We start from the raw sequence: 72089 nt of genomic DNA on the forward strand, positions 1-72089 counted from the left end.
GAGAACAGGAGTCAGATGACAACTTGTTAGAGTTAGCTCTCTCTTTCTACTATGTGAGTCCTGGGAATGGAACTCAGATTATCAGTCTTAGAAGTGGTTGCCTTAGCCCAGTGAGACATCTTACTGGCTTTTTACTCTATTCATGGGTGCTTGAGAAGGAGAAATAAAGACCTAGAAAACTTGGGGAATGGAAATTCTAGATGTTTCTCTCTTTAAAAAAGGGGAAAAAAAGAAAACTATAGATAGATGATACATAGCAAGGTAGATAAATAAGTAGATACGTGCATGCAGAGATGATAGATGGTAGATAGATGAATAATTAGATGATAGATACATACATGCATAGATGATAGATAGATGGTAGATAGATAGATAGATGAATAATTAGATGATAGATAGATGGTAGATAGATAGATGAATAATTAGATGATAGATACATGCATGCATAGATAGATGGTAGATAGACAGACAGACAGACTAATAGACTTTGGGCCACAGTTTGAGGGGCCTTTAGCCCATGATCTATTAAAGGCTCTGTTGTGTTAAGCCTATGGTGCAGGTAGCCTTGGACGGAACAAAGCTGTTTGCTTTTGACCTCACTAGCTCACCAGCCCTGTCCTCTTAAGGCTCCATCCCTCTTCCATAGCATCATGTAGGGGGCCAGTTATTTACCAAATGGACCTCTCGGGGACACTTTTGATCCAAATTATAAGTTGTATTGAAATGGTTCATATTGACCTAAACTTGATGAACTTTGGAGCCCAGCATGGGAACAACTTCCGGGCATGCCTATGAAGAAGGTTTTATATTTTGTTTTTGGCTTTGGTTTTGGTTGTTGTTGGTTTTTTTTTTTTTTTTTTTTTTTTTTTTTTGGAAGGGGGTTGTTTGTTTGTTTGGTTTTGGTTTTGGCTAGGTTAATTGGGATGAGAATACCTTCCCTAAACACGGTAGGGGGCATTACATTAGCTAGAATCCTGGGCTGAATGAAAGTAAAAGTGAGCTGAGCTCCAGCATTCATCTCTCCCTGCTTCCTGACTGCAGATACAATGTTACCAACAATCTGGTCCTCCTGCCTCACGCTTCCTCTATCATGGTTAATGGATATTCCCCGAGTGGAGTATAGATTACTCCTCCTTCCTTAAGTCGATTTTTTTCCAGGTATTTGTCAGAGCACTAAGACAAACAGCTAAGTCTCCTTCCTCCTGTGTTCTGGTCTGGAGATGTTAGCACCTGTGAGTAAACATACCTCACCTCACCGAACTGCTCATGGTATGGAGAGGAGGAATAGGAGATGTGGAGGGGGAAAGGGTTGACTTGTTCCTCTTTCAGCATTTGTTTATGTCATTTCTGGAACATGGCCTTCATCATAGCAGCCAAGTTCCATTTCTGAGGATTTTCTATACGCCCTGAACTCTCTAGAGGTCCCTGAGCCAGCTGCCTCTACCTCTTCTTTGTGTGGTCCTTTTAGGGTTTCCCATTCCTCACCTTGCTCTTTGCTAAAGACAGGACTTTTATACCTCTGTGTGTTTCCATTTATCTATTTTCATTCCTCCAATGCTACTTACATAATTATTTATTAAGCTCTCTCTGTGTTGGAATACCTAGTGTGACTTCTGTTTTCCTGTCTGGGCATCGACTGAGAGAAAGATGTAGCTTAGCTTGTAGAGTGCTTGCTAGCACGCACATGTCTTGGATTTGATCCCCAGAATCCTATAAACAAAGTGTGGCCGTTCTTGTTTGTCTTCCTGGCACTGGAGAGGTAAAGACATGTAGATCTGAAATTCAAGGTCATCTTCTGCTTCATAGCCAGTCTGGGGCCAGCCTTGGATACATGAGATCCTGTATCAGTCAGGGCTCTCTAGAGTCACAGAACTTGTGGGTAGTCTCTATATAGTAAGGGAATTAGTTGGTGACTTACAGTCTGTAGTCCAACTCCCCAACAATGTTCAGCAGCAGCTGTGAATGGAGGTTCAAGGCTCTAGCAGTTACTCAGTCCCACAAGGCAAGCAGACAAAGAAGAGTCTTCCTTCTTCCAAGTTCCTTATGTAGGTCTCCAGCAGAAGGTATGTACCACCAAGCCTGGATCTGGACTTGCTTTGTTCCAGATGATCTTGAACTCAGAGGTCTCCTTGCTTTAGTCTCCTGTGATTCATAGCCAATATGCCTCAAGATCTTCATGCCAAGATTGAGGCCAGAAACTTGTATCTCCCAGCCTCAAGATCAGGATCACAGGTGAGCCTTCCAATTCTAGATTGTGGTTCATTCCAGATATAGCCAAGTTGACAACCTGGAATAGCCACTGCAGACCCTATCAAAAGAAAGGGTGGGGAGTTGGGGGAGGAAGTGAGAAGGAAAGACAGCTAACGAAGAGAAAAAGAAAGAAATTTTAAGATGAAAAAGGGGCTAGGAGCAAGGAATGCACCGAGATATTTAAATGAAGATTTGAGGAGAAAGATGATAGCTAAGGTGCCAGCCAAGCTATGACATGATGCCTCCACCACAACCCAAACACCATGACTTATTGTAGTGAAAGTGAGGAGACACCTTAAATTGGTGCCAAAGCCTCTCTGTGCACCCAAGCTGAACACTCATTGTTCATATGGGATAAAGAGTAATGACTGCAATCTCCTTGTCAAAGGTTCTTGGTTGATAACTTTTCAAGAAATCAGATCATTTATAAAAATTCTGAGATACTTAAACCCTCTGTCTAAGTTCCTTTTGTGTTCCTCCCATAAAATACCTAAATCTAGGTGAGAGAGAGAGAGAGAGAGAGAGAGAGAGAGAGAGAGAGAGAGAGAGAGAGATTTAGTTCAGTTTTCCTGACTAGAGAGTCCAAGCAGCACCGTATTAGCATCCTGGCTGCATCACTGGATAGGGAGAAACAGGAAGGAAGCTGGCCTCGTGCAGAAGGGCAGCATGTGCCGGCAAGGAGAGGCCATGGTGGAGTGATGACCAGTTTTCTTATAATTACCTGGGGATATGGATTTATTCCATATTCCCACATATTCTGGACACACTCAAGAAGCAGCAGGTACATTCTACTAAGCTCCACCTACAAAGTTTCTACCACCCCAGTCCTGTCATGCACCAAGCATCCTACACATTTCTTAGGGCACACACTACATGTAACCAAACGTCCAAACTGATGGGCTTCCTATACTCTGAGTGGACAGGGGAGGGGACTGATCTGCCACTAATGTGATTCTCAGTCCTAGATAAGACACAGAGAGCCACCAAGCAAGGACATTGACTTTCATAGAAATACCTTAGCCAGCTAATCCTTTCTAAAGATAATATTAGGCATCATGGAGTGCTCCAAGCACCATGGAGACCAGGAAAGGGCATGAAGACGATTTTCCACGTGGGTTTAGGAGCAAGGCTCTTCAGAGATCTTAATAAGCGTGGTCTCCGTGGAGTGGGGGTGGCAGAAGCTGGTATGGACAGACTCCAGGGATGAGTCAGGGTGGCTTCTCTGTGTGTCACTTAACTGGTACGACTGAGCTGCTGCCAGGCAGGTGGGAAGCTGAGGGGTGTCTTCCTAGCCAACCAGCATACTTATGATGGGCACAAAGACTGGGTCTAAGCGAGTCCAAGGAACACATCCTCCAACACTGAAAGCTCATCTACAAATATACAACCAAGGCTTCCAACTCTAGGATCAGTTGCATAACTCGGCTAATGTCCCAGAAATGCTTAGAACCAGTTTCCTACTGCAAGAAGCGTCCAGTCATCATAGAGAAAAGGCTGTCCAATCTGATGGGTGAGCAGGATAGAGGATGCTATGGGTTGTGTACAATCTTGGAAGAAGGGATGGAGGCTAAAGCAAGCTGGCCAACTCTAGCTCTGGAGCTGACAGTGCATGGCTTGAATCCTGCCTGCACACTTGCTTATTATGGGTCCAGAAAGTCTTCCGACTATGCTGGCCAGCAATCTCTTTACCTGGGTGATGCAAATGACTGTTTCTTCTCTGGTAGACCTTAGTGAGGAACAACTGCATTAACAAAGCACTCAACACCCAGCCTCATGTATGCAGCAGGTCTACCAACCTCATGTATACAAAAGGACCATCATCAGCCTTGTGCATACAGCAGGTCTATGAGCCTGATACATACAGCAGACCTACCAGCCTCATGCATACAGCAGGCAATCAGCTTCATGTATACAGCAGGTCTACCAGCCTCATGTATTCAGAAGGTCTACCAGCTTCATGTATACAGTAGGTCTATGAGCCTCATATATACAGCAGACCTACCAGCCTCATGCATACAGCAGGCCATCAGCTTCATGCACACAAAAGGTCTACTAGTCTCATGTATTCAGCAGGTCTACCAGCCTCCTGTGTGGAGCAGGTCTGCCAGGCAATGAGAGCTCTTTCTAGTCGTTTTCAGAGACTTATTTACAGAACCACCATTTAGCTGTCTGCCAAAATTCCCGTGGAGAAAATAACTGCTTAAACTCTGCTTCACGTGCTCTGGGGAGTGTGAGCCACTGTCAGATCACCTCTTTCAGACAACCCTGCTGATTACATGTTCGTTTACTCCTCGGGTTCTCACCACAGGTTTATGCCTGTAGCTTCTTTCCAAGGATGTCAGTGGGTTGAAAGTTAGGAGGACTCTTGGAGGCAGATGGGAGGAAATGAAAGGAACGTCTCAGGGTAGCTGTTCATTCTATCAGCTCCAGACCATGCTCAGAGGAGCCATATTCTGCAAAGAATTGTGAAGGGCAATTGAGATTTTGTTGAGGTTTAGTCTGTTGCTATGTGTTGTGATGCTGAGTGTGGGCTCCCAAGACCCGGATGCCCTAGAGATAGATGACAGTCTGCACATAGACCCAAGTGACACTAGGTAACCTTGTCCCCCAAGTTATTTCTGATTGGTGAATAAAGATGCTCACTGCTTATAATTGGGTAGACTTGAGAAAGGTAGGGCTTAGTGTCCTCAGCTTTGGGGTTGGGTTAGAAGAGACCCTTTAAGACAGGTTCCTTGTGCTGTGGTGACCCCGAACCATAGTTTTTTTCACTACTACTTTATAACTGTAATTTTGCTACTGTTGTGAATTGTCATGTAAATACCTAATGCCTGATGGCTTTAGGTGACCCCCGAGGAAGGGTTGGTTGACCCCCCAAGAGGTTGTGACCCACAGGTTGAGAACTGCGGTTCTAAGATGATGCCATCCCTTTTCTCTCATGGCAGTGTTGATTCTCAGGACCATGAACTGCCTGCTTTCTTGATTGTGCATCATCTTCTCTGACTCTCCAGGTCCCACAAAGTATAAAAATTGATACTTAATCTTCTGCAAAAGCAGAGGGGGTCATCAGCGTTCCTTGGCTCATTCAGACATATGCTGGCCCAATCATGATGAATTTGAGGGATTCGGAATGAAGTCCTAGATCAAATGTTTGCTCAACTTGGATGGATTCACCCTTGTGAGTGGATAACTTGGAACTTCTAAGGTATTCCTCAGAGCCTGGAAATAAATCCAACACAAAATTCAGCTAATTCTAGAGCAGAGAAAGTATAATTCCAATTCAAGACCAAGAAAATCAGTTTCAACAACCCTCTAGAGATGAGATTCCCAACTGTGTTTAAGTCCATTCAAGTCTGTCATTTTCAGTAACATGAGATATACCAGAGGCAGGGGCAACATTTGAGAGTTCTAAAGCCAACAGCAACATTACAGATAACTTCTTGGCTGTTCCCAAGTTGCTACAGACATTGTGATTGGTTACTTTCTTTTAGACTCTGAATTGTACATACCTGTTACTTCAGTACTTGCAGGATACTATTAAAAAATAGTACCACCAATTTAGTGGCTTATGAACAATAGCAATTTTGTTTTTCTTAGTTCTGGGAACTAAGGAGTCCAGGACCAAAGCTCCAACAGATTTGGTGTCCTTTGAGGGCCTGTTTTCTATGTCATAAGCAACACCCTCCCAGTGTCTTCATACAGTGGAGGAGAAAGCCAGCTGTTTGGGATCTCTTAAGTAAGGGTACCAATCCCAGTGTGAGGGCCCTCATTTATAATTTAATAACCTCCCTGATCTTTCTAATAGCTTGGAGGTAGAATTTCAACATGCAAACTTTAAGAGACTTTAACATTTGGACCACAACATCCATAACAGAGAAATTCTATTGACTACCTCCTGGTGACAAATTAGAAAGCTATCAGAATGTTTTCACTTAAATACATAAGGCCAGTGCCTTATGGGTAGTTTCATAAGGTCCTTGCTAGCTAAACTGCCGTGGTCACTTAGGTGTATTCTCATAACAGTAGTCTGTACAATATGAGAGCCGCATTGATCTTGTGAGTCATGCTCATCCCAGGGGTGTGAGAACCCCATTTCTATAAAGGAAATTCTCAATCCTATGGCACCATGAAGCAAGGCCTCCTCCATCTGGAGCTGAGTGAGTCTCCACAGTTGTGTGCGCATAGTGTGACGCCATCTTACACCACTCCCCCAATCGTTTCCTTGGTGTTAATTGCTTGAAGAGTAGTAAGTGGATCATAATTTGTACCAGAGCTGTTGCTGTAATTAGAACAATGAAAAACGCTGGAACTTTTCATTGTCTCCACCTTACTAACAGACCTCAGGCTTGTGGGTTAAAGCTTCGAAGCTGAGCCACCCTTACTTTGTCGAATGTATGTTCCAGGCCTGAGCTATACCCGCATGCAGAGGGATCTCTGGCAGAGCCTCCTGGGTTCTATGTGAAATGGCTGTGGAACTCTTGTGTCCTTCACCCTATGGCAGAGAGAAAGACAAAAGCCAGGCAAGGGCAGAGACTTAAATGTCTTCTGCACTTAATCACCTTTCCCCACAAACTAGGGTCCCCAGGAAGGGACTTCCCATCGGCCCCCTCCTCCCTTCCTTCCCGTGGGCCTTCATTTCTTCACTCCCTCCCTCTATCTCTCTTTTCCTCACCTTCTTCTGTCTTTTGTAGTAGAATTAAAGGGCCTGGGAATTTTTCTTGAAGAATTTTGCCTTCATCTGCAATCTCTGGCACTCAGCACATAGTGGGCACTGCCAGGAGTTTTTTTTTTTTTTTTTTTTTTTTTTTTTTAAGATTACTTGCTAAGGAAAATGAACCGGTGGATTAGCCTGGTGTTTCACATGGCGTAGACTACGTTGGTTCTAACTTATATCAACAGCACTTGTAACAAAGAAAAATCCTTTATAATGTACGAGTACAATTATTTAATAAATGGCACAAATCTCTCCAAATCTTAGTTATGGTCTTTAGGCCTAGATGCACACGGTGGCTCACTTTCACTGAACATCTCCCAGTTCATTGTTGCCTCCTGCTCATTTATAGGTTCTTAAAAAAGAGTGTGGGTACCACTGTCGTTCTATTCTCCTGAGCCTAGAATAAATACAGGGCCCTGCTATGTCCTTAAGTAGACATGAGGCAGATGCTGCTTAAACATGTTTCATCTCAAATTGCTTAGTTTGCTTTGGTAGCTAAGCCATTACTAGCATCCCTCAGCCTTTCATGCATGTCCATCCAAGACAATCAGAAAACATTCACAGCCTTAGAAGAAAGGAAGGAAAAAACAAAGAAAAGAGAGAGGGGGAGAAGGAAGGAAGAAAGGAAGGGAGGAAAAAAGGAAAGAAAAAAGAAAGGATGGCAGGGAGGGAGGAAGGAAGGAAGAAAGAAAGGAAGAAAGGAAGGAAGGAAAGGTCTTCATATGGCTGCTTCTTGGCTGGAACGGACCAGGTATGTGGCTTCCAGTTCAGTTCACTGGCATGTACTGTAGACTTTGGGGATGCAGTGAGGGAATGCAGAAGTAGAGACAAGTGAGTCAGTTAGATCATCCCCTCTTCTCTACCTGTGCTGTCGGTGGGGTGTATGCTCAACCTTGTGAGAAACTAGTGGGTCGTTTCCTGCTCCTACTTTCAGTCTAACCTATGTCTCTGTGCAAGAGAGAGAAAAAGAGAGAAAGAGACCGAGACAGACAGAAAGAGAGGGAGACAGAGAGAAACAGAGAGAGTTAGAAGAAGAAGAAGAAGAAGAAGAAGAAGAAGAAGAAGAAGAAGAAGAAGAAGAAGAAGAAGAAGAAGAAGAACAGGAAGAGGAAGAGGAAGAGGAAGAGGAAGAGGAAGAGGAAGAGGAAGAGGAAGAAGAGGAGGAGGAGGAGCAGGAGGAGGAGGAGCAGGAGGAGGAGGAGAAGGAGTCAGAATTAGAACAGACTCTTCCTCTGTGACAAAGCTAGCAAAAGATGTCAACTCCGTTTGAGGCAGAGATGCAGGATGCAGGCCTATGCCCATGGTGACAGCTTAGAGAGCAAAGGATTGACTACATTTCAGATTGTCATCCCCTCAGCCAGCACTCGTGGAACTGAAGGGACCACACACCCAAACATGGCCTCTTTGTTCTATATGAGCAAAGTTTCACAGGGTCAGGACACACACTCTGCAATCCATCATTCGACTAAAGGTCTAATTTGAAATCCATAAGCAAGAAAGCAAGCCAACAGTACAGATAGGGTTATCTATATCAGACTGAGGCTCTGGGACTATCAAAGGAGAGGGAAGTTGAGCTTCTGTCAGTTGATGGCTTCTGTGACAGGAACCATCAGTTTTCCTTTATTTATAAATAATTATGTCTCAGAGTCCTCATTCAGGAACTAAGGCATGAGTAGAAAAGACTGTAGTCACACCCCTGTGTATTTGATTTGCTTGTTCCTCTTAGATTTTCTTTTCCTATTGATGTGTAAGTTATAAAATATTATTTTGAATTCTCTGCCAGTAACGAGCATTGGAGATATCATTCTTCAGCCCTGAGCTTAATCTTTGACTCTGTAGAATCTGTGCTGGAAGCTGTTTCAGTTTGCATGTCTATGACCTTCTTCCCAGCTCCTTATGTTTAACGGTGCCCACCGTGTACTTTTCAAGTCTTTAAACTGTGTTTCTCAGTTTAGGCCCCGATGCCATCCAGGGCTTAGTACACACGTGAAGCAACCCTTCTCTATTCCCGTGACCCATAATCACAGAGCTTAGAAAGTTCGTCCTTTCTTCATAGACTAGGACCAACGTCCCGTGCAGTCACAGGTATGTTGCTGTAGCCTTTCTGTCTTGTGTGTCTCTCTCAGCACCAATGACCAACTCTTCAATAACTTTCAGGACAGTTCCCATCGATGCCTAGAATGGCATCATCATTCGGCTAAAGGTGAAGCCCACGCTCTGAAACAATGCCAGTGTGGTCTTTATAACCTGTCAACCAGAAGATCCAGAAAACAGGGGCCTCCGGAACAGTGAGAGGGAGCTAGAGGTGAGCAGAAAGACCCTCAGGCAGGAAGTAAAAACTTTCCCCCAATTATTCCATTTTTTTCTAGTTTTGGCTCTAAAAGTATATGCATTTATTCAAGACCCAACTACTTCAGTATAAAATGTGTCTTCATAGCAATCACCTACTAACCCATACCTTAAATCATAACCAGGAGAACTAGCTTTTATTGGCATATAAGTACTTGTTAACAAATTGTTCCCTATGAGGCTGTATACAATATGTCATTTCCTTAAAATAGAAGGGGGGAATGAAGCTAGGGAGGTAAAGTGATTTGTCTAAAGTCACAGCTGAATACTGGTAAAAGCCACTTCCTCCGAACTGGTACCCATTACTTTTGATGATCTAGAATGTATCACTCTGGAGGAATGTCCTCATTGATAGGAGAGAGTGAATCTTGCTTTACCACTACATTTCAATTCCAGCCAGCACACTGTCAGTCACACAATAGTCCCTCTATCAATATCTATAGACAAAGCTGAAGAGTCCCATGCCAACTGTGGGGTCTGTGGTTTATGAGTCATGAAAGGTCTGAGTGGTTTATTTAGTTGTTTAGCAGAGAATACTCTTCACCTTGCTTCCTCTGAAAGCCACGCCAAACCTCTTTGTCTCTTAGCTTCAGAGGATGGACTGGATTGTGCACACACAGTCATGAACTTACTGATGCATATATTTTCAATGTGTCCCAGTAGGGATGAGGTCATTGAAGCTGGGCTTATGGGTCTGCAGTATGTCCAGGTCCTGAAGCTGATCTCTTATGTCTCAGATACTTCAGTATCCGGGTTTTGCTTTTCTCAAGAGTCAACAGTAGCAGCCCTCCCTCCTCCTCAGGCCGTGGTGCTAAATCTGAAAATTGTTTTTGTTGCTCAGTTGCACAGAGATTGCTGCTGCTGGGGGGATTCCCAGACAGCCCAGAGCCCCTTGCTGCCGAGCGGAGTTCCCCAACATGAGAAGTGAGTGGGCCATGGAACTCACTGGTCTCTGGTGGTCTGTCTGTATCATGACATCTTGCCTGGAGAATTGTTGGGTTATTTGAGGGAGTTGGGGGGGGGGAGGATATTCAAGTGGAGAGGTTATACTTTGTTAGGAACTGGTAGAGGGAGACATATGTCTCTCCTTAGACCCCACAGTTTTAAATGGACTGATCAACAATGGCCTCCTGGCAGGCTGACTTAATCTATAGCCTCTTGGGACTAAAGAGTTTATTGTCTCTGAATCAAGTTTACCTTCAAAGCTATTCAGGCCCCACAGTAGTTCTACTTTATCAATAAGGTAAAAAGTTTCCATCTAAGAAATGACACCAAGGTATCTTACATTCAACTCAAATTAGCTGCCATGGTCTTGCTTGACTTTGGCCTTGGCAATTGAGATCGCTCTGGTCATTGGTCTGAATTCTATCATGGCTACAACTTCTTAGAAATTCTGTAGTATCCCACGCCTTGGTGGTAGCTTCTAGAACAACCCTTCCCACCAGCCTTTTTCTGAGTTCTTACTGTGCCTTTCTCATTGTCTCTAGAAACATTACCTTGTTGAGTCTTCACATGACTTGACCTATAACCTTGTGGTCCATTTCCATAACCCAGTCAGAAATTCAATAAAAAATGCCTAATGATCACTATATTACAGACACTCATCTTGGCCTTAGGATTACATGACCAGTAAGTGAAGTCCTGACTGTCAAGAACAATAGCATTCTAGAGGTGAAAAGGGGAATCCATACAAAGATAAGGAGCTATCATCATAACCCCTGGAAATGGTAAACTGCCCTATGAAGACAAGGTAAAGTCAGAGATTGGAAGTAACATGGAGAAATAAGAGCTTCACCTCCAACAAAGGAACCAAAGAGACAGGCAGAGTTCAAAGGAGGATTAATGAGCAACGGAGGACATGGTGTGACAATCTAAGGGGAGAGCATCCTGGAGAACGGGCAGGGTGACATATGTGAGTGTTCCACTTGTGCTGGAAGTCAGAGGGCTTCTGGCACAGGAATGGTATACCAAACTTCTTAACCTGCAGAGAGGAAAGAGTTCAGGAGTGAAAGCACAGCTCAAAACAGAAGTCTAGGGAAACATGGTTGGACCGAGGTGGAGAGAGCTGTGTGAATGAGGATCCTGTTCAGAGCACGGTATTCCAGGAACTACTGCTGAACTATATAGGGATGTGACCAAAAATGGGGCATCAAGGATGACTGATTGCTCAGGTGTTTGCCGAGAAGATGAGAGTGGGAAATTTAGTTCTATGAAGACATGTTCTATAGAGAACAAGATTCTAGTCCCACCAGAACTCAGCACAGTTCCAGAGACTGTCAGCAGGTAACGCATTCAAATAAGAGACATGAACAAAGAAGGAATACAGTCCATGAATTCACTCCTTGTAAACTGACCCACAACAGTAAACTATAAGGAGGGGTAGTGCCAGACCCTGAGGCCAGATCCCCTGAATACCCATTACATTTAAAAATGGATTGAAGCCAGAAAGAATCCTTTGGAAGACCTGGCAGAAGTTGTTCATACGCATTCCTCTCCTCTCCTTCCAAATCCAAGTCCCAAGCTCATTGATCATCAGTGTCACTGAAACTGTCATCTCATCCTCAGAGGTGCTTGGCATTCTGGCTTCTGATGTATTTACATAGTTTAGCTCCTCCAGATCAAGGGAAACCTTTAGACATCCTTCGGGAATCTCCCGTGGTAGACAACTTTCGTGTTTCTTATGATCCAGGAAAGTGGATGTAGCTATGCTATTAAACATTGGTATAGATATGTTTACAAACCGGAGGGAACCACATTTCAGTGAAGTTTGTGTTTCTTGACAGTGTTATCCACATGAGAGAATCCAGCATCTTCTATGGGAACCTGTTCACTCCACTGTGTGTCTCCAACAAGTATGACATTCCTGAATGGTTCTGTGTGTCTTGTGTTTTTACCTTCACCCTTTATAATCAGCACTCCAACTTCCCCATCCTGTAAGAACCACTGAGAGAAAACAGCTTCAACCATAAACATATTAAATCCTGCCCAAGACTTCCAACACTGATAAGGTCCTGTGCTGGGTATGGGACTTTCAGGAATTGTGACAGAGACTCTGAAAAGAGGGGAATTTCAAGGACTAAAGGGGGTGGCTTTTAGCACGTTTGCAAGCATTCTACCAGATAGGCAGCCACTGAGGAAGGCTGCCTTCTGTTCCTGGTCATCTATCATTTCACGCCGTAGAAAGGCCTCTCTGTGTTTGTGCGCCCCAATAAAGGAAGTGAGCCCCACCAAGAGCCATTTTTAACCATTTTCGAGGTAGAAGGAAGTCACTGTGTTAGCATGGTTCTTCAAAACTCCTTCGACTATTTCTATGTGTACGGCATCTCAGCTTTTAAGAGTCATTTGGAATAAATTTTTATCCACACCAAACTGCAGGATGAAGATGCTTAGAAAGGAAATTTCTTAACCACGTGTGTAGCACTTTGACCACATCCTGACCAGCAAAGGACAGACCAAGTTGAGGGTCACTGCCAAAGGCTTTCAAATGCATAGAACTAATTTTTTTTCTTACTCAGTTTATTTTATTTGGGGCTATGCAGTTGGACTTTTGAGAAAATTCTCTGTCACCACTATCAAGACAATCTTTCTTACACTTCAAGGGAGTTTACTAACCCCACCCACACAAATAGAATGACTCACCCCGGAGGGGTCTGAGCTGGTGTCTGGAAAGGCAATGTTAGATTAAACAACTGCTTTAAAAATGCCCCATTCTAAATTATCTCCTTAGCAACCCTCTCAAGGAAGAAAAGGTTTGGCGGAGAAGCATCCAGATAGTGTTTCAAATATCTAGCAGAGAGAGTCCCAGCGGGTGCCAGTGGTGAACTCAAATTGTGAACTTCGAGGGGAGTTTATAATCAAGGAATCTTTTCAAAGAAGTGGTCAGGGTGGGGGAATAACCACAAGAAAATCATGTAGCATTTGGAACCAGCAATAGCCAGGGTTCTCTTACCGTTTGTAGGATGTTGAGAAGAATGATCAGCATCCAAGATTGTGTGTGTGTGTGTGTGTGTGTGTGTGTGTGTGTGTGTGTGTGTGTAAGGGGGGGTAGATGAAAGAAGGCAGGAGCTGACTCAGCACTGAGATCTGAACAGTTCAATTGCTCATACAAGAACAAAGGCATGGAGATAAAAGCCCCAATATGACTCTACAAGTCTCCCCAGATCTGTTATTGATGCCGCCAATTGGGCCATTTCCATCCGGTAAGAAGTCAAGAGCCAGGAAAGTCCAGCGATGCTTGAGCAGGAAGCTTCCCTGGGTAAAGAGCAGTGAGACAGGGAGTGGGGCATCTGGAGGGGATCTCTGGGAGAGCACAGCAGAGCACTTGTGATCGTTTTATTGCTCACCCTCTCTCTAAACCTTCTCTCCCTAGAAAGTCCCCTCTAAATGTATCTACCACTTTATGGTATATAGTGTTTTCCCACCTATAGCACTCAAGTGTTCTCTTAAAAGACCAGGTCTAAACTGAGCATGGTAACTGCATTTTTCCTCCCATGAGCATTCTAATTCAGTCATACCTGAGGACAGTGTGGTGCTTGGGGGAAGGGTGAAGTCCAGGGGCTCAGCAGGAATGAGTGCTGTGTTGACAAATACTGTCCATCGGGGTGCATCAGAGTCCCCAAATGAGCATCTGAGTTTACAAGAGGATGCAAGGTACCCTCTATAAGATCAGGCTAAAGTTGTTTTCCCTAGGACATTTCCATTAGGTCAGAATGTGCATACCCATTGATCTAGACCATTTTCTAATTTCTCAGGGACAAAAGCCATTGTTTCAGTGAGCATGATAAACACTAGGGCATCATCTCAGTGTCTGACTAATCAACAGATTCCTATGATTTTTATCCCACTGATGACTTTCCAATTCCTAAGTCCAAACCATCCTGGTGATCTTGCAAAATGACTCAGTTTTTTTTGTTTGTTTGTTTTTTTGGTTTTTTTTTTTTTTTTTTTTTTTTTTTTTTTTTTTTTTTTAACATTTACTCTTGAAAACTGCCCTGTTAAACATGGCAGGCATGAACAGTGTGTGTCTACTTAAAGAATTAAGTCAAATGGGACTGGAGATGGTTTAGTGGATAAAGCCCTTGCTGTAAAAGTGGAAGAACTTGAGTTTGGATCCCCAACACCCACACAGAAGCTGGGCATGTGGAGCGCATTTGTAATTCCTGTGTCGAGAAGCAGAGACAGGAGGATCCTCTGGAGACTCGCCAGCCTGCCGGTCTAGCTGAATCAGGCAAGCCCTTGGTTCAGAGAAAGAGCTTGACTTAAACAAATGGATCATGATAAGGAAGACACCTGAAGGCAACCTCTGGCTTCCACATGTGACTTCGCCTACATATACATGTCAACTTCCAGACATAGGCTAACAAAAGAATTAAAGTGAAATAAAAATGGAGTTGCTCTGTCATGCACATCAAATGGTGGGAGCTTTCAATGGTCAGGTACAAGACAGTACAGACACAGACCAGTTCCACCACTGAAAACATCTCTGTCTGAAGGTACAGCGGATTCCTAAGACACACAGCTCGCAATGCTAGGACTCTCCACCATTATATTTGAGCCAGCAAAAGAGGCAGTAAGTCTGATAAATTGTGCCTAACATGTGATACTCTATAAAAATATTAGCGATATCAAAATTATAATTTATTTACAAATCTAATGTGTTCTCTCGCAGAGTTGGTAATCATCTGATGGATACATGGCACAGCAACATACGGGCTCCCCTGGCATTAATAATCAAATGAATGATCAATGTAATGCTTGCTCTGTGTCGGTCAGAGTCCCACTGAGAAATAAGTGTGCACTCAGACAAGGCAGCTGTAAAGAGTTTACAGAAATGACTGATTGTCAATGTGCAAATGATGGTTAGCAAAGATTACATGCCCCAAGCAAGACTTGGGGGCTAGTAGTCTAAAGCGTGGGTAGAAGAAAAGAAAGACTTCCTAGAAGTACAGAACACACCTGGTGCTAGCAAAAGGGTCCCATAGCAGCTGACTTTCTGTAGAAGGGAACAGCCTAGCCAACTTACAGTGACTCTGCAGGGACACAGTCTCTCTATACTTCAAGGTAAGGCCAAGGTTATCTATTAGAATTATCCTTCTTAGGGATCATTCTCATTTCTCCTCTCTGGTGCTATAATAAAACACTCAGACCAAAAGCAAACTGGGGAAGAAATGGATTTATTTGCTTTACAGATGATAGTCCATCTTTGAGGGAAGTCGGGGCAGTAACTTGAAACAGAAACCATGCAGAAATACTGCTTGCTGGCTCACTTGTTGATGATGCTTAACTAGCTTTCTTCTACAGCCAGGACCACTTGACCTAGGGAATGATGCTACCTACAGTGGGCTAGGCCCTCTTCTGCCAATTACCAGACAAGGCATTCCTCACAGATGTGTCCACAGGTCAGTCAGACTCCATTCTCAGGTGACTGTAGGCTGTGTCAAGGTGACAGTTAAAGGACAAGAACCCAGCAGAATGGCAAGTATGGAGGAAGGGTCTGAGAGGACAAATAAAAGATGCTATGTCTGGTATTTATTGCTTTTTCTTATGAAAGCTGTCATATATACATGGCGTTGAAGTGAATGGGATAAGTTTGACTGGCACCAGACTTCTTTACATCAGAGAGTCTCTTAAAACACAGAGCCTCAAGGTAAAGAAGTTTCCAACCTCTGGCCTATGCTGTCTCTGGGTTTCTTAGTTGAAACAAAGTAACTGGATACCAAATATCTGTAAGATGTCTTTCATACCATGGCCAAGCGTGTAACATGATGTCAACCTGAAGCAATGAGATACAAAGCAAGAATGTGTGTTTTAGCTCTAATGCAAAGGCTGCCATCTTGGCAATCCTAGAGTTGTGCACCAGCTGCCCTGTGCTGAGAACAGAGGTTAGGATATCCTTAGATCCAAGGCCACTTCTACAGAAACACCAAGCTTACTTTCTAAGTCTAATCTTGGACTCATTCCTTATTGGCTGCCAATCATCCCACAGACACCTGTGACCAGGCAATCACACTATCCCAAAATGCAGCATTCCCACTTCTGCCGTGACAACCTGGCACATCCCCATCCCTTTTCCTGACTCACTTTCCCTTGCATGATCTGAGAAATTCCTGCTCTCACTGCCAAACCCAGACTGACTATCGCATAGTCTGGGAACCCTTTGTAATTCCTGCCTCTCAGAGTACAGAGCCCCACCTTCTTGGTACATCCTTTGTCTCTTGGCTCAGTGATGTTGTGATGTGGATAAAGGGAATAAGGCGAAATGAATCTGATTATGGATTTGTCTCCTCTGCAAGGTGGGATTCAGGTCTCACGAAAAGCCACAAGTATCTTTGAAAGGCACAGAGCTGGGCAAGACAGAGACAGGAGTAGTGAGAATGGGAGAGGAAAGAGGAGATAAAGGAAGGATACCATTTTCATTACCCATTCCTGCAGGTTACCAGATACAATGTCAGATGCCCTGCATGTGTGCGTGTTTCAAATAAGTATGTGACATACATATTCTCTTAGCGATCAGCAGAGAAATGTCAAGGAGGCACTACAATGTATCAACCTCAAATCCTGAAGCTGGTGTCAGGGAATTCTAGCTGTGTGGGGCAAGGGGAGCTAAGTTTCACTACCAGTGAAAACGCAAAATAGTACAGACACATTTGGGAAGAGTTTGTTGGTTTATTACAAAGCTAATCACACTCTTACGAAGTGACCCACCAATCAGGTCCTTTGTATCACCCAAAAGAGTTGGAAAATGTACACGCACACGAACACGAACACACACACACACACACACACACACTCGAGCGCAAGCATGCACACCCAGAGAGATGTTTCTAATAGCTTCATACATAATAGCCAAACTTGAAAGTAAAGAGAAATGCTGATAGGGTCGGAGGGCAGGGAGAGAAGTGTACAGAGGGAGAGATGCATGTGTACATCCATCATGTACACATATGAAATTATCAGAATATGTGCATAAGAAGCAGCCGGTGCCCTGTTAGCTTTACGGATTGGGTCCCCTTTTTTATCACATGATCATACTTCGGGGAGGCATGTACACACAGAAACTATGGCTGTTGCACATCTTAGGGCTCACATATTTATGTGCTACGTTCTACGTATTTCTTCCCAGAAACATTCTTCATAACACTATTTTAGGCAGCCATCAGCACTGTAATCTTGAGTTCTGTAGAAATGTGGTAATGTTTTACTTTGTAGGATAATCCCCCTTTCCAGTGTCCTAAATTGTTTTCTGTTCAAAAAATCTTAACCATTTGGGGGGGTGCCTCATGGCTGTGTGGTAGACCCCAGAAGGCCTCTTCTCAGAACAATGATTTTCAAATGTACATAGTGAAATGTTGTCAAAATACCACACAGAGAAAGCTTGTGAAAAAATTGAACTGAGAAACAAAGAAAGGAAGTTTTAAAAAAGAAACAGAAAATGTAGACAGGGGAATTCTTTCATGTAATTAAAGATCCTTTAGTTTCCACAATGTAGTAAAGGGGAAATTGGAACAGACAAACTGAGGTACATCCGGACAATAGGGGTACTTATTATTCATTTCCAAAAAGAAGTTTGTTGTTGGGCCATAGGGAAACAAGAAAGACGCTTTACGGCACGTCGCCTAGATAAAGGATCCAGTTTTCAAAGTTCTGTGCTATATGGTTTGCAATCGGTGATATTTGGGAAGAGGATTTTGGGTAGAGGTGAATTAGGTACAACCCAGGCTGGTGTGTATACTGTTTGATACCAAAATGGCAGATACCTGATGTCATCTATTTGACCAAACCCACAGAATGTACACCAGCAGTGATGAGCCCTATAGTGAATAAACTATGACCTTTGGGTGACTGTGATGTGTCATTGTAGAGTTAGAACTACAGCAAATGGGTATAGTTCTGTGTGTGTGTGTAGGGGAAGGGGAGCGGTATTGATACCAAGTCTGTGTGCATCCAACTATGGGTCTAAGTTATGTAAGGGTTATAGAGGTTAGAAGAGGGATCATAAATCTGTGCTTTCCTTTCATAAATCTGTGTTTTTCTGTTTGATGTGAACATAAAATGTCTCTGACTTTATAATTATTTTTTTAAATTTCCACAAGTAATAAGTGGTTTTATTTTTAATATTTATTTTTAAAAAGTGTATTGTGTGTGTGTGTGTGTGTGTGTGTGTGTGTGTGTGTGTGTTTTCACACAAGTGAGTCCAGGTGACACAGAGACCTGAAGACAGAATCAGACTCCCTGAAGCTGGAGACTCCTCTGGAAGAGCAGTACATATTTTTAACCTCAAACCCCAGCCCCAGTAATAATTTAACGTATTTTCTTGAGGTTTGCTTTGTGAAAATAAGTTGGGGAATTATATTAGACATACATCTACTAAGAATTGTAAGTATCTGAAATACAAACTTTACTAATGTCCTGTACTTTAACTTGTCCAGTCCAGCAATGTAATAATTCCCTAGCTTTTGGAATCAGTTGTGACTTCAGGGGCCCTGACATCACAAGGCCAGTGTGCTTTGACCCCAGAGTGATAGACAGGAAGTGTTAAGAGAAAGTTTGCACAGCCACAGACATCTTCTGGTTCTCCCCTCCCACTCTCTCTCCACTTAGGACTCTTCCCAGGAATAGTGGCTTAAGCCTTAGGTAAACTCTGTACCAGGGACTGGAGGAAACCTCAGTATCAGTCCTATGTAAACCAATTCTCGGGATGTGGCTTTCCAGACAATCAGGCATCTAGGTCTCATTGCCCTTTCTTATAACAAAAGGCTACATTGTATTTTATCATGTCTATTGTAATAACTATAATAATATATTTTATCACACTCATCCTCTATGACTTTCTTTTATTTGTTTGTTTATGCATTGGGTGCCCCAATGAGCTGAAATACAGTTGCTTACAGAAGCATCAGTGATGAGTTATTTATGACAATGTGAGCCACAAAGCAGCGGCTACACCACTGAAAGACTGTCTCTTAAGGATCTTCTATTGTATTTAAGGATTGAGAGAGGGCCTGCAGTGAGACAAGTTAGTTCCTTCCTATAGCATTGTTCCCTGTCTAACCCTTTTTCTGCCAGTGTCAAGGACAGTGGCCCTAGGCCAGACTCAAACCACCTAATGTTTATTGCTCACTTAACTGCCCCTTTTGTTTTCTATCCCCACCACCGAACCTTCTGCCTCAACAGTCAGTAAACTCTGTTTATACATACCACCCTGCATAAATTGTAGGCTCTGTGGGTCGTGTGGTTAATATATTATAAACTATTTTAGAGTTTTTGAGTTTCTACACAACCACCTCCCTCTTCCACTACAGGCGCCCTGAACATCACCGCAAATGATGCTATGGAAGCAAGTGGGCGTAGCTACGTTCCAGTACAACTCGGGGTATTTATGAACACTGAAATTGGACTTTTACATAAGTTGCTATCTATCAGAGAATGCCACGTGTATTTTGACTTCTTTAAAAAAATCCTATAGAACTGCAAAAACTCTCTTCATAGGCCACTGAAAAACAAACGTTGGGTTGGGATATGGTGTGCAGACCACTGCCCTAAAGGCCAGGATTACCAAGCTTCAATTAACTCTTCACCCTGGAGGTGGGGTAAGCTCTACTCTCTCATCCCATGTTCTTACCCTACCCCATTTCTCTGCTGACAGCTTACTGGGTGAATTCAGGGACTCTCGTCATTACTTCCGGTCTCTTCCTTAATGTTTTTTTTTTCTTAAACACATGGTGAAGGGGGATTATATTTAGCAAGCTGCTAAATAAAGTGTCTGGAAAAACAAATGAGGAAAATAAGGACCGACTTAGCCGTGACAGTCTTGGGACTGAGTCATACTGCAAATCCTACAGTACAAGAAGAACAGAAGTTGAATGGATTTCCTCGTAAATTTTCCACCACGATCTTTTACTTCATGGAAAGAAGAATAATGTGCGAGGTCATTTTTCCTTCACACAGTTGATTTACATGGAGGAAAAACAAAAGAGGAAGTTTCGACGAAGAAGTGGCATGCCTAACTAAGCCTCAAGAGGAACATTTCCTGGGGTCCACTCCTATCTTTTGCTCTGCCTCTCTTCTTCCTAATACACCTCTGGCCACTCTGTGTCCCAGTGACGGGCTGGTCCCCCACAGGAAAGTCTTTTCTCCAGCATGGATGCTCATGTTAATAAGCCTGAGGTATACTGCAAAAGCAGGGACCAACCAAAACATACGGGGCTTAGAAATTTTTACTCTGTTGCGTGACATCAGGGAGCTAAAGAATGTCAAGAAACATGGATAAGGGCACAGAGATCCCAGACACACAGCAACACAGAAAACCAAAGCACTGAACCTTGGTTCTTTTACCAATGGGCCATGATAATCAGCTTTAAATGAAAGTCCTTGGGAGTTCTGAGAAGGGGCCCTCCAGATGACATGAAGGGAAGTTTTGATATTAAAAAAAAAAAGAGCAAATACCAGAGCAGAATGATAATTTAGAGATAATTATAGCAGGTTACACTCTGCCAAGCACTGAAGTCTACCAAGCAAGTTACACAGGGTCGACCTTGTCTTTAATAACTGCCACTGTGCCAATTTTACTTCTCACCTGGTGAATCTTTCAATCTGGGTATATTTCCAGAGCCTTTCAGTTCACCCAAGGTCAAAGAAAGGGGCTGGGACAAGAACTCAGTTGCTTTAGTGCTTGCTGAACAAGGATGAGGTCCTAAGTTTTATCTCTAGCATCCACAGGTAAAACCAGGTGTATTTGCAATCCCTGAGCAGGAGAATGTGGGATGGGTGGATTCCTAGAGCTTGTTGGCCAGATAGCCTGGTCTAATTTGTGAGCCCCAGATACAAGTGAAAGGCCATGTGTCAAAACAAGGTTTAATCGAATTTGTAACAGCTATGTCATATCCAGAAAACAGTGTGTCATATCACTCTTCCCCATCCTCTGGTTTTTACAACTTTATGTCACCTGTTCCACAATGTTCTCTGGACCCTGGAGAGGATGATGGAGAGTTTCTGTTGAGAGTTGAGCAGTCAACAGTCACTTATGTTTATAGCAGCTGTGCTGGGTTACACAAGACATGCTGAAATACACACACACACACACACACACACACACACACACACGAATGAAGGCATGCAAAATAGGAACACAAGAAGGAAGACAAGAAGATAGGAGAAGAACTTTTGGGTACTTTGGGGGGAAGGGAAAAGAGGGTCAGTCAGAGTGGACAGGGACAGGACAGGTAAATGGAGACAAATGTGTTAACCATACCTTACATGCATAGAAACAGGGTGAATACCTCATGAGTATTCATGAAGGATCCTGTCTGGACTCTACTTGTGTGAGTACACACACACACACACACACACACACACACACACACACACACACACACACGAAGGGGGTTAAACATTTCCAGAAAGGCTCAGTCTTTCTCAGTTGCTCAGACAAGTGACTTAAGAGAAACACATTTTGACACAACAGGGAGAGTTAGTGCACATGAATTGGCGCTGCCCTCTCTGAGGGGAATGGCGTGAATATGGGTCTCAGATTTTGTGTCTAGAATGGAGGCAGTGCCCCATGGTTCGAGCTGCCCTCTCTTGTGAGTTGCACACATGACATATGAAAGGGCCCCATGGATTCTAAAAGTAGAAGTACTTTTGTGATTATCATTGCTATTAAAGAGGAAATAGCCCGGGTCAATTGTTGAGCTGTCGAATGGCTACTTCAGTTTGAAGAGATGACTTAAGAGGATTAATAAGCACATGTTTTGGTCACTACACAGGCCTGTGAGTCAGGTCCCCAGAGCACGAGGCCCAGATCATGGGCTCCTTGAGACCAGCTCATCTGACCTGCATGGCTGGAGCTTCCAAGCTAGAGAAATGTGGAAACAAATAGCATCACCACCCTTTCCTCTGTAGTCAAGTCCCTTGTCCTAGCCAATCCTTGGTTTCTTCATCTTCCCATCTGGCTCAGCTATGAAGTTTGAGGTAACTTACCTACTCTTACTACATAGTAGATTTCCCACTAAGTAGCAAGGGCTGCTAAGAAAGAGTTGGTAGCACTATCCTCTAGCAGCTGTTTTGAAAAATGTATGTGGAGGCTTCTCAGATAGACAGTCTGCTCAACTTCTTGAATCTTGAGTAAAACAACTAAAAATGTGGTTCACCATGATAGCATTTGCATCTGAATAGACAGTTCACAGTAAACATGCCTCCTCCCATTATTTGCAGTGGTGTCTCCAAGAAACCAGGAAGAACGTCATGATAATTTTACATAAATGAGCCATTTCTGCCTTTGTGCTTATTATCTGCCTCTTCAACCTGTCCTTTAACACTCGAACTTTGTCTTTTCACCCAACACAGTGAGTCCTTTCTACACTTCTGTCTCATTTTGCCTGTATTCAACCCAATGTTCCAGTCTAACTAAACAGCTATGGATATTGTTCTCTGTCTGTATAGCTGGACAATTGATTCAGTCGGGTAGATGTCCTGAAAACTGAGGTGTTAAGATCTGTGTGTGCAGGAGGCTTTCTGAACTGTGTGTGCTCAGGAGCCCCTATCAGAGAGAAGGGCAACAGGAAATGTTGTACCTTGATGCAGCCAAAGCTAATACAAAAAGGGGTTGACATACCCATTCAAGGTAGTTGCAGATTGTGTCAGAGACTATATATATTGCCTATAAAGAGGCCCCCAAACCCCTTACAGCTGAAGAATATGTGCCTCCCACTGAGACATCTGGTCAACCTCACAATGCAACAAATTACCATGCTTTGCCATGAGGTCTACCTGATTTCTCTACTTTCCCTCCTTCAACTTGTGATATGACTGTCACTCATATGAGTTATTTTCATCTATCTCTTGCTGTTGACACTGATTTTAGAAGCCACAAAGTGCAAAGCCTACTCTTAAGTCACATCTTAAAACTCAGCGAATGTGTAGAATGAGAAAGAGATTCCTCCTAAACATAAGCAGTGATGGGTGGTGTTCTTATGGTTGAAGTTTCCAACACTTCAGCACATTTAAATGTACTCAAGATTTCTTACTCTGGTTCCTCATTTTGTTTATAGGAAAAAAATATTTCATGAGTAATGATACAATTCTATTCTTACACAATAGCCATTTGGGTTTTCATTTCCTTTATTTGCTCAAGTTTTTCGTTATAAAGTTTTCTCTTGAAAATATGACAAGAAGCCTTGTAAACTGGAAGGAAAAATCAGGTTGGATGAACAAGGTTAAACAAAAAAAAAAATTTCCAAATTTCACAAAATAAAGTGACTTATTTGGATAAGAAACATGTAAATGTGTTTGCTCCATAATAAATAGGTTTCATGAATGAAAAAGCACTATGTAAACAAATGCACAAGACCACATGCCTTTATGAATTGGAAGAAATGCAGGTGTGAGAGGTAATATTAGTATCTAAACTGTTTTGTACATTTATAACACATAGAATATAAATTATATGTTATTGTATGAACTACATGTACTTATGTGCATTTCTATATACAATGCCTCATGTATACACATAGGTGAATGAGGGTATGTACACAGGCATATACTTCCTAGCAGCATTTGAAAAATTTTGCCACTCATGCAGGCAGAACAGAGCATCCCCAGCTCCAAGATAGGTCTGGTGATCCATACATAGCACCTCCACGACTTCCAAATTCCCTTGCCACATCAGAATGCACAGATCTCCTAATACCAATATGCCATTTGGGTCTTAGGACCCTCTATTAGTGAATGGCATGGACTATGCCCCTCTCCTACCCTCTTCAGGGAACTTTCCAACCATCTGATCCACTGTGAGGTTATCCAGATACCTTAAAAAACCTGTCCCTCATACCTTTATGATTGTCAGGCCTATAACCTGTTCTGGTTGCAAGCAGATGTCTGTGAACATATCAGACCACTGGACTCACAGATTTTGGTGCTGATGCCATAATTTGACTCATTCATATGGGATATAAGATTCTTCAGGGATCTGGATTCACTGTTTCTCTGAGCTTGGACTTGTCCTTAGATGTCTTGGTTTTTCTAGGAAGGTGTTGAATCCCACCTATAGATGCCTAGAATAGTGGAGTGTGAATGTGGTCAGGAATGGCCTCCAATTCTAAGGTGTATAAAGACTTAATCCACAATGGGCAGGGCCATGGGTTTTGGTAATGGGTGTTTCCTCATTTTCCCAGGCTGGTTTTTGCAGGACTGAGAAAACTCTTCTTACTGGGCTCTGAGGATTTTCTCCCACAGTCAACACTAAAAGAGATCAGTGGGAATGCAATGGTATAACCCAAAACCTCCCAGAGAAGACATGGCTGAAAATAAACATTATTCTGCTTTTATAGCTCATAGTTTGTGGTGTAACTTGATAGTAAGCTTAACAAGAGCAGAAAATGAATTACCATTTGCATTTCTCTGCCTGTGTGCATTCATGACCATCAACAGAGCAGGACAGTAGCAATAATAAGGTACTTGGAAGCTACTGTTCTGGGTAAATAGTTCTAAGCAAGTAGTGGTCATGGGTCTGAAGCATGATCTCTCCACAGAGATTCAGCACATAGAAACACCAGAAGCTATGACCTGAGTGATAATGTACTTTTACCTCTTCTTCATGGCAGATGTCAGTCAGGGACAACACACTTGACAGGGACAGACACAGAGAAATAATTTCTGTAAGATATTGTCCTTAGCATGTGTCCATTGTCAGCAGTTATGGGAGTCAGTGTGACATTTGCATATATGTAGATAATATATCTTGATCAGATCCATAATTACTCTTTCTTGTTCACCCCAACTCCCAGTAATGCACTCCCTCTTTCCAATACCCCTTTGGCTTTTGCTGCGTCTGTGTGAGTTGTATGTGTGTGACTGTGTGTCTATGTGAGCTGTGTGTGTGTCCATGTATCTGTGTGTGTGTAAGCTGTGTGTGTACCCATGTATTTGTGTGTTTGTGTGTGTGTCAGTGTGTCTGTGAGCTCTGTGTGTGTGTGTGTGTGTGTGTGTGTGTGTGTGTGTGTGTGTGTCTGTGTTCTTCATTAGGCTACTGGGAGCACTTAGGTTGAGGGTTTCATCACAGGAGCATGTACAGCTTACCATGTACTACACCACTGAAGAAAATGTCTCCTTCTCCTGCATCAATCACTATCCACATACACATCCTTATAAAGAAATAGGAACTTGTAAGCCCCTCCTCCTTCTGTAACAAACTGTTCACAGACATAGTCTTCTGCAGGTATTCTCAACTGCTTTGAGTTTAAGAAAGCAGCAATCATGTCATGCCAGGGAGTCAGCTTTCTACACCAGTCCTTCCTCTGACTCTTACACTGTTTCCACCCCTTTTTCTGCAATGTTCCCTCAGACCTTGAAGGAGGGATGTATGATAGATTCCCCAATTTATGCGTGGGAAGAGGACTAGTTCTTGAACTTGCAAAGGAAGTCATGGAGCCTGGCAGTGACAGAGAATTTTCTCAAGCACTGACTACATAAACAAATATGTGTCACTTCTTCTCATCCTGGATGCTACTGACAAATTATTAGACCACACAAATCCATCATCTTTATGTTTTTAATAAAATTGTTCATATGACAGAGCAGTAGTTTACACATTTATATATAATAATACATATTTTTCCTACCCTGGGGACCTATATATCTACAGGTGACTCTAATTCTACATGGATTAGAAAAACCATCCCTGGAGAGGCAAATTCTCTGACCACTTCTCAAGCTGTAAAGAAGATTCTTGCTAGATTCACTTGTGGAATTTTATAGAAATACTATGACCCTTAAAATCAAAATGAACCTTAGGAAACTAGTTAGACTATCTCCCTTGCCCATCAGGGGAAGCCCCACGTTACCAGGCCTGCCTCTTTTTTCCTAGCTACTATCTGAACATAAAAGTCTTAGTTGTTTTCAATTCCAAATAGAGTTGAGCTTAGTTAAAGGTGAACTGATTCAGTGCTGACCTAAGATGCTTGCAAAAGCCAATCTAGCTGCTGCACTTTCTTGTCCCTTCTCACCTTCAAGTGTCCCAAACCCGAAATGGGCCATACAAATGTTTCTGGTATTCAGAATCTCTGCCAGGGAGACAGCCATTCTTCTCTACTAATGTTAACACCCACAACAAAGTCAACATTCCCCCTTGTTTCTACATGATGTGGATATCCCCTGACTGATGAGATTTTTGCATCTGCTAGCTTTACAGTAACATAGACCTGTGCTTGTTGGTTCAGAGCCAGGTTTGTTTGAACTCACACGTCTGAAGCTCATGAGCAATTAATCGGTCCTGTTCTTCTGGACATGTGATCAGGTAGCTCACCATGGCAAGAAGCATAGGATAAAGTTAACTGCTTACCTTGTGGCTCAGATGCATAAAGGGTAGAGAAAAAGCCATGATCACACAATACCTTTCAAGGATTTTTCATTGTCTGAGCCCAGCATTTGACCTTCTCTGCTAAAGCAGCAGTTCTCAACCTCCGTAATACTGTGACCCTTTAATACAGTCCCTCATGCTGTGGTGACCTCCCACCATTAAATTGCTTTGTGCTACTTCATAACTGTAATTTTGCTACTGTTATGAATCATAATGCAAATATCTGTTATGCAGGATATCTGATGTGACCCCCTCACAATGGGTCATGACCTAGTAGTACTATGGGCTATGGCCAAGCTTTTAACACATGGGTCTTTGTGTAACACATAGGTGACGACACACCCATCTCTAGACACATTGTTCATGAGTCTAGATCCTTAATCCACAACTTCCAGTGACCTAATCCTACCCCATCCAAGCAAAGGATACATTTTTAAAGGGCATGCCATTTCTTCATAAAGTCCCTTTATGTCTACGGATGGCTTTTATAAATGGAAATGTTTATCTTTCAACTTCTGAAATTTTGTCTTCAGACATGTTGGATGATCCCTTTTCTAGAGGAGTATTTTAGCTCACTTTACTGGCTCTATGTTAAAACACAGGAATCAACCCATGCATACCACAATAAACATGGCTTAGGGACTGACGTAACAGGGGCAGAGGGAATGAAGAAATGACAGAGTCGTATACAGAAACTGGGATGAGGTGGTCTGTGCAATCTGGTGGAGATGCACTGTCTTGGAAATTATTCAATCTCAATAGGGGGCTTGTACGCCACCTTCAATCATCCAGCTCTGGTTAAAGGATACACAACTTTTATGATTTTTAATAAGCTTTAATCTGCAGTAGAACTGGGCAGATATCTACCCTCTATGCTATTAGAATCTATTTCCCCATCAGTAACCCTGAATTACAATTTGTCATGCTTTATCTGGGCTGCACTTAACTTTTAGACTAGTCAGCCCTCATGGCCGTGCTTTCAAGATTCTTGTTCCATGGTGTCTTCTCCTCTTTCCACCTCCACCTCCCTCTCTCTCTCTTTTGTCGTTCTCCTCAGACCTCAAGCCCAGAAACTGCAGGCCCTACCTATCTCAATTTTGCCCAGTGATAGGCTGTAGGCATCTTTATTCACTAATCAGGGATAACTTGGAAGGGTAAGGTTACTGGGTGTGTCACTTGGTACAGAGGATCTACTAGCCAGGGGCAACCACCTCTAGAGGAATCAGTATTTAGCATTAGAAAAAAAAAGGCAGCATCAGACCAACCCACTCCAGTGCACCAAGAGCAGCCTAGAAACTCAGCCTGCTTATTTTCCAAGGCAGGAATGAGGAGGTAGATTTGAGTTTAGGACTGGCTAGCCCATCTAACTAAGGAGGTGTCTGCAGTGGCTCAGTCTCAGGTTGTAGTCATCTCGGGCAAGGAAGCTGTTGTTGATACCTTAGGCACACACCGTCGAAGTTTGAACTGGGACCAGGGGAAGCCTTGCTATTTCTCTAAGCCTGACCCAATGGAAAGCCTTGTCATTCCCATGAAGCAGTGGGGTCTTTGACATGGCCACACTCACAGCAACAATGCACTCATCTCTCCTCTTCCATCACTTTTATCTTTAGTCTTTCTATTGCTTTTCTTCTAGCCTCTCATCTTGTTTTCTTAGTTGGCTTGGTTTGGATTTGATCCTTGTATTTGATAGTTTCCTCCCATTTGAAATCAAATCAAGATCTGATTTTAACTTACGAGAAAGAAACATACCTCGTCTGTCACTGGGTCTCTTTATCAGCTTTTCTTAATCCCTACAAAGTAGAAAGGTAAATGTCCCCTTTGCCAGCCTGTAAGTTAGACTCCATCAGGGCAACACACCATCATCCCCTAATATTACAGAACATGCGTCTTCTCACCTATTCCAAGCAAATGAAAGACAACACCCAAGCTGTTGAAAGCCATTAGACATTTGCAAACAAGATGCTCAGATGCAGCATTTCATGATGCTGCAGTGTGGGAGTTTGCATGCTAAAATATTCAACTCACTTCTTTGCTCTAGATTGAGCTGAGATGATTCCATAGGATGCTGACGGTAAACTATATTTTGACCATCAAAGCCAACCTAGTCACTTCTGGTTGATGATAATCCCATTGGAAGGAACCATCTGCCATTTCAGGATAGTCCTTTCTTTTCCCTTTCCCTTGGCTCTATTAGGAGATGAGGTCTATGATACTTTCCTGTTGTTAAGCAATGGGCAACAGGTATGAGACCAAGGTTGTCAGGAGAATATTGAAATCAACCTATCAGAACAGATGCCAACTGACAATATGTAGGCATACTAGTTAAGTATTCACTGAGAGTACCCCTGCCCATTAGTGCCTTTCTAAAGTGACTTCAGTAATCTGTTACCATGGTGTCCTCTGCTTCCTGCTTTCTTCTCAGACAGATAGTAACAAGGTCACACAGTGATTCCAGGGTCTTTGGAAGTATTTGACTTCTACATATAAGAGAGGAAAGGCTGAATGCAAAGATTCGGACTTGCAGGCATTGGGACCTCATGTGTTGGAGAGTGGAAATCCCCAAACACCACATTCATATCATTCATCCCAGGAAGATGTCTGGGGCTTCAGGCCTTGGATATGCTTCCGACTTTTCTCAGACAAAGCCTTTCTGTTGCCTTGTTTTTGTTGCAGCGGGGCCTTGCCTTAACAGAAGACTTACCTACAAGGACTGCTTGCGCTGTATAAGAATGCGCTGTATAAGGCCTTAAATCCATCTCCTGCTTTGGTCCTCTGAGGCCACAGGGACAAAGAATGGGGGGAAGGGTATCAAACACTTTCACCAGCCTCTAACCTCAATGTCTCCTTCCATATGTCTGCTCAATCTCACCTCTCTCGGTAGCCCCTCCTACTCTACAGTTTACCATATGCCCTATGCACAAAACCCCAGGATCTTAAGGTCGTTGAATTCAAGTCCCTACAGAAAGTCTCAGCCCTTTAAAGTGTCGTCAACCTTAAGGACCTGAAGAAATAAACTCAGAAGTTCACTTGACTTCTCTTTAGCGATAAAGCCAGGTTTTCCACAAATAGTGGACTCCAGTGTAATAAGTAAGAACATTAGACGTCTATCCACTGCATGTATCCTTGGAGAGGTTCTTCCAAAACCTAAGACAGACCAGTATTCCCTACAAATAACTTAGTCAGTGAAAGGAAAAGGTGCCGGTGCACCAATGAAAGGAAAAGTCACGGGGCACCAATGTTGTAAAAAGATGACATCCCAGGTTTCAGCACCAATGTTAGGGGAAGGATGAAGAGAATGGGGGGCATATGTCCCATGGAGGTGTGGCAAGGCCTGGAGGCAAGGGAGATGCTTCTGAGGGGCCCATGTTGGGAATCCCTTTCCCCTGAGGGACCAGCCACATGACGGTATAGTACAGACTAGAGTTTATTCAGGTCATGGGAGAGTTAAGAGGGTGATAGAGGCAGAGAGAGAGAGAGAGAGGAATAGAGGAGTAGAGGCCGGCCATGAGCATGTGGAGGGAGAAGGGGGAAGATAAGAGGAGGGGTAAAGGGGGGAGAGCATGGCTGCAAGAGGCCAAGAGGCCTAGAGAGGCAAGAGAGCAAGAGAAAGGAGGGGACAAGCAGCCCTTTTTATAGTGTCAGGTCATTGGGGCGGAGCATACCTGGCTACTGCCAAGTAATTGAGGGGTAGGGTTTACAGAATCCCAACAGTCAGGGCTCATGTGTTAGATTCGTGTTATGCAGGGACCCTGGTGGCCAAGCCTGACAGCCTGAGTTCTGGGAGTTGTTCTTTGGCTTCCAAGCACCTGTCAGGGTATGCCCCACCCCCAACCCCAATCAGTAGTCTGTGGAAGAAGTCTCCTAGTAACAGGAACATCAGCATCTTTATCCATTTTATAGGCAGGCAAAGACAGCATGTCACCTTGACTGACCTTCACTTAATCTGCCCCTTCGGATCATCCACCAGACTGGACCAAAGAAGAAAAAAGGTTGGTGCTTTCATTTGTGTAGCATCTGACTGAGCACAATAAACTCCGCCTTCGATCTCACTTGACCCTGAAAATAAGCACTGCGGAGAGCGAGGCAGATGCTATTATCAGCCCTCTTGTGTAGTTAATAAAAATGATGCTCAGAAAGATCGTGTCTCATGAGAGGTCACACAGCTAACAAGCAATGTTCCGAGACAGACGCAAATCTGCCCTTCTCCCTTTCCACCAAAGCACAGTAGCACGTTCAATTACAAAACACGCATTGGGCAACAATGGCAATCCCCTCCTATCTACCAAAAAGTTATCGTTTTCTTTTTGCTTGTCTAGTGAGGTCCAAAGTGGAGTGATACTCCTTTCGGGAGATGATACGGTTAATTCTGAACAAGAGGTCGTGAACAGACATGGTGCCCGGCACTCTTGAACCTATAGAACAGTGGGCACCATTATGGTTGGACCCACCACGCTGTTTCTCTGACCTCATTGAATGCCCAGACCCAAAGGGAGCAAGGGGGACAGCACTGAAAGTAAGTAGACGGCAAAGTGCCCATGCCATGCCTCAAAACATGGGAAAGTCTCTAACCTCCTGGTGATATCTCACTGAAGATTTCTCCCCATCTTTTCGAAAAGCGAAGAAACCACCACATGACAGTGACTAGGAGATAGGTGCATAGAGTATCTGACAGTAAAACATCTTTCCTGATGGTCGAGAGATTCAGGCTATCAAGGGACACCTGAACACGACACACTTCATTTAACACCAAATGCTACCTGAGGAAGGGAGGGGTCAGACCTTGAAAGATGTAGCATATCGGGGTCTCTCCTTGAAGCATGGAAGGTTGAAAATAAAATGAAGTAGGAAAGTAAATGTTTGTTGACCATCCAAACATTAATTATGGCAAAGTGTCAACGGCACAAGCCAGCAAACAGCACAGCACATTCCAAAGTAATAACGTGGTTTTAGGCTTATTTGCTTTTAATTTATGTGTACATATGTTTTGCCTGCATGTATGTAAGTGCACCATTGTGGGTACCTAGTATGTACAGAGAGAAAGCACTGGGTCCCTTAGCACTGGAGTTACAAAATGGCTGTAAGCTACCATGTGGGTGCTGGGAATCGAACCCTAATTCTCTACAGCAGGGCTACTCAGTGTGTGGATTGAAACCTTTTGGGGGCTCACATATCAGATATTTACATTAAGACTCATAACCATAGAGAAATTCCAGTTATGAAGTAGCAATGCGATAATTTTATGGTTGGGTTCACCACAATACGAGGTATTACAGGGTCACAGTATTAGGAAGGTTAAGAACCTCTGGTCTACAAGATTAGTAAGCATCCTTAACCATTGTGAACTATGCCTCTAGCCCCAATAAATTTTTTTATTAACTGCCTGATGTACCCACATGATATCTATTGCCATTTTTGCTCTTCTGCGATAATAATTTTATAATTTTAATTGAGAGATGAGGAGGAAGGATGTCTTTCTTTTAGCGATTGCTTGGAATCTGTGTCTTTATTAATGGCATGTTGTCTGCATTTTTAGGATTATTAGCAGCTCTGGGGTAAGTTGCCACCGTCAACTCCCTGTCATTGACCTGCAGGATTTGGAAGAATTCTATATATGCCAACTTCAATCCTTGTCTCCAACCGTTCTCCTCAGCTCTCTCCTAGTGATGAGACCATCAAACAGATCAATGTGAAGACAAATACCTGTGTCACCATTCTTGGTCTCAACACACGAGGGCAATGGAAATTTCCCTAGAAGACATGTCAGTCAGTACACAACTAGAGACAACACGGAAATGACCAAAACCATAAACTTACATCCCACCATCTCCACACTAAATGGATCCTGAGTTAAACTGCATTACAGCAGATGAAGGCCACACCAGCGAGACCATGTTTCCCCGCAGTATCTGGCATGAGGAGGGCTACACAGGGAAGCCAAAGACGCTGTGAACTTAGGTGCTCCCAACTAAAGTGTCCAGAAGCTGTTCTTAAAGGCCAAAGTTTTAATACAGCTAGACTGACCTCTTAAGGTCACAGAATCATGGTTTGGGGGGGGGTCAGATAGCCCCCTTTCAAACTGCAAACTTTATCAGGAAACTCTGAATTGGCTTCATGATTATTTCTGTTGGAAAAAAAATAAACTTTTAAATAATGCTTTTATAGGGGAAAAAATTGTCTTCAACTGATTCCCATAATCTCAGTGAATCATCATGAATCCCTTCCTCTCTCCTTGAATATGCTTCTCTTCCCCTCCTCTTAACCACCCCCAATTTTGTCTATGTCTGTGTATGTAGCACAGTAACTCTGACTTCAGTGGCTGTCCATGGTAGGCAAGTCTACACCAGCTTTTCCCGAGGTTCACAGTAAATACAGATATCGCCAATAAACACAGCAGAGCCTCCAACAGGAACATCACATCAACATATAACACTTGGAATTTTGAAACAATCCAAGCGTACTGAACTGGACAGAAAGCTGAGACTATCAACGTGAAGAGTTAGAAAACAGATAAAAGTGTCCAGGGAGAATCTGAAAGGAAGAAATGGGATGGATAAACCTCAAAGGAGGACAGAGGTTTTGTCTACTGTCAGTTCCAACCCCACCACATACTCCCTGGGCACATAGCTGGACACATAGCAAGTGCTCATGTTTGGGGCTCTAAGGAGAGCAAGGCAGGAAGTAGGGGCAAGGGGGAATGGTTTCCCTGGTTTCCCTTTGTCTTTGGTAAACCACAAGTCAGGTTCTTTACTTCCTCACCTACAAAAGAAGGATTAAAATAGCACACCCCTCAGAAAGGTGTGCTTCAAGATTATGCTGCTTCATGTAAGTGAATTCTTCAGGAGGAAACCTGGTGTTCAGTAAATATGGTTATTACGATGACTGAGCCTCGCTCTCCTGTCAGTTGGAGCATCCATTGAGAGAGGAAACTTACTGATAAGCATAGAGATAAGGAAGCTCTCAGGAAATGACTGATGGGAAATCTGCCCAAGGCCCCGAGATGTCTGCCCCAAGCATCCACTTTAGAGGGAGGATCAGATCTCAGATTTGACTCATGGGCCGGGATGGGAGGAAGAGGGTGCCCCGTGACATGGCAGGAAGACCCGTCTCAAGCCCCAGCAGGGTGAAGGCAATCAATAGCATCCTGTCAGGAACTCTTTGTGGTTTCATGTAAATTTAGGCTACCTGAATAAAAGATAGAAACTGTCATTTCCTTCATCTCCTCTCGCATCATGCAGTGGTGATGGTTTATCTATTCCTTTGAAAGGACAGAGCCAAACCAAAAGCAGTCGCTAAGTGTCTGTGGTTCCGTATGTCCATTGTGAAAGTAGGAAAGAGCGGGGCAAGATGCCTGGATATTTAGGACTGTGGCAGAGAGGAAGAATGTGATTAACTCAGTGGGAAGAGCAAGGCCTCATGGGTACTTTTAAGTTGGCCTATAAAGAAAGCAGTGTCATGGGTTGTCTAATCAACCCTCAACTGCAGGAGCGACGATAGGTGTTTTCCAGTTAGCTGCCACCAAAGAGCAGTGAATGGAGAGTTACATTCTCGGCATGACAGCCCCAAGTTTCCGCAGCCAGGCAGTTCAGGGTCCTCCAAAACTCTCAACTCAACCTCAGAAGGTTCACGGAAACTCTCACTTCTCAAAAAATATTGTTAATTGTTTATTTATCAAACCCACAATCTTCAGAGATATTCAGGCCCACAAAGGCGATGTGGAAAAGGGCCGAGGGGAAGAACTGAGGGCTATTTTCACTTCTAGGCAAGTCCTCAGAATGAATGAGTCCTTGGAAATGGGGTAAGGCTGAGGTCTGGCCTTGTGAACCGCACTCTGCATGAAAGACCGATTCACAGCTTGTCTCCGAGTCCTTCGCTGAGGGGCAGAGACTCTTACACCCAACACTGTGCACATTGAAACCCCCAAGAGAACAGGCAGCAGAGAGTAATGTAAAGAACCCCCACAGCCATCTAAGACAAAGCACTAGTGGCGTCCTTGCTTGGGCTGAGCCTGAAGGCTTCTATGATCTTCAGATGAAAACAAACTGTCACACTGTCTAGCCCAGACCTTCAAGGCCTCATGTTTCATGGCAGTTGATACGGAGGGGTGGGCTGTGCTTCTCCCCATGGCCTCAGCCCTGTTTCTGAAAAGTCTATATTTCAGCTCATTTGTAAAAATGGCGCCATCTTGCTAGTCTGACTGGGTCCCGGCTTACAGCAATCTATACTTTCTAATCACACAGGCTAATAGTCACTATAGATTAAAATTATATCCACTCGAATCCCAACCATCAGCAAGGACTAGGCACAAAGATCTTGTCCCACGACATCAAGCAGACCTTCAGTGAGATCTCGACCTACTACAGTCAGGACAAGGAATAAGTCATGTGGTCTCTGAGTTTCTTCAACTACTGTAGGGCTGAGAACATCCACCTTGTGACAGAACCGTGGGAGAGACAGTGTGAGTCAAGTCACTGGCATAGGGCCAAAGACACAGGAGCAGCTCAACAAACACAATTACTGTGGTTTTAATTATATTTTGTTGTGGGGGGCGGGGACCACATGTGTGCCATGGAGAACATGTAGAGGTCAGAGGACAACTTACTGAGCTGGCTTGTCTGTCTCCCATGCAGGTTTCAGGGAAACCCCTGGTTAGGCTGACCCGACTCCCTGGCCCACACTTGTCATTGTTATGGTCAACCTGAAGAGTTTGTAAGAATTCAGCAGACGCCATCAATCTAAGATCTATTACTGAAGGCCCCAAACTTAGATGTGTAATTCAGGCAAATCGGCCAGACCCAGTTTCTTTATCCATTGATTAAGACAATAGCTGCCCTCTGGTAACGTATACATATTTTTTATATAATTAAAAACATCAAATACAGTAATATTAATGCTATTACCATTGGTGGTGTCATTAAAATGGTCTCATTAGTTTTGTGTTTTGGGTGGTGGTTTTTCTATCCTGTTTCTGATACGATGAATCAGCTGCTATCCACTAGGCCTTCTAGTGATGGTGTGGCGGGAACTGCTGTGTATTGGAGCCGTTTCTCCTCCTGGGAACTTCAGAAAGGAATCTCCCCACCTGAGCTGTGGAGTTCCACCCTTTCAGGTGCCCTTGTTTGTTATTGGTGCAGTCTGTGTTTCCCCCAGCAGCCTCAGTTAGGGGAGGATTGGTGCTAACCTATCTGTGGTACACGGTTCCTGACTCCGGTAGGTACCAGAAGCTGCAGCCGGTCCCAGACTCATTACAGACTATGATTTGTGTGTGTGTGTGTGTGTGTGTGTGTGTGTGTGTGTGTGTGTGTGTGTGTGTTTCTATGATAAAGCTGAATTTATACATTAGCACAGTAAGATAAGAGAGTAAACTAGAGTAATTGTCAAATGCATGAACAGGGATTAAGTGAACGCCCTCTCTCTCTCTCTCTCTCTCTCTCTCTCTCTCCCTCCCCTCCTCCTCCCGTCTCCCCCTCCTCCTCTGTCCCTCCCGCTCCCCCTCTCTCAATCCCATTCCACAGTCACCTATCTGAGATGATACGATGCTTACATATTGAGATGGTGTGAGGTTAACTTAGGCACTGTGACAATGCATTCGGTTACTACAGAAGGGCTCCTGCAACACAAGTCTAGCAGCAGTTGACCTGACAGCTTCTGAGACAGCCAAGCCACCCTCGGTAGAGAGTTTACAGAGTGTGGACAGTGCTGGAAAAGAACACAGTTCAGATCCAGGACAGAGAGCGGGATAAAAAAGACTACTATGTTTCAATTCTCTTTGAACCTTCCATGTTCCCTCCCACTCCTTCTCCTCACAAATGATTGCTTAATTCCAACCCCTGACGTCTTTTTTTTTTTCTTCCTTAGCTACCTGTCTGAACTTAGCTAAATGATTGCCTGGCAAAGTGATGGAGAATCCTGAGTTTCTCTATCTGCCGAATGAGATAACTTCATAATGATAATTATAGCAATTATAATAGCAATTATAGCAGCTAACACTGAAAACATCCAGTATCTCGGGCACTGCACAAAGGGCTTTGCAAACACAATTCATTTCACGCTCTCCATGGGACCCCTGTCATTACACCCTGTAGAGAGGAGGAAGTCACAGCACAGGACAAAACAACTTGCCTGAGAAAGACTTTCGCACAGGTTTGCGGCTAACTGAAGCAGGATCCTGACCAAAGGACACAGCACCTCCGTGTTTATAAACTCTCCGGCCTTTGTCTCTGAAACCAAACTTTAAGTTTTGCTTTGGAATGCTAAAGTCTTTACAGACAAGACTAGCGCTAATCCTGAGACACTGACCTGTGGATTTGTCTGCAGAATTAAGCTCTCTCACTTTCTGGGCCACGCCCATTTGTAACATGTAACACGTACCGCTTGGAGTAATAAAATAACTCCTCTTCATAACCATTCAGCTTCTCGAGGTCATCTTGAGGATATAGACATTTTCTTGTTGCTAGTATGACCAGCTTAGCATGTCTGGTGCAACATGTCAGCATCTCATAGAACTTTGGTTGGAGTACCCATGAAAATGTTTTCTTTTCAAATAAGAAGAAAACAGTGTGTTTTTTCAAGACAAAAAAAAAAAAAAAAAAAAAAAAAAAACACTGCGATAGATAACAATGATATTTTCAGATAGCTATATGATGCAATTATTTTTATACGAAACAGGACCGTAATGGTAAACCCACCCAGCGCCCCTGAAAGTCCTAATGTGTCCTACCTGTTGGCAATGTGCAGCTCAAAGGACCTCTGTGTTGCTCAGGCACTTTCCCATCATACCTTTCTTCGCAGGCCCCACCATCACTACTGCTTCAGCTTTGCAACATCGGTCTGCACCCAGTAAATTTCAAATGCCCTAGGGAGGTCTAGGTAGAAAGTCACAAATCTTTATTACGTAAATAGTGCAAACAGACAAACAGGGCCCGGGTGTCCGTCTCGGTATAATGAGGCCACGTGGGCATCCTGGGATATCTGTATCACTCACGAGATCAAGGATTTCTGGCTAAAAGTTATCTAGCTGCAAGAATACAGCCCCCAGAAAACAGATATTACAGAGAAGAGATTTAAAGTGGCAAGAAGCCCCATCTCAGCTACAGAGCAGTGAGTGATCCGAAATCTGACATTCTAGCAACTGTAACTGTCCCAAGGAGCGATGGCAGTTCTAGGTACAGGGGAAAATTCCCCATAAATGAGCCTGATATTCGTCCAGTCCCGTCCCCGTGTGTTAATATGAAATACGAGAAAACCGGAAGCAGAAGGCAGGTGCCGCTTAACCCCGCCCCCAGGCCTCACAAAGACATGCGCATTTGAGTTTTTGTTCAGTTTGAACTTGAATAACCTTTATCTCCAAGTCCATCCTGTGGGTAATGAACACTGAAGTCCTTTCAGCCTCTTGGTTAAGGAAACTGACCACGGCTTTTCTAGCCTCACATTTCCTAGTTAAAGATGGAGAGTGAAGGCCGCAGCTGAGGGTGGCTCATGTCTTTAATCCTGGCACTCAGGAGGCAGAGACAGGTAGATTGAATGAGTTGAGTTGTTTTTATGGGTGCCTTGAATGATTTGTACCCTTTAGTCACTATCCTTGTTGTCCTGGGAAAGGTCAGATGGCCACGATGACAGAGAACAGGAGAAGTGGGGAAATATAGGAGAGCAGACACTCTCTGCTGGAAGAGATACTTCATTGTGCCCACGAGGCTGAAAGGGCAACAACAAATAGATAGATAGATAGATAGATAGATAGATAGATAGATAGATAGATAGATAGGTAGGTAGGTAGGTAGGTAGGTAGTTAGATAGATAGATAGATAGATAGATAGATAGATAGATAGATAGGCAGGCAGGCAGGCAGGCAGACAGACAGACAGACAGATAGACAGACAGACAGACAGACAGACACAGATACACACACACAGACACACACACATATATATATTTAATATTCTGTTCTGTTCATCCACTAATTTGGTCAAAAATAGCTCTGGGGTTTGTTTAGCACCATTTGACCTTCGTAATCACATGGATGATTATGGGGGTCTCATTAGAACTTTCAAAGCACTTTGTACAAAAGGGGCCCTCAGACAGTCTACTATAATAAAAACAAGCTCATAAAAGTCCCACACATTTCGCACAGGCCTTTGATAACCCATCGTACAATAATGGCCTTGAGTAACTCACAGCCTGTACCACATTTTAACCAGTCGTTTAGAGGAAAAGGTTCTTTTTCTTTCTTTTTTTTTTTTTTAATCTTATTATCTCTGTCTAGTCGCCCAGAACCTTACAAGGAAAAATACATTTGTTTATGAAAAAATCTGTGAATCATCTGAAATGACCCCTTTCTTCTCTGGCGTCTTCTTCTGGGCAGGTAATTCAGACCAGAAACATGATGGTAACCTGGTCTCCTGTGCCTGACCTCGGCCAGTCTGGAATCCTCCATCACTTCCTCACTCTGGACTCAGCCCCCCCCCCCCCCAGTAAGGCCAGAGGCTTAGGTCACCTCTGGAACACCCTTTGCTCCGAACATGTTATATGTCTATGACCTCCATGAGGCTCCTTTCAGGCTGGCCTGTCACTTAAGATGTGAGGGGATCTCTCCTAATCTACACCCCTTCGTGAGTTAATAGAGATTCTGTTATCCTAGTTCATAGAAAAGAACATTTTGATAAAGCCAGATATAAACAGGGAATCTTCCCATGGGGACAGGAGGGAAGTAGTAGCAGGAGATCCAAGTAGACGGTATACGACTAGGAATATGGGGCAGCAGGACTGAAGGAATGCTCAAGACTCCCAGGCGAGGACACTGGAAGTCCTAATGGGACATTCTTTACATGTCCATCCCAATCCCTACACAGGACAGAAAAAACCCCCCATTTGCCATCTGCAAGACAGAGGTGAAGAGAGGCTAACGAGTGAACCAAGAGAGAACAAGTCACCAAGTTCAGACTCGGGAAGGAGGGCCACTGTAGGAGGAAATTAGACAGTGGATCACATGTTCTGAGCTGATTTCCCATTTGTTCCAGTCACATGTTCAGCTCCACAGTCAGTCAGTGTGATCCTAACGCGGATCCCACTTCTACCCAATAACCTTCCAGGAGTCGGTAGCGGATCCCACTTCTACCCAATAGCCTTCCAGGAGTCGGTAGCTACAAAAGCTGGACATGCCCAGACCCCCTGGAGAGACACACTTCTGCGCTCTGTCCCCAGCTAGATAGGTCCTTGCTTTGGCCATGGCCTCTGAGCTGAAGTGATGTCTACTACTCTCATGTGGAAGCTTTTCCTTTACCAGATCACTCAGTCTAACACTGTCCCTAGGCCATGACATCTGGTAGCATGTTCTACAAAAGTTGCCCCAACCCAAGTCCAGACAAACTGATAAAGAGATATGTCACTTGAGGTAGGGATATTTCCCCCTCCACTGGGAGTCACGGAGTGTTTGTTCTCTCGGTACCACCCAGCTCATCCTGAATTATGTGATAACCCTGCACAAGAGGAGAGGGATTACAAAGCCAGAGTCATGTGTCAGCCATAATCCTCACTGATGCGGCAACTCTTCTAAAGAGAGAGTTTTTCCTCTGCTTTGAGACCCAGCAAAATGTGTTTTACTTGCCTCCTATCCTGTAACCCATTATCTAGTCTGAGAGTCTAGTTTAAGGGTACAAATGAACTCCATGGATAGGCTGATTGTTAATTAGAGCCCTTTCTAAAGTCCTTCAATATAAACTCCTAAACAACTATGAGAAACCCAGGCAGAAGTGGAAAGGCAGGAGTTGGGGAGAAGCTCAGAGCTTGAAAAGAAAGCTTTAAAGTTCACTTCTTCTCCTCCTCCTTTACCCTCTCTCTCTCTCTCTCTCTCTCTCTCTCTCCCTGTGTGTGTGTTTCTTTGTCTCTGTCTTTGTGTCTCTGTCTCTCTCTCTGTCTCTCTCTCTCTCTTTGTCTCTGTCTCTCTGTGTTTCTCTGTCTTTCTGTCTCTCTCTGTCTCTCTGTCTCTGTCTCTCTCTCTCTCTCTCTCTCTCTCTCAAAGCTATTGTCAATTCCTTTGACTGTTTGGAGTCATAATATACTTTCAAGTAACTCTCATTTTAACCTATTATCTTTTGTGATTACTTAAAATGTCATTGCATTTCCAGTTGCAATTCTTTGCTCTCCATGTCCTAAGTTTCCAGAATTCATAAAGCTGGGTTAACAGTTACCAGTACACAACTGTGTATAGAGTATGGGCAACTCTCTGTGCTGCCCAAAGGTCCTCTGTGAGTCCTGTGAAATAGACATTCCTGCTCAAGATCGAACAGTGGAACAAAGGAGGTAGAGATTAATGATTACATACTTACTCCAACCTCACAGAAAGAAGCTGAGGGGACCAGGGAACCTGTCCCTAGCAAGTAGCCATAGTATCTCAGGTCGTGGCCCTATATACTAGACAAGCAAGATGTACTGGCTACCTGGGGACACAGACTCAACAGACAGACAAACAGACAGACAGACAGACAGGATGCAGAAGCCACCCACCCCTGAGAACAGATTGTGAGGCTGGAGGCAGCCAGCCAGAGCCCATTGTCCCAAGGCACTGCTACAGACAAGTCTTAAAATAGTTCTTGACCAGTGTGGTAAATGCAGGTATCCTGCGAGGCTTCATGAGGAGATCCTGGATACCACAGAAGCTCGCCTTTTGGAAATATGCAGCCAGGTCTGAGGCGCTACCAGCGGCTAGCTCTGTGAAGGCAGCTGAGCAGGGCTGAGGCAGCAAACAGCAATTACGCTGCCAAGCCAGATGTCATTCTCCATGTTCCTGCTGTTTGACTCACTTGGCCAAAGATGCCAAGTGGCCCTGTTGTCATCCTGTGCTTAAGAGAAGAAGTGGGTTGTTCTAGATGACATGGCCAGGAATGAAAGACCCGGAATTTAGCGCCATGATTTCCTCACATGGGCCCTCCAATGAGCCACTATAACAAGAGAAAAGTGGGGCCCAGTGATCCCCAAACTCAATCCCAGATCTCCTAACAAGCTTCTTCAGTCTGTTGCCACTTCCTGTTTGAACCAGTACCCAGAGAAGGTGGTATATCCAGTCTCCATTCACATGACTCCCACTGCACACCCCCATTTACCCCGCTTTGTTCTTGTTGGCTGGGATGGACTCTGGTCCACAGTAGCCACTGTTGTACAGCTTATTAATAGTGGTGGAGACTGTAGGCAACTCTTCTAGGAGATTTGTTCAAATGACAGAGGGAAAATGAGAAAAAATCCTATCCCACCACCCTAACTCATCTCATCCTCCTAGGTGTGTTTGTGACTCAGGAGTAGGCAGTGTGGGATTGAGAGAGAGGTGGGGATGCCAAGCCCCTGGTCCAAAATCTCACTGCATTCAGAATTTTACGTCAACGGGCCAACTACACAATGCTCTCCCATCAACTGGCCTTCTCTAGGACCTCAGTGTTCCCCAGTCCTAAGCATATAATCTCCAAAGTCTCCATCTTCAGGATGCAACTGAATTCAATGGGGGCTTGCTAAAAATGCTGAGTCCTGGGCCAACCTATGAAGGTGGTTCCATGATCTCTGGGAAGTGTGATATTCTTAGCCTATCTCCTCGACAACCCAGCACTCAACGTTTGCAAAGCATCCTTTTGACACATGATGTCTGTCCCGTGTACTAGGCCCATCCTTCACACTTTCCTCAAGAAAGAGATGTACTGTGGCTACTCTGTTGGCTGAGTACAAGCCAGTCTTGTCAAGCAAGATGACTGATACTACTGAGGCCTTTTTTGGGGGTACAGATAAGATTGTTGTCTGTTAATTCAGATTTTTGCAACTTTTAAACTATGGTTATGACCTTCATGATCATTCCCAATCTACCCCAAAAGTTCTGTTTTAAAGACACCTTAGGGAGGACATGGCATTTATAGTCTCTGGCTGGACCACTTGTGACATTAAAAGTAGCAGGTGTTAATGATTTGACTGATGCACAAAGAATAAGCCAATTATCTCAACGTATCTGGGAGGCAGGAACCTCTCCATCTGTCTCCCAGATCTTGGTCTGGGAGGGGGTTGGAGAACTGAGGAGGGTCAGAGTGCTCCTGGGATTCACTCATCTGAGGAGATGCTCTCTCACACGCACACACACAGACACATACATACACACACACATGCACACACACATACACATGCACACACACATACACATGCACACACACACACATGCACACACACACACATACACACAAATACATACATCACACACACACACACACACACACACACACTGCCTATAGCAGAGAAACTCTAGGGAAGCGTGGGACCTCTGCAGAAACTGAATTATAAGTCTGTGACCCTAGGGAAGCCATATAACCTCTCAAACCCCTAGAAAATAGGGCTGATATTTACCTCACAGTGTTAGGAAGTTGGAAAAGAGCTATCAGATGTAAAATCAGCCAATGAGGACTTCTCAAGAATCCAGAATCCCCATTCTTCCCTCCACTGATGAACAGAAAGTCACAAACCAGAAGAGAGCATTACTGGTGGCTGCCACGGCTGCTGTGGGTGTATGCACAAATTGTCTAGGTCTAGCCGCATCAACAACCATTTCATTAAACCCACCGATTTTTTTGAGCCAAGATTTTGAAATGGATGCAGTAGAGCTGGTCCGCTCTGCTCAGTGGTACCTAAGGTGGCAATAGAAAGAATTGATGACCTAGGGGGACTCGGCTTCAGGAGCTTCTTTAATTCACATTTTCGGGTGGTGTTTCCGGCCCTTCATCCCAGCCAGAAGCCTTGTATCCCCACATGGTAGCTTGGCCAAGGAAGGCAAGCATCCCAAGAGTTCTAGGAGGAAACTTCTTGAATTTTCATCACCTAGCTTTGGAAGTCACTTAACATTGCTCTTCTTGTGGCCACAAGGCAGCCTGAGGAGGAGAATGTTGGCCTCAGCTCTGGATAAAGCAAGTCTCAAGGACATTGTAATATAAGTGTGTGCTTGTGAGTGTGGCAGGGGGGGTAACCATAGGGATGACAGAGAGGATAGGAGGAAGAAAGAGGGGGGAGGGAAGCCTGCAAGCAACCCATCACCGAGAACATACCAGAAGTCCGTGGTGCCCCTGACCCCTAGGTCTCATAAAGAGCCTTGAATGGGGGAACGTGGTGCTGCTTTCAGACACGTTTTGTGATACAGCACCTGTATGGGGTGTTTCTTCCACCCGTGCCCACCAAAAAGTCAAGATAAAAGAATCCTACACACCCTTCAGGCCCACTTTCTAGGTCACATTCTCTAGAACATCTATCCTGGTGGCCCTGAAGGTCACCTCTCCTTCATAATCAATGGGGTTTTATCTGTACCCTCTTTTTTCACATAAATGACTTTCCACCTCTGTCAAATCTGCCGTAGTCAGAGAATCACCTCTCCCACGCCACCACATTCTTTCCCCTGCTCCCAAGCTCCATCCTGAAGTGTGCCTAAAATGAAAGCAAGATGAAAGGATTTCCCAGTTCTCAAAGTACCCTGACTCTTGCCCAAGCAGAAGGGGGTGACATTGAGAGGCAGTAAAGAAACCGAGTGCTGATGGGGTGTGGAGGTGAAGCAGATGTGCCTGCCACTGGCCAAGAGGGCTCCCTCATATGCCCCTCAATAACTTTTCACTACAATATTTAATTATATGACTGCACACACACACACACACACACACACACACACACTGATACACACATACCTACACACATGCAAAACTCCTAGTTTGTGTACTCCTTGGGGAACATTATCAACTTCATTCCTCTTTAAGTCTTTTTTCCCAAGGAAGGCCAGACTCATCAGATGTCCTGGGTTCTCAGATCTGGAGTAGTATATTTCCCAAACCGGGATGGCAGCCAATGGTTGTCCAGATGATGCTGTGATCAGTCCTGGATGCAGGCTTCTTTCATCCTTTCCCTCTTCCTCTTGATCTCTCCCACCCCCAGGACTGTGGCTGGGAAGGTCAGTGCTGGGGGATGTGAGCTGTGCCAGCTTGCTGGCACTTTGCAGTCTTTCTTCTGAAGACACACAGTTGCTGCCTTCTCAGGTTTTGATATGAGATCATCAGAGCTGAGCTCTGGGATCCCTTTGCCCTAACCACACAGTGGCTGCTTCACCGTTGCCTGTACCTTCTGGAGGGTGGCCTCTTGATCTGTCATCAGTTCTAGTGAAGAAGCCTCTTTCTGCAAAGGTCTCCAGGATGCTGGCTATTCTGGTTAGTATCCTTGATCCCTGGAGACTCCTGAGCCTTGCCTCAGATGTGGAGTCCTATCTAGTAGGTTGTCCCTCTGAAGCTCCAACCACCCTCTAGGCTTCTACTAGCAGCCTTGACTGGACTTCAGAAAGATCCAGAACCTTCTATCTTAATCCTTCCACATAGACCTTTAGCCCAGGATCATTCTAAACGTGTATATCTTGATGATAGAATCCAATCAAAGCAGTCCCTCATACTTACATAATTATTCTGAGTCAACTTATATTTCTTTATATGTTTATCCCTTCAAGATAGCCAACACACAGTTGTCTCAAGTCTGCCAACTCACTTACAGACCTTTAAGTATGTTTAGGAGTGTGTGCATCTGTGTGTGATTGTGCACACTGCTGAGTATGTATGGAGGTCAGAGTTCAACTTGCAGTAGTTGGTTTGCTCCTCCTACTATGTGGGTCCTGGGTTCAAACTCAGGCTGTCAGCATTGGCGACAAGCACCTTTACCTGCTAAGCCATCTCATCTCTCCAGTCTTAAACAGTAAAACTGACGGAGGGGGGAGAGGTGGAGAAGGAGGGGGAGAGGGAGAGAGAGAGAGAGAGAGAGAGAGAGAGAGAGAGAGAGAGAGAGAGAGAGAGAGAGAGAGAGAGAGAGAGAGAACATAGGAAGAAGGACGGGAGAGAGAAAGCTAATATTCTTCTAAAACAACAAACTCTAATCTCAAACCGAAACTCACAAAAAAAAAAAAAAAAAAATTAAAAGCACATTACCTTCATGAGAATTCTAATCACAAAGCAGCCCCCACTGCCGGGCAGAAAATGTTTAGCCACACAATACAACAACATATCTAACTTATTTTCTTTGATTTGCCAACAATGGTGGCATTTCATCTTTGACCTCATTCATGATGGATACTGTTTCAATGTAACCAAATAAACCCAATTTAAATAGCAGGCCCTTTTGGAAAACAGAGACTCATCTCTCAATGCAATGAACAAATGTTTGCATTACCTATTTATATTAAAATATGCAGCTATTTCCCAAGCATTCTGCCAACTTATAAATTTTTATAACTTCTTTGGATTGTTAGCATTTTTTTAACACACTGCAGGATTTCAGCTTTGTGAAGGGCTCAATAACAATCTCTCTGGTCAGGAAAAAGGGAAGGACATTAGAATAAAGAATGCGGAATAAATAAAAACATAACAGTACAGGCCGTACATCCACTCGCACAAAGACGACGTTCATGGGCCGCGATGGAATTGTCACAGCACAATGTCCTTCATGTTGGATTCAGAACTGAAAGGAATTTCTCTAAGTTATTGAAGACTCTGTGGCTGGGTTTCAGAAAGGGGTGGGGGTGGGGGTACACATCTATCCCAGTGTGACTTCTGTGCAATGCAAGTCAGGCACATTTTAAGGCGGGCCAGATAATGCTGCTATTCTTTAGAGAACTGTTAACAGCTGTAGCAACTGTTATGACCAGCTTCAAAACATGTCTGCAGTCGGTGCTCTCCAGACACTTAGCAATCCACAAGCTATTCCTGGACTCGCTCGCATCTCAGTGTGAACAGAAAGTTTTGATTTATGCTGGAAACAAAACAACAAACTTCTGATCCTTCCTCTAAGTGGTCATTCAGATGACACGGACGGCATGTGCCAGGGTGTCGGGGGCGGGGGGGAAGGAGATTGGGACGGACAGAATTCACAGAAACAAAAGGAACCAGGAAAATAAATGGAGGGCCACCCACAGTTACCTTAAGGAGAACCCACAGTTGCCAGCACAAAGCTCTGTGTTGGAATGACATCTTGGGGCCCACAAAAGGCTCTTGTGCTTAGAGAAAAAGAATGAACAGGGGGCAGGCTTTGGGGAGGGAGGTAGTTCAGTCCTGGAGGGATGAAGGCAAAGCCCATGGTGACATTAATCTAGCAAGATGCCACCCTGGCAATAAGGACCCACAAAGGTAGGGCTAGGGGTGTGGCATATGGTGGGAGGGCTTACCAGCTTGGGCAATGTTCTGAGCTCTATCCCATTCCACTTTGCCAACACAAGACAGGTGCACTGAAAGCTCTACTTCACTAAATCATGACAAACTGACCTAGAACTGACTGACACCCACAGGAGGGAGTCTTGAACCCATCATCTCAGGCCCCATGCGTTCAAGCAGTGAGGAAATGGAAATACCAGCAGGCAAGCAAGACCTGGAGGAGCTCCTACCCCAGAGTTGGTAATTCCCATGAACAGGTCTCCATAGGACACGCAGGTCTCCTGTTCTCAAATTAAAAACCAAGGAGGTGGTGAATGCTTGCCTCCTTCTGTGCTGCATGGCGAAAGGAAAGAAGTCTTGGAAAGACTCATTTCGTCCCAGCCATTGAGAATCATCGTTCTGCACAGCATAAGCACAGACACGGAAGAGGAAGGACCTGAAGCTTCCACCTCTACTTAGGATATAAAACATAACAACATAGGAAAGGAGTAGGAAACCAAGTGGAGGGTCCTCCAATGAGATTGGCTCAGCAGGACAGGGTAACTGCCACCAGGCCTGATGACCTGAGTTCAAGGCATGCATACACACGATAATGATGATGATGATGATGATGATAATAATAATAATAAGCAACAATAAAATAATGATAAAAGAATTAAATTTAAAATTAAAATCAAGTGGATTCTAAAGGGCTAAGAGTGGGTAATGATGGTTCATCCATCTTGGTTCTGAGCCTGGGGAGCTGTGGTCTAGCCGTTCAGTCTCCATAGCTAAAGCATTTCTGAGGAGGGAGGTGGAGAACAGCTGTGACCTGCCCAAGACGCTGTCCAGAGGGTCCCTGCCATTCTGCCAGCGATGCTTTGAGATGCAAGAAACGGGAGAGCCAGCTTCCATCTCCTCAACAATGAGGCCATTCACTGACCTCACTCAGCCAGGAAGCTGGACGTAGGTAGTTCTAGCCTTGGTCTTATGACTCAGAATCTTTTGTCCTCCAAGTCTCCAGTATGACTATTGCCCCATGCTTGGTACTCCGCGCTATGAAGAGTGCTTTTACAGCACCAGACACCCTCTTCGGTAGGAAGGGGGAGGTCCCCGAGTCTATCTTCTAATGCTTTATCAGTTTGTCCTGAAAAGAAGAGTTTCCAGAAAAGCCACATTCAGAGGGATTCTACCGATTGGCCGCCACTATCAACAAGGAAGGTGGCAGTCAATCAGGCTCGTGTGACAGGCTGGGAGGAGATGATTATCTCAACACTGTGCTGTTTCAAGCTTATCAGCAAGGGAGAGAGCAAAGAATGGACTCGTGAGCTCAACAGTAGTACTTCATACTCAGTCACTGTGTCCTCTGTGGACCGTTTGATGTCTGTGATTCCTGCTGCCACCAGCTGCTACAGGAAGGGAAACCTCTTTTGCAGTGGTACTGATGACTGTAGACTTACTCATCAGTGAGGATGAGAGATATTGAAGGCTTTTGCAACAACCCTCTAACCTCACCCTATTCCTCCCCCCAAGAAAAATGAAAAAATGACAAGAGAAAAAAAATGGTCCAGACAGAAAACTATTGAAAGAGTCTTTAACAACTGAAATAAAGTTGCTGAAGCCGATGGCTTTGGGTGGGAGGTGTTTACAGATCACATGACTCAATTTCTTTAAGGGGCTGGCTACTGGGACTTTGTGCTCCAGTGAGCACACAGGCAACACAAAGTGAACTCCATGGGGTTTCTCTGTGGGTATTTTGTGGGGCACAAGGTTAGAAGGAGTTTTGGGGGAATGAGAAGCCAGTATGGCTGGTGTGCACTGTACAAAATCCCTAAATAATTAATAAAAATATCACGTTGGGAAGAGTTCTTTTTAAGTAGGGCATGGTGGTACACACTTTTAATCTTAGCATTCAGGAGGCAGAGGCAGGCAAATCTCTGAGCTCAAGGCCAAGCTTGTCTACAGAGTGAGTTTCAGGACAGGCAGCGTGACAGAAAAACCCTGTCTCAAAGAGAAATTTCTTTCTTTTGGTATTACAAATAACAACGTCTGTACTATTTAGACAGAATATGTCTTATCTTCTTTAAAGGAAAGGAAGGGCACAAAATAGACTCTTTTGTTCTGCAGTGTCTCAAAAGACATGGGTTGGATGGATGTCTCCATCAGTAGGCGCCTGCCTCCTGTCATGGGGACCTGAGTTCAATGGCCAGAGCCCATGTGAAAACAGCCCAAACTAGTATGCGTGAAACCCAGAGCCAGGAAGGTAGAGACTGGCAGATCCTCAGGGTTCAATGGTTAACCTTATCCAGCTTTCTTGGGCAGGTTTCAGGCCAGGGAGAGACTCTGTCTCTGAAACAAGGTAGATGTTGTCAGAGTAATGACAACACGTGTTGTTCTCTGGTGTCCATACACGGACCTGAGCACACAGAAACATGAACACACACTCAAGCAGAAGGTGCTTGTAGTAGTTACTGGTGATCAGTATCAATGCATGTTCACAGCTATTCGCTCCGATTGTTGCTTAGCTGAGCTTTGGCCTCTTTTACACTGTCTTGTGAGTTCAGCCAAACGCCCCTTTAAACCTCTAGAAGTTGAGTCTTAACGTGATACAATATCACAGCAATTCTGTTGCCCGAAGCAGCCACTGATTTAGGAAGTTTCTACCATCTTCTTCGTCATACACGGCAGTGGGGGTGGTGTCTTCTGAGAACTTTCTAGAAAAAAAAAAAAAAACCATTCCCCCCTAATTAAAAAGAAAACGTTTTCTTCATCTCAAGAAAATGAGTGGGAACGTGGTGATACCTGGGACATCAGCCATGAGAGGGCGACCCAGGAAAAGATAACGAGACTGGCAAAGTTCAAAGCTTCAAAAATGTATTGCTTTCCACATCTCTTTATGGTGTGATGTGTCTTAACAGACTTCTCCTGGTGCATGGGTCCAGCCTTGGCTCTCTAAGGCGTCCAAAGGCACAGGCTCCCTGTTTCAGTTTAGACACACACTTCACCACCAGCTGCAGAAGCGGGTTCTCTAATTTGAGGCTCTATCTGTGGGATGCGGGGCAGTTCCTCAATGTGTTCAAGCTGCTGGGCCATATCCCACAAAGCCACGGCAGCCTCAGCCAGACCAAATATTTTAAAGTCCACAGAGTCAAGAGATTCAACCTGGGCCAGGTGACGCAGGCTCTGAGGTCTTCACTTGCTTGTGAAAGGTTATCTACTTCATTTGGGCCACCAGGAACCTTCTGCCCTGAGGTGCCTGATCCGGCAGGGGACAAAGGAGGCCTAAAGAAACAACTAAATTGACTGGAATAAAGATGCTGATATTTTTAAAATGCCATAGTTTGGGGCTCTTAGCCTTCTACATGGCGATGTATATGTCCCTTGTACAAAAATAGACTGAATGTGGAACAATATAACCAAATGTACATTTATTTAAAAATTGTGTGTGGTGATGTATGTGGGAGGAAGTATTTGATTCTATTAAGTGGTTTATCTCAATTTTTTCTCACATAAAATACTTAGAATGTGGTTAAATGTCTAAAATGCCATCTGTCAGAGAAGAATAAACTACACACAGCGGCACACTTGCTGTTTCCAGAAGCCATCTAGAGTAGGGCGTCAAGGACAGGACTCTGAAAAGCAGACTAGCCATCACTGCCGAGATATTCTTTTAAACGGGAAATCTGAAGAGGTGAGTGGCCTTTCCTAGAGTCATAACAAGGATCACAGTTGGGGAAATAAACGTAAGGGTTTTCATTATCCCCTGATGTTTCTTAAAGGGCTTAAGCAAAGCCACACTCACCAAGAGCCTGGGTGGGTGGAAAAAGGATCACAAGAATCCTCAAGGGAACCAACCCCCCCACCCCAGGGAAATGACATACCTTCGTATCATCACTGTCGGAGCATTTCCCAAAGCGCTGGAGATCCACACGGACCAGATGGAAAACCACATCGAGTGCTATGAGAAGCAAGAAAGGTACGGAGTCATGACTGACACTCAGCTCCTAAGAAAACAGTGGTCCTCAACCTTCCCAGTGCTACGGCCCCTTAACCCAGTTCCTCGTGTTGTGGTGACCCCCCCAACCCCCACTGGCTGCAAAATTATTTTCAGTGCTACTTCATTAACTGTCATTGCTATTGTCACAAACCATAATGTAGATATCCGTGCTGTCTGTCTTCAGCAACTCCTGAGACTGGGTCCTTCAACCCTTGTGGGGGTCGCGACCCACAGGTTGAGAACTACCGCTAAAGCACCCGGTGGATGTCCCCTCCCTGCTGCCAGCTCCCATTGAAACCTGTGAATGGTGACTCGGGGTACAGGGGGCAAGGGTCCGCTAATCAAATCTACCTGTTGCAATACTAAAAGGAAAATCGAAACACAGACCTAGAATGTAACCACTCTCACAATCAAGAAGCCATGCAAGAGTGTGTGTGTGTGTGTGTGTGTGTGTGTGTGTGTGTGTGTGTGTGTGTGTGTGTTCACGTGTGCATGAGAGTGTGCACAGTTGAAGGAAGGACTTGGTTTATAATGATTAAAAAAGAGAAAAAAGTGTCATCTAACCACAAGTTCAGTATAAGCCACAGGGTAGTAAGTGTGTTATTGATGAAGCCAAAAGCTCCGTCTGCACCCACAGCTCAGCAGATGACACATATCACTGTTCCCTTACACTGGGGACACGGACTTCAGAGGACTCCTGTATCATCTTAGTCTAGTGTTATAGGAGGATACCACTGAGTGGGGCATGAATTTCTCACAGCTCTGGAGACTGAGAAATCCAATATAAAAGCACTGGCTCTTTGTCAGAGCCCTATTGCTGCACTGTCCCAAGATGAAAGGTGGTGTGGAAAAAAGAGAGAAAAGGAGGGGGAGAGAGATCACTCATCCTTTTATCATGAACTCCCTCAACAACCCCTCATTAAACCAGGTAAGGGCCGTGACCTCAGGAGCTCATTCCCTCCTAATGGTCCTATGTCTTAATATGGCTGCATGCATATCCAACACGGGAACACACCTGACACACAGCAGTTACATTTGGTACGCAGCTGTGGGTCTCATGGAAGACCCTCACAAACGAAGTCAGCCCAGTGGAGTAACCACAACCAGGAGAGCAGCTGGTGTGAAGCGCGCAGTCTCAAAAGGGGGATGTTAGAAGCTACAGGGTGGTTGGATAAACTCCCGAGGTCCTCATGAGACAGAAGGGCAGGTGTGCCGTTTTCTTGCTACGGCTCTTAAAATCAAGTTATGGGATAACTTGAAGGTTACTCTTTTTTGCTCAAGTTGACTTTGCTCCTCCGGGTCTTTGGTACATCCATATAAATGTGAGGACATTTTCCTACGTCTGTGAAGAAAGGCATGGGGATTTTAAAGGCGGGATCGTGGAATCTGCTGGCTGCTTTTGATAGTAGCTGTTTTTACGGTATCGGTTCCCTGGTGTGTGTGTGTGGGGGGGGGGTTCCTTCCTTTCTCTTTAAATTCCTTTCTCCAGTAAGTTTTAGAGTTTTCCTTCTCAAGTGCTTTCGCTTAGGTATAATGGGGTGGGGGTTGGTTTCTTCATGGAAACTGTGGATGGGATTGTTCCCATGATTTCTCTCTGCACTTTTTGTTACTGGTGTGTGGGAAGCCACCAGTCTTAAAAGGTTGATTTCGTATCTTGCCACTTTGCTGAAAGTGAATGTGTGTTTCGGCTCTGTGGCTTTTTGATTTTTTTTTTTTTTTTTTTTTTTTTTTTTGGAAGAGTCTCTGAGGTCGCTTCTGAATGGAATCATGTCAACTACAATAAAAGGATGCTTTGACTTCTTCCTTTTCTATTTGTATCCCTTTTATCTCCTCGTCTTCTTGCTCTGGCTAAGACATGAAGCATGGCATCAAACAAGGCTGGAGGAAGTGTCCCTTGCCGTGTTCTTGACACTAGTGAAAGACATGTTCAGTTTTCTCTAGTGGATTTGCTCTAAGCTCATCCTAGGTGAGCTTTGTTATGTTGGTGAGCTCTGTCCAGTCTCTTCGGGGCTCTTACTAAAAAGGGACATTATATCTTTTGCATGTATCAAAGTCATAAGGACTTCCAGCCTTAAGTCTTTTATGTGAAGGACTATGTTCATTGAGTTGTATATGTAGAACCGTCCACCCATCTCTGTAATGAAGCCAATTTGAACAGGGTGGATGATCTTTTTGATGTGTAGTAGTGGTAGTAGTAGTAGTAGTAGTTTATGTGTATGGTGTTTTGCCTAAATGTCTGTTTGTGAATGTCTGTCTGTGAATCACATTTGTGCAGTGGCCTCTGAAACTAGAACATTGAGGCCCCTGGGACAGGAGTTGCAAGTTGTGTGAGCAGCCATGTGGTTGCTGGGAATTGAACTCAGGTCCTCTGGAAGAGCGGCCAGTGCTCATAACCACTGAACCATTTCTCCAGCCCCCATGATCGATTTTTGTCTCACGGCTTTAAAGCATCTGTTTGGGTCACTTAAGACAGAAACGGCCCTGTGGTCTCTAGAAGACCCATGAAACACAGAGCTTGAGTGGGACAGAGCGTGTCTTTCCTGTTAGCATCCTACCTCGTCAGTAACTGTTCTTCCTCTTTCTAGGGAGTGGGGTTGCTGAACACTTGGTCAGAGCAGCAGGCGTTGTCTCCTGTGTTCTCTGTGTCATTACCTCTTTGTGGCTCCTCAGACTCTAATCTCCTTAATGAACCACTGCCTCTGAAATTGGCCCTTTGCCTAGAGTGGGGTTTCCCCAGCCTGGAGATATGAAAAGGCACCCCATACCCTTTTACGTAGGGGAAATCCCGGGGCCCCTAGAGAACTGAGCTATTATTTTAATACATTAAACAGAAGAGAGGCTTGACTAAGTGTGGGAAAGCAGGCAATTTTCTGTTGTGAAACAGTGTCTGGATAAACTATTTTAACAACACAGATCCTTTCTCTTTACCGGCTTGCACATGCATACCTGCTTGGCTGGCTTGCTCTTTTATCAGCTGTCCAATATTCTGGAAGCAACATAAGAAAAGCTGACCTAGGGGCCCAGAGTTACAATTGGCTCATACCCTGGTGTCTGAGCCATGCTCTTGTTTGAAAACACAAAAACAAGAACTTTTTTCTTATTTTTTTCCATGTTTTGTTATTGTTGTTTTGCCAACAGAATGTTTTATTTTATGTTGATAAGTACACTGTTGCTGTCTTCAGACACACTAAAAGAGGGCACCAGATCCCATTACAGATGGTTGTGAGCCACCATGTGGTTGTTGGGAATTGAACTCAGATGCTCCTAACCACTGAGCCATCTCTTCAGGCCTTGCCACAGATATTTTAAAGTCAAGTTTTGGTTGCATTTCATCAATGTCTCAACAGAAAAGGCTAATGAGCTTGACGGTAAAGTAGTGCATCTTGTGTCCTTTACAAACCAGTGAGATCCCTTGAGTCATCCAGATCCTTTTGAGAATTTTCACATCAATTTCCTTGTTGGGAGGTAGTGGGAAGTTCAGGAATGGGACAGGGGGCAGATGGAGAGGAAGTGGGTCACTTGTCGGGGGTTACCTTTGAAGGTTATAGCCCTCTCTCTTCTCTTTCTGCTTCTTATCCACTACAAAGTAAACAGCCTCCTCTGTCCCAGGCTCCAGCTGCCATGGTGCCCTGTCCAGACCCACAGACCAAGCAATCATGGACTGAGCCATTGAACTCATGAACCAAACGGAGTCTTCCCTCTGTGGTTTCCATCCCACCCCATATTTTGGCATGAAGAAAGAGCCAATGCCTGCTGTTCAGGAAAGGCCGAGGTCTGAGTTTGCAGTGATCTATTCTAGGACTTGTTACTAGAAACAGGGATCCCTGGAGTTTGAGCAACACTGAGATGCATTAACAGGAAGAGAAGTAATCACACATGTCAAAGAGGGGGAGAGGGCTGGCGGCCATTCCCTCAAGGGAAGGCAAGGAAGGACTGCTAGATCAAAGTGCGGCATTCGAGGAAGCACTGGGAAGATCGGGAAAGGAGCCAATGACTCGGTGTCGGAGGACAGCGAGCAAGTAAAAGGAGAACTGTGCCAAACGTCGAGTGGAAGACAGCAGCATACAGTGAGCATCTCTGTGTCCAAAAGAGGGATGGAGAAGAGCAATGGAGACAAGATGAGGGGTGGGGGGAGGGGGACCAGGTTGTGGCACAAACCAGTGTATGTGCTAGACAAGAAAGGGGAGTCGGTATGAAAATGATGAGTTGCATTTTTTTTACCCGAATGCCACTGGAGGGCTGCATCTTCCAAACCACCTTCAGCTCTGGGCATGGGTGGTAACAGAACCCTAGCTTGTGAGGTCTTGGGTGACTAACATGCCCGTTTCCACAATGGTTCATCCTCAGGTCTACACCTACTTCTCCTCTGAAGGTGCAACAGGGAATAATCAGATCGACCCCTATCATTCCAAAGGCTCAGTAAAGAGGTTCTATCACAGCGCAACTCAACCCTCCCATCTACTGCTTGGTTACTCTGGAGACAGTCTTCCCAGGTGTGGAAAGGAGCCAGGAGGGTGTTCTCAAAGGCCAAAAGGAACTGTAAGGCGGGAATGGTCTTCCTGGGAACCTTCCTCTGCATCCAGTAAGGCACACAGGAGAGGTGTACTCTTTCTGGTAGGCACCTGCAGGCATGGGTGTGTCAGAGGGCACAAGGCAATGCCATTGGCAATAAGAAATTGTTAACTGGTGGGCCGAGTAGATGGCTCAGTCTGTTAAATTCTTGCCTAGAAGGCATGAGGTCCTGAGTTCTAGTCCCAGCACCTACATGAAAAAAGAAAGAAAGAAAGAAAGAAATTAAGAAGCAGACAGGCAAGGTAGCTATAATCCCAGCCAAGCTGATCTGTAATCACAGCAGTGAGGAGGTAGGCTGCTGGGGCTAGATGGCCAGTGGTCTAGCCTACTAGAAAGTTCCAGAACAATGATTGACCCTGTATCAATGAATATAGATGAGAATTGCACCTAAGGAATGATATCTCTCACTCCCATATGAATGCACACCCGCCCACCCATAACTGTACACATACACACAACTGTTACTTGGACTATTCGACAGTTCTCTCTAACTCTTTATACTTAGGGCTCAGAAATCGAAGAGTTTACCTTCCCCTGACACCATCTTTGTATGTAGGTGGCACTGGGTGGCAAGCCAGGGCTGCTGTGATGTTAGCCAAAGGGTTTACCACTGAGCCACCTCCCCAGTTCCTCCCCCTTTATGACCATTACTAGAGAGGAGAGGAATCCAGAACCATTCTTCTCGACAACTGAACAAAGATCACCGGAGACAGCTCAGCTTCGGGTTCTCTTTGTTCCTCTGCGACTGTCTTCACTTCTCCAGAACACTCCCCCAACAATTCCATGTCTTCTAGGAGTGGGGTCCAGAATGCACTTTGGAAAAGGCGGAAAGCAATATGCTCCAGGCTTGTGGTCTTGTGTCCATTTACTCAAGGCACCGCCTTGGGTTGTGTTTAATAGGAACAAATATGCCAATTACATGCTATTGTCCTTGGGGAAGGTGTAAATCAACAGGTGAAGCCAGTTTCCCAGGTTCTCTCCTCCCCCAATCCCTGCCTCCAGTACTGAGGAAAGGACTCAGGTGCTGCCATCTTGGTTGGCTTCCCTCACTGAGTTCTAGGGCTTCTGTCTCTTCACTCACAGGCCTGGTGTTGCGCTTGAATAGGAATGGCCACCATAGACGTGCGTGTTTGATTGTCACATGGAGTGACATTAGAATGTGTGACCTTGTTGGAGAAAGTGTGCCACTGTGGAGGCAGGCTTTGAGGTCTGGCCAATGGGACACAGTATCCTTCTTCTGCCTGTGGATCAAGACATAGAACTCTCAGATCCTCTCCGGTGCCATGTCTACTTGCATAATGCCAAGCTTCTTGTCATGATGGTAATGGACTGAACCTCTGAAACTGTAAGCCAGCCCTGACTAAATGCCCTCCTTTAAAATCCTAAGACTCCTGCTGGCCATATTCTTTAACCTGAACCACACGTAGGGTTGGATTTGAGAAGAGGATTTCTGAGAGCAGCACTGAGACCAAGTTTCATGTGCAGTAAGGGGGAGGAGTAAAGAAAAATACTAGAAGTTAAGCCCCCACTTGACCTTTGGCACTGCTGTGCCACCTGTTACTGTGATCATACAAATGGTATCACTGTGCAAAGGCTTCTGGGAAAGTCCGGATTAAGAGTAGAAAGGTAAAACTAAAACGCTAGATTAGGACGGCCACACCAGAGATAGAAACACGAACCTTGTCGGGTATGACATGACCATAATTCCCCATTAGGCAAAGGGGCCTTAAAAAACGTGAGGTCAATAATAAAACCCCAGAGCCTGGAGTACGAGTAGCAAAGCAGGAAATACTTTCTTTTACTTTGATATTCAGCAGGACGTCCCAAATCCTGTTCGCACTAAACTCAATGGGAATTACAGATTCCCACCCCGTTGGCTCCCATGCACGAAGTCCTCAGAGTCAGCACCGGCCTGCCCAGAGTGGGGCACTGGTTACAGCAAGATAGGCTACCTTGACATGTCACCATGCCTCAGGACCCCTGGTTTCCATCAGGAGTCACACTCTGTTTGCACTTTATGGATTGGGGTAAATTCGCACTGCACGCTTCTCTAACGCAGCACCATTAAAGAGTTGTTCCAGTTCCTAGGGCGCCCTGCTCGGGCTATTTATCCATTCATCCCCTCTAGCACATGGGGGTGACATCTTTTAACTCTCAGCAGTCTTACTTCTCCCCCAACCTCGCGTTTGCACCCACAGACCGTGTAGCTGTTTCAGAGAGGCTTCTTTCGCTTGCATCCCTGCCGTGGCTTTTCTCCACGTTGCTTCCACGGCTGTGGTCCCCATCTGAGTTGATCATGGTTTGGTTATTCATTCATCCGCTAAAGAACGCCACGTTTGCTTACTCGTTATGCTCTTTTTAAAAAGCAAGGATAAAAGCAGCAGTAGAGAAAAAGCAAACTGATGCTTCATGAGTTTAGCTCAGCAGGACTCACTCACTGATGGCTGCCTTAGTGTTCGCCTGGTTCGTTACCCTCTCAGCCAAGGCGCTTCTCACTCACGGAGCAGCTCTTGGGCCTGCGGTAGGCTTCTCCCACGTCCTCTGCCTGAAAGACAGGGTCAGTCAGAAGCTAAGGAAGCGCTAATGGGAACCTTAGCTATAAATTGAAATGTCAGCTATAAGAGATGGTCCTGGGGACACCGGCGTGCTAGGAGCATGACCAGGGCTTTCATGTGGATCTACTGCTGCACGGGCCACTCTGAAGATCAGCTACAAAATCTGGGTGCAGAAGCCCCCAGATCATCAGGGTTCTGACTGATGTCGCTCTGTTAAGGCTTACTAAAGGGTATCTGCACATCCAAATTTGGCATACTTCCTTTTATATAAATGGATATAAGTATTCATATACATGTGTATTGTATGTATACAAACATGTACATACATGTATTATATGCACACTGTACATATCAGTGTTATATACACATAAATGTTGCTATGTTTAATTAAATGCATACAAATCTGTACAATTTTTTATTACATTTACCTTTTCACAGTTGTTACCCCCCCGCCCCCGTCTGGCCTCTACCTTTCCTCATCCCATTCCTCCTCTCCGTTTTCAAGATGCCCCCTCCCCAACAGGCCTCCCCACTCCCTGGGGCCTCATCTCTTGAGGGTTCAGCGCATCTTCTTCCACTGAGGCTAGACCAGGCAGTCCTGTGCTGTATGTGTGTTGGGGGTGCAGACCAGCTCATGTATCTGCCTGGTTGGTGGCTCAGTGTCTGAGACACCTCAGGGGTCCAGGTTAGTTGAGACTGCTGGTCTTCCTATGGGGTGTCCCTCCTGCTCAGCTTCACCCACAGGGTTCCCGGCTTCAGTCCAGTGGTTGGGTTCTTAGCTGGAGGTATTGGCAACAGATGGAGGTATATTTGGTTCTGTTGCTTCGGTAAGGTGGAGAAGCCTGTACTATTGTTACAGAGCAAAGAACATCACCAATAAGAAAGGATTTGCCAACCCCAAACACCAAGTGCCATAAGAGAGAAAGCCTACGTGTGTTAGGTGCTGTAGTGTAAGGCCTACTGTGTGCTAGACACTGTAGAGTTGCTATCTGAATGAGAAGTCATCAATGCCAGTGAAAATCCTGCACCACCTTGAAGGGTGAGGGAGGTCTGGGGATTTTGCATTTCTGGTATACCTTCAGCTTGATTCTGAGATATTTAAATTGCTTTTCAAAACAGTCCACTGAATAAAGAAAGAGACTTTATATAGTTCATGTATGTTTTTCTATTTTGGAAATGGAAGTCATGATTAAAATTGGCATTTTTGAAACTCTAATTGCTAGTTACTGCTTTGCTGCAGGAAAGAAATATTTCCCAGATCAGCCAGATGGGAAGTCTCAAGATAAGAAATTATAAGCCAGCATTCATATTCCAACCAGAAGAAAAATTCTGTTTATCCATTTTAAAATCTGCTTAAGTAGTAATACATTTCTTTAATTGATTCCTAAACAGCTATTAATTGGCTGACTAATTTTCCAACGCTAGGCATAATCTCCCAAATCCTATTAGACGGCGAATAAGTGAGGCTGAGTTTTATGAAACGTAAGGTCTGTGCATTAAGGGCGTCATAAGCTGTGATGGGAACAGACTGGGTTTGGCCACCACAGATGGTCCTCCAGTGGTCATACAAAACTTAAAATAGCCCATAGAAACTTAAAACGTCCGCTTTCAAACCTCACTTCTGACTGAAATATAGTTTAGTGTTTTGGTTCACGTGTCAAAAAGCGGAGCAAGTGTGAGGAACCCAGCTGCCCTTTGCTGGTCTGCCTCCCACCTGCATTACTGAGCTCTTTCCCTTCCTGTCATTCCCAAAGCAACGACAAGAGTGGCTGGAGACACACGAGAGAAGGAACTGAGAGACGGCCATGGTGGTTTCTTTTGTTACCTGTGAGGCCACGAAACCTCTTACTGATGCTCTTGACGATTGTTCCCGATCTAAGGAGCATTCAGACAGGAAGAAAGGCTCTGTTCAAAGGGCCTCATCTCAAAAGCAGACAGACACACAGACGTAAAAGTTTTCTTTTAGTCAAGTCTCCTTCTCAGAAACAACTACAAAAAAATGGAGGTACATCTCTTGCTAGTTGCTTGCGTTTGACAAATAAAGCAATCAAGGAAATCACGGAGCATGCACTGCTTCTCAAAGCCCTATTTGTTTGACATAATACAGCAGCGGGCCGGCCGGGCAAATAAATGGCATTACTTAACATAATCACTTAATGTTGTGCAACCAACATCAGGTCTCATTGCTTTCTCGCTTGCAGAGAATTCGATGATAATAAAGTTGATTGTTAGTGTGAAGATATAAATTGTTCGGTAGTTAAAGTTGTTAATGACGGCTAAGGAGCACAAAGGAGGAAAAACGGGCTTCAGCAGCCCAAATTCATTGCTAATTGCCTGTGCATTCATCACAGGCTGACCGGGGCTAATTATCTAATTAAACTGAAGGCTGCCGGCTTAGAGGCATCCACTGCGTTGGGATGCTGGCTGTCAATTACCCCAGCACGTCTCCTTGAAATGTGTAGTTAACTCAAGGCATGTTTTGCTTTTCTCAACAGCAATACGAGGCACTCTGATCGCATGATAATTTGGGTTTAGGAGGGGAAAATTTTTTTTCTTCTTTTGAAAAATATGCCATGGAAACTCAGAACAATGACAAATGCTTTCAACAGGAGCCCCTGTTCATCCTGTGCCGTGACCTGTACTGCAGAGGAGTTGATACCATCCACAACGGCCAAAACAATACAAAAGAGAAACTAGATCATCATCGTACGCACGTGGCTGAATGTGCCCGACGTGACACTGTAAAAAATAGTTAAAAAATATCTTTTGTGCTGCTCCACAGTGGTTCACAGTTTGAAAACAAATTACTTATTTTCTTTCTTTCTTTTTTTTAGATCTGGAAGGGGAGTGAACTAGTCAGACCTTCCTTGCAGGCGCCCCACTTCCAAACTGGTCTGCAACTTCTCACATTTGCTCTAAGAGAATCAGGACCATATCAGGACCACTGGTGACAAGGTTGCCGTCCCATAAGAAGGAATGGAGTGGCAGTTCCCATGGAGACTGGTGTGAACTACCCGGCAAGCCCGTGGTGGATGGTGAGCCCACATGGCCATTCCTCAGCCTGGGCAGGACCACGCACAGGGTAAGTGCTTGACCTAACTAGTTGAGCCCAAGTTGTGTTTTTAAAGATTGACAAGGTTTAATCAAAATTGCCCGAGTGTCCCCCAGATCCCTGCTAGTTCTGGCCATAAAGACACTGGGCAGGCGGCATGACAGTGTTCCTCCTGTAAGCCCCTCCCACTCTCGGGACCTCTTCTTCTTCCCTTAACAAATGCACATTTACTCTGCTAGTTCCTTTTCCAAATTTTCTTTTTAGGGAATGAGTCAACGCGGAAGCCATTGGCTCAGGGTGTCTTTGGTGTCCAGTGATTATTGGGCATCATAGTTTTCAGAGTTAAGTTCCCCCAAAACTGGGAATGGTGGCTTGCTCAATATACCTACAAGGTTATCTCTAAAACATATGCAATAGCATAACTATTTATCTTAAGTCTTCCAGATGCACTAAATGTATTTTCAGGTGGCTTACCAAGGATGAGGACACACACACACATGCCCGTGCTCTCACGCACACGCGCACGAGGAGGTAGGGGTAGACAGGATCCTATCAAAGGAAGAACTTCTGATTTTACAAATCAGAATGCTTAGAGAAATAGATTGCACCCGGCTCTCTTATTCCTAGGGAATCTGTTTCTAAATGCTCAGTCAAATGACCTTGCAGAAACACAAGCATCCTTTGGGGAAGGCCACCTCCTGAGAAAAAACAGCTTTATTCTAAGAGTACTTCCCACTTCCCAGCTTAGGCTCATTCCACCGGGACTAACCTGCAAGCTCACAGCCCAGCTTAGGCTCCGCCCACCGGGACTCTTCACCTGCAAGCTCACAGAACCTGGGTCCCCTCACCATTCAGGTAGGTGCCAGCAAGGAACACACAGATATTTCCTCACAGAGAGGAAAGCCAATTTTTCCTTTCACTGTCTCTTAAAGCTGAACATCAACTGTTTCGACACTTGTGTTTAGAAGCCGTTAATTAAAATAAATAGAAAGTAAAAAAAAAAAAAAAAAAAAAAAAAAACTCAACTTCAGCCAGGAGGAAAAGGACAGATGGAAAAGCGGAGGAGGTGAAGATGGCTGATGTCTTCTTGGGGGAGAGAAAAACAAAAAAGCATGGAGGGGGGCTGGGCATTAAGAGAGGTACGATGCGTTTGGATTTAATTTTGTTTGTGACTATTTTGGGTCTCATGATAGTCACATTGCTTAAAGCACAAGAGGACAACCTCTCCAGTATCAAGCTGGTAAGGGGGATCTGAAACCATAAATCTGTTCTCAAAGGGGCATGCCTGGCTGTCTTCTTAATCAGGGTTACTAGTGCTCTGATGAAACACCATAACCAAAAGCAAGTTCAGGAGGAAAGGCTCTATTTGTCTTACCCTTCCACATTGTTGAACATCACTGAAGGAAGTCAGGACAGGAACTCAAACACGGCAAGAACCTGGAGGCAGGAGCTGATGCAGAGGTCATGGAGAGGTGCTGCTTACTGACTTACCCTCTCCGTCCCCATGGCTTGCTCAGCCTCCTTTCTCACAGAACCCAGGCCCACCTACCCAGAGATGGCCCCACCCACAGTGGCCGGGGTTTTCCCTTATTAATCGCTAATTAAGAAAAAGCCATATAGGCTTGCCTACAACTTGATCTTATAGAGGCATTTTCTCAGCTGAGGCTCCCTCCTCTGATGACTCTAACTTGTGTCAAGTTGACATGAAACTAGTGAGTTCACCGGCCTTTGGCAGCATGTCGGGCTATACAGAGCAAAAGTTTCTCTTCTTAAGCAACGTGTGTGTGTGTTGGTGAGGAAGGGAAAGGAACCAGCTTAAGTTCTTCCCTATCCCTACCCTACATCCAAGGTCCACAGTCCAGCTTCTTAAACTGTGGGGTTAGGCTTAGATTTTTCAAAACCAACTTTGATTATGGTTCTTTAACGCTTCAACTTTCCTCCTAGCCCACCACCAGAGGTAGGGAAAAGAAAGGTTGGTAGGGAATCAGGATTGTGGACCTGTTTAGAAATAGTTCTCTGGGGGTGATTCCCATCTTCATTGTCAGCAGTCCAGTTCGCTAGCAAAACACCAAACACCCGTCGGCATCGGCAGCTGGAACCAGAAGAAATGGAAAGCTTCGCTCTGCAGATCACCAGGAGTCCACAGAAGCGGCAAGAAGCAGCTGGAACACCACCAGAATTTCTTTGGGGTGCTTCTGTCTATGAAGTCACAAGCAACGATCAGCAAAGAAAGCAAGGCGAACCGATGCAAGAGTATCGTCAGCAAAGACCAGCATCAGGGAGGCCCGGTGATGACCAACAAAGAGCTGCAAGAACCAACGCAGGAGCATCCGCTGTCTGCTGGCTTATCCTCTTTCCAAACACCAAGCGTCCCCTGCAGCAAAACATCACACGCCCTTTCAACAGACAGCCTTCAGAAAAACACCACCACGTGTCTGTTCTCCACAAAACATCTTCTCATACGAGAGTTTCCAGAAAAACATCACATGACACAACTGGGTATCAAACAAAATCCCCACTTCAGTGGGTTGTGACCCAGAAAGTATGTATTGTATATGTGAATGTAAGAGGTGGACCAAAAAAAAAAAAAAAAAAAATCCACAACTTCAAAATCAAAGGCTTAATCCAGCCAAGGTGTGTCCAGCAGCTCTCCCCTGTGTTACACTGGATGATGTCACTGAAGCCTTGGATGTGACCACCCGTGAGCATTCCGCATGCTATCACACTACGCACCGCCAGTGAGCATCTCCTCAAACACTGTGCCTGGAGTCCTGCCTGCCGCGTGTTGTGAAAGGGCTGCAGTATCTTTACCTTCACACAACAGTGTCTGTTCTTCTAACATGACGGCTTGACTAGAAAGTATGGAGGCTTTCCATACGTTCAGCCGCTGTCCGTCGGCACATTTCCGATTCGTCTATAGTGTTGGGTTTTTAAAACTTGCTATTTTAGTGAAAAAAGACCAATATTCCGATGTAAATTTGGGGTTCATATTAAGGGAGGATGCCCAGTGGTTTCTGGCACAGCCCTGACTACACGGACTACACTTCTGCCGATTTATGCTGCTTATTTATACAAAGTGGGGCTCTCCGCACAGGTGATTATGAAACAACAATATCATCCAACTCAGAAAATGGTTGGATGAAGCTCTGTGTCCTTTAATATTGGACATTCAGCCAAGAGCGTCCCTCTACGTAAAGGCAAGTAAACACATTTACCTCATTAGCATGCACAACTGCTCTCTGCTTTAATGAATGGTAAAAATCACATGGATTCCAAGGGGTTTCTCTTGTTTTTTGGTTTTCCCCCTTGTGAGCTTTTTAAGAGGGAGTCTCACTTTGTAATCCAGGCTGGCCTCCACCCCTTGGTGATCCTTCTGCCTCAGCCTCTCAAGTGATGGGATTACAGGAGTGAGCCACCACACCTGGCTCAAGAATTATTTCAAAATAAATGTCTTTTTAAAGAAATATCAGTAAACGTTCAGTTCATATATCTAGTTTCTGTACCTTTATACCAGGAGAGGAATAAACTTTTCTGTCAAAAGAAATAACAAGTGGGAAGAGATCTACAGAATGAGCCAGAAAATGGTGTTTATAGCTTGTGTAACACCATAGATGTCTGCAGGGTACTCGTGTAATGACCAGCTAAAAGTCTCTGCACCTAGACTATGTAAGTAGACAGCTTCCACACCGGATGAATGAGAGTCCAGAGAGCCAAGGCATTCCTGTGCAAGATCTTAGTGGAGATGGCCTGAGACAAGAGGCCTGTAATGCTGTCATTTCAGTAAACAGAATGGAGAAGGTATCGGTTTGGTTTGCCTGCATTGTTCTCATAATGGCCTCTTTCTATGTGTTGGCTAAAGGAGATGCTAAATGGAAACCCGAGCATCATATCCCATAATCCCCCGGGGGCGCTCTAGTGAAGTCAGGGGACACCAGATACAAAGCCGTGCATGCAGTTCTTCTGATTTGGCAATTATTTATTTTTCTTACAACTTGGTATTCGTTCATAATATAGTATGAGAAAACGTGCTTTAAAAATCTGGAAAGAAATATGAATACAATACGAACCCCGAATATTTAAGTATAACTAAATATAGTCTAAATATGTGTCTAAAAGTTTTTAGACTTTATTTACTGTCTCCAGCAGCCCAGAGCACTAACAATGTGGCACACCCTAGTGCCAGTGTGTCCAAGGGTGGATAAAACGGACTGTAGAGAAAGATCTATGTAAAAATTGAGAGGCTACCTTGCAAATAAGGGAAAATCAGTCACTGTGAACTGAAGGGGAGAAAAAGAATGAAACCCAGAGAGCAGCCTATTCCCAAGGGCTAAACCCTAGCAGAGAGCAGGGAGCTAAACAGACAGGGGCGGGGCTAGCAGAGAGCAGGGAGCTAAACGGGGGCGGGGCTAGCAGGGAGCTGGGAGCTAAACGGGGGCGGGGCTAGCAGGGAGCTGGGAGCTAAACGGGGGCGGGGCTAGCAGGGAGCTGGGAGCTAAACGGGGGGGGGGGGGGGGGCGGGGCTAGCAGAGATCAGGGAGCTAAACTGGGGCTGGGGATCTGCTGTGACTTTATGGTGAATGAAGCAACTTGACAGAAAAGGAGTTTGTTTTATTTCTGCTTCTGTTTGCTTCCCTCCTTCCTAAATTTAATAGCTGTGGGCAGAAGGTGGGATGTCAGCTTTCACAGTCTTACCTATCACCACAGAGCTGTCAGCTTTCGAAAGGGAGCACATGGAAAGTCTACTTTGAAAGAGGCTGCTAAAGCAACAGCCTGCCAGAAAGACCTACTTGCTGGACCTGCGAAGCCAAAGCTCTGTGCTCACACCATCCCGTGTGGTCTCCCTGGAATCATTTCATCAAGTTGGGTTTCTCTATGCTTCCCCACCAGCAATCTCACCTGCTTAAAAATAAACAAACAAAGGAAGCCAGTCAAGGTCAAGCCCCTTCCAGCCCACAGCCCTCTAAAGGGTTCCTGCTGTAATTATAAAACAATCCAATTTCCTCTCACGGCTGTAAAGCATTTGTAAACTAGTACTTGCCCACTTCTCCGCTTTCATCTCCACACAAGATAACTCCAGGATCCCCGAAGCCTTTCTCTTCCCTTTCTATCTGGTAGGAAGCAGGATCTTTCTGACCTGGTCAGTCCTACTGTAACAGGCTGTCCTAACACCCGTCCCAAGGCTCCTAAGTGGCATGGGTAGCTTTAAGCATCCTCTTTGTGGACTTGCAGGACCAGAGAGCCTTGCTGTTGTATTACATGACTTTCACAAGCACAAGGGGACACAGCATGAACTGAGAGGCTCTCAGGCCAACATTATCAGAGTGACTCTGGGAGAGTAACAGTACCCTGTTTGCGGCACACAAAACTGTCGTGAAGTGGAAACTTAAGGGTTGTTTGTTTGTTTGTTTTGTTTTGTTTTTTGGAAAGTCGGTTGGATGGTGTTTTATTGGAGAAAACATGTGAAGGAACCGACTTTCCAAAAAAAAAAAAACTTTATTAACAAAAACACATGATGAAAGATTTCTTATTCACACACACACACATATGTTTTATATATATATATATCGGTCTGCCTTATATTGTGTAGTTGAGCTGGATTTGTTGGGATGTCATAGAGAAACACACCAAGAAACACATAGAGGACACATGATGTTTGGAGCATATAAACATGGACCCCATACAGTGACGGAGACAGAGCTTGGCTTGCTGGGACAGCTCGCTGTGCAGCATGTGGGTCTCGTGTCTTCACTGATCCTCGCTTCCCTGAGAGAGGCACAGCGAGAACTTCTCCTGGTGTCCTGTTGATCCCTCCTGCTGACTCACAGTGAGACTGAGGCCTGGCTGTCTCTGCTAGGTCCTGTCACCATTGTTGCTAACCCGACTACTAGACTAGTGATATATCCGTGTTTGTGAGGAAATGGAGCTACCACTGCCTACTAACCTGTAAACTGAACTACTGATTTCCAGACAACACGGACAAAAGTTGCTCCAAAGAACCTTTCCAAACAGGTCCATGTCCCCTGTGTCCCTTCTTTTCCATTACCTCCGGTAGGTGGTTACAAGGAAAAGTTAAAATGTTTAAAAAACCATCATTAAAAATAAAAATTTTAAAAACTTAAAAGTTAGTGTCGTGAGTTAGAAAGGACCTTTTTATCTGAGTGATTTTTAACGGCCGAGGCTTTTAACTGCCATGTTCTGATACTTTTCCATAGCTTATTTTTTGAAACATGGAATAAACCCAGTTCTTACCCCTGATAACTGAAAGAAAAACACCACACACAAGCACCCCGCCATCCTATGACCCTGTTCAGTTGTCTCCGTATGTTTACGTCAGTAAGAAACCCCCCATTCATGTCTCCATACTATAGAACACCCTACTTTGCTTGTATCTGGGGCTGTAATAATATGTCTTTCCTCATGGGTGGGAAGTCAGAGAGCATGGGGCCATCTGGCAACGCCCTTCCTTGCTACAGCTCAACATGGCAGAGGGTAGTGTGCTAGGTCTTAGTGTGACAGGGGGTAGTGTCACATAGTGAGAAAAACAAGCATGCAAACTCAGTTACTATCTTCTTATGAAACCACCGATGCCATCATGGGACTGCACATCCATTTATCTACCTCCCAAAGGACTTTCCAACTATCATGGAAGTATGGACTGGGTACTGCGTGTTCAGTGTATGCTCTGTGGATGGGCACGGTTGCGAGTAAACTCCTAGAGAAATAACACCTTGTCCTTCCGGGTTCCTTGCTGAACCTCCAAACACTAGGGTAATACCCACTAGATACTATTTATTGACAAAATATTCCACATGTCCCAAACTTGTCCAAACATTTCTGCCATGCATTCTCCTGGCCTTTGTCGCTGTTTCTTTTTTCTACACTTCTCTTTTAGTTTTCACTCTGCTTACAAGACAGAGAAACGAAAAATAAAGACTAACTTTTAAAGGCCATGAACAGACAATCACTCTCAGCTCTGTTACTAACAGTGGTGCAGAAAGCCGAGAAAAGTTCTTCTCGTGGGCAAACTCCTTAGGCTACCCTTCCTTGCTGCAACTCTGAAGGACAGCACCAAAAGAAACCATGAAGGTCCTGTGACTTATAAAGTACCATATGCCAACACCCACGGATCTCCAAATCTTCAACACACAAAAGATTCTCATACGGCTCTTAATGTAATTTGGGAATAGTAGCCCTTTGGACAGGCCAGTGTTTCCCGTGCAGGTTATCTGAAAACTCCATCAGCTTAAGGATGAATAGAGAGGGCCCGGTGGAGGCATTGCTAGGTCAAACCAACAAAAGCAACCTTTCAAAGCTCTGCTCTGAAACTGATAAAGACCACATTCCCTTTCAGCACTCACTAAATACCTAAACCTATTGGTCTTTAAAAGGTTTTAACTTTGTAGCCATTGAAAATCTTAATACCTATTGTCCTGTGGTAGTTACTATGTTCCCAAAGGTGTCATTGGGCATTTGCACATGTATCTAATCTTTTACAGTTTACAGATGAAACACTAAGCTTCATTTATGCAAGAGCAGACAACTATTAAGGGGGGCAGGGGCACCTGGAAATCAAGCAGGCCCTATGTGCTTAGTCCTGTGCTCTTTGAGGTCTATTATCTTCTATTAATTACTCTTTGATACAAGTAAAGCCAGTAAGGAAAAAAATGTTATGTGAAAACAAACGAACTTTCACTCAAATATTTCTAACTTTACAACTAAACTGCATGGGACTTCCTTGCACAATGAACTTCCATAGTGCATTTAAGAGTGGCACACCAGCAGCCTCTAAAATACAAGTAAACGTAAGGGTCCGTTTTTTGTAGCAAATAGTTGCTCTTACAGTCACTTACTGTGAGTGTAAAAATGGGGTTGGCTCACGATTTACAGATCGCACAATGGTCCTCACGTGGTGCTGAATCTAGAACCACTTCAGTGGGCATCTCCCAACCAGAATTCTATCCTTCCCTTGGGTACTGAATCAGAAGCCCTGAAGCATAACATCTAGACTCACCCTTTTAAGCTACAAAGGGACTTCCGGTGAGAAACTATGGTTCAGACGTCTGGTTACACCAAAACCAGCATTCTGAGAATGAGCAAACCGAGGGCTTGGATAAGGACGCTGCGCTGAAGGGCACGCAGCTCGTGAGCAGCACTTTAAGAGGCAGAAGCCAAGCCCTCGCATCCCTCGCTTCCATTTACACCAATTCAGTTTGAATTGCTTTTACTGCTTTCCATCACGAGCGCTGCAACTTAATCCCTCGAGTATGGACAGAACGATACAGTCAGTAAGACAATACTTATTATTTAATGTACTTAACAAGGTACCTGGAATACCTCACTTACTAGCTAGGTCACATAACCCACTTTTAAAAAAGCTTGCCTGTTTAACTGAAAGAGGATGCCCTGGGCCACTGCAGTTATAAACCCATGCTTAACTCTGAGAGTCCAAGAAGACTTTGAATTCGGGGTTAAGATTTAAATTCATGGTATCTACCATCTTCTTCTGCCAGCCACTACCTACATCTGTAAAGTCCAGAGAGTAATCACTCTACGGTGACCTAACTTCATAAAGTAGCCCGATAGTTGCATTGCACTAAAGACTCATGACAGTAATAGCCTATTCTGACAAAACGCCCCCTTCCTCCTCAACTGGGGTTTCTCAGGCGCTCCAGGGATGGATAACCACTAGTATACAGAACTCAGGCCATAGTAAATGGCCTCTCAAAGCTCCCCTCACTCCCTTCTATCAGTAAGTCAAAGAGCAGCGTCATCAGACCCAGAGGCAAACAACAGCTGCGCACAGCTGTGCTGGGTGACCGCTTGGGTTACCCGCCCGACCCCTTTCACCTCCTAAGAAACAGAAAAGTACAGAAGCGCCATCCACGGATCTCCGCGGTGCACACAGTGTGACCTACGAGGAGCTAAGGTTGATCCCAAAAACTCATTCCCAGGGAGCAAGGGTCAAAGGTGACCCCGAATGACCTAGCAAGCCCTAGCGGCACCAGAAGGTTAACGACCCACTTGCTCCGTTTTTCCCAGCGGCGAAAAGCCGCCACCAGCTGCCGGAAGTGTGTCACCCCGCCTGCCGGGATGCCGGGAGTTGTAGTTAAGTGGCTATCACTTTTGCATAATAGTTAAGTTTTATCAAACAAGAAAACACCCTGTGGCTCCAGAGAACGAACTAACAAACTGCTAGCTTTCGGCCAAGTGGTAAAAATCCTGTTTTCCGTTCTCCGAGGGGCGCATTCGTGCAGCGCGCAGGCGCAGGATTGGACTACAAATCCCAGCGTGCCTGGCGCCGCCGCCGCCGCCGCGCCCGGCTGTCGTCGTTGGTGTGGGCCGCGCGAATGGAGCTCCGAGCATGAGGCAGCGCCTGGCACGGCCCGCGCTGCGCCTACCTGTGCCCCGAGCGTGAGTGCGGGCAGCGGCCGCGCGCGTGCGCACTCCCCTTCGCGCGCGGGCAAGCGCCCTACCGTTGGCGCGCTAAGCGGGCGACCGTGCAAGGCGGCCCCGCGAGCCCCGCCGGCCGGTCGTTGCGGGGTGTCCCGCCTGGCGCGGGGGCCGCGGGCAGCCGTGGCGGCTACCGGAGACCGCAAGGGGCGGCGCAGAGGCGGAACGAGCCGGCCGCGAGCCGCGCAGGAAGCGCCAAGCATGCCCCGCGACAACATGGCCTCCCTGATCCAGCGCATCGCCCGCCAGGCGTGTCTCACCTTCCGCGGCGGCTCGACCGGCTCCGAAGCGCCGGCGCCGGGCTTCCCGGAGAACCTGAGCCAGCTCAAGAGCCTGCTGACCCAGGTGCGCGCCGAGGACCTCAACATCGCGCCGCGCAAGGCGCTGCCGCAGCCCCTGCCGCGCAACCTCCCGCCGGTCACCTACATGCACATCTACGAGACGGAGGGCTTCAGCCTGGGCGTGTTCCTGCTCAAGAGCGGCACGTGCATCCCACTGCACGACCACCCGGGCATGCACGGTATGCTCAAGGTGCTGTACGGCACGGTCCGCATCAGCTGCATGGACAAGCTGGACGGGGTGGCCGGGCATCGGCTGCCGCCTCCTGAGCAGCAGTTCGAGCCTCCTCTGCAGCCCATGGAGCGGGAGGCCGTGCGACCGGGCGTGCTGCGCTCCCGGGCCGAGTACACCGAAGCCAGTGGGCCCTGCGTGCTCACTCCACACAGGGACAACCTGCACCAGATTGATGCGGTGGGTGGGCCAGCCGCCTTCCTGGACATCCTGGCCCCACCCTACGACCCGGAGGACGGCCGGGACTGCCACTATTACCGTATGCTGGAACCCATCAGACCCAAGGAGGCTTCCGACTCTGCCTACGACCTTCCCCGAGAAGTATGGCTCCTGGAGACCCCACAGGCCGATGACTTCTGGTGCGAGGGAGAGCCCTATCCAGGCCCCAAAGTCTTACCTTGAAGCTCCTGCCGCCCGGGAACTGTGGGCCAAAGATGTACCCTGCCCTGCTCAAGAAAGGCCTGGCTGCCCTCTATACCTAGCATAAGGGCTCTTCTCTCTCTGCCCCCTCGCCTGGATGATGGATTTACCGAAGTGACCAGCGCCACATCTTGGGCAACCTTGGGGAGCACGGCCCACTGGAGTATAGCCACCACCAGGCACAGTTATGGGGGCGGGTGGGTGGGAGGCTAGGTTGAGTCCTGGTGTTGTCACTGCCACCAAGGAAAGGGGCAGGGACCGTAAAGCGCTTCCATCCTAAAGCCATAACAAAAACAGTTTTGTTTCTTATTCTCTACAAAATACACTAAGTGGTTTTGAATCTCTTTTCCTTCCCTTTGGTGACTAAGATTTGTTTTTCTCTTCTGCCCACAGGACCGTCTACTCCTTTATAGTTTAATTTATTACTGATTGTGCATGGCCTTGAATTGTTTTATCTTTTGGTTTTTGTTTTTAATTGGTTTGGTTAAAAAACAACAACATACACACAAACTACTGAGCTTCTAAAGTGTGGAGTTTTGAAAAGTCATCTTTGTAGTGCTGGGATTCATCCTCATAACTATGCGTGTTGAAGTCGATTTCTTTCCTCCCCTAGCTTGGTAGCCACTTCTGGTGTACTCAGGTAACCTTAGT

At 45.0% G+C, this 72089-nt stretch overlaps 1 protein-coding gene across 1 annotated transcript in view; it reads left to right on the plus strand.

Annotated features, from left to right (window-relative positions):
• Nucleotides 1-70398: 70398 nt before the first annotated feature.
• ADO (2-aminoethanethiol dioxygenase) overlaps nucleotides 70399-72089 on the plus strand; it is a 4215-nt gene continuing 2524 nt past the window's right edge. The window contains exon 1 of the mRNA XM_080938220.1: nucleotides 70399-72089. This exon is cut by the window's right edge and continues 2524 nt beyond it. Coding sequence (XP_080794346.1) covers nucleotides 70650-71420 — 771 coding nt within the window. The 5' untranslated portion in view covers nucleotides 70399-70649 and the 3' untranslated portion in view covers nucleotides 71421-72089.

The sequence above is a fragment of the Micromys minutus genome (genome assembly GCF_963924665.1).
Source record: "Micromys minutus genome assembly, chromosome: 25".
NCBI classification, from domain to species: Eukaryota; Metazoa; Chordata; class Mammalia; order Rodentia; family Muridae; genus Micromys; species Micromys minutus.